The sequence below is a fragment of the Liolophura sinensis genome, chromosome 13 (genome assembly GCF_032854445.1).
Source record: "Liolophura sinensis isolate JHLJ2023 chromosome 13, CUHK_Ljap_v2, whole genome shotgun sequence".
Lineage (NCBI taxonomy): Eukaryota > Metazoa > Mollusca > Polyplacophora > Chitonida > Chitonidae > Liolophura > Liolophura sinensis.
Window position 1 is genome coordinate 15,612,483 of NC_088307.1, and position 72,089 is coordinate 15,684,571.

The following is a 72,089-nucleotide window of genomic DNA, read 5'->3' on the forward strand; positions in this document are numbered from 1 at the left end:
TTGAGACTTCCAGATGTCTTTACTGACAAGTATCTGACTTTGAGTGAACAACTGAATATTCAGTTTTGTTCAAAGTTTCCCTCTGGCCATCAACCCTCAAGTCGATATAATTAGAAGCATGCCTGAAAACTAATTTTTTTCTTTTACTGGGTTACCTCCCCCTTATTGTCAAAACGACAGATGTTCAGTAAACTTCAACTGTCAAACATGATTTACAATGTTCTTTTGACAATGCTGACCTCATGGGGTTTAAGTGGGCGTCCTCTGGATGCTATTGACTGCCTGCTTACACTGGTGGACGGCCTTGACCTTCTACTCGAAGCAGAGTTAGTAATACCGGAGACTGGTCTGTGCCGGAGTGCGGTGAGCGAGTCACCTCCTTTGAGCAGATGGGACACAACATTGTCTGAATCACAGTCATCCAATCCACCGCTACTGAGTACAGAACCTGAAGAAGATCCCTCCCCTGGGGTCTTCACCACATGACCCTCTGATCTAGGCAGACTGGCTAATAAAGCCTCCATCACACTTGTAAACCCTCACTCATCTTGTGCAGTATCTTCAGTGTGAATCCTTGGTAATATAAATACAGTACAGAGTACATTTAATTTACATTTTAGAAAGCCCATTAATCTGTTTTGCTAAAACAAGAGATAAAATGAATGATCTCGGTATTTGCAGAAACTGAACATAAAATACTGCACACTCAGTGTATAACATACATGATGTTAAGAACAAATGAAGAAACAATTAAGGTTAAATAATGCCACATACTTTGTGAGTATTTCAGCCATAGATCACAACATGAACATGTTAGAATCAGGATCTTTCAGCATGGGTATGCCAACTGTTTATGTAAACTTAAATAAAAAAAAGAGACTGTTTTACTGTAAAAATACAGACCTTACAAAATAAGTTTATAAATTTCTTTTAAATATACAGCAATACTGGCATACATGTAGCTATGAAAGAATAGGGCCAAACCAAATTACCTCCCTCGCTCTTCAATTTAAAAAGTACATTTTTAAGAGTAAGCTGGGGTTTTCCCAAGCTGTGCTCGATATTCTCCCGGTATAATGCTGGTTTCCATCGTATAAGTGAAATATTTTTCAGTTCACCGTAAAACACCAATCAAATAAATAAATAAATAGGAGTAGGCTATGGTTAAGTGGGACCTCTGAAAATTGCTAATGACACATTTTGGAGATAAAATGGCATAAAGCTAGTTGAGGACCTGTATACAAGCAGATTTTAAGTTTGTAAACTTATTTCAAAAGCTAAGGATAAACTTTTGAATTTGACATGAATTTTAAAAATCCATCTGGAAGTAATTTAAAAATCCCAGCCCTAATTAAATACCAGTACAACAGACACCTTCAGCAAACTGTGTCAAATATTATATATTCTACATTTAAACAGAGAAACATTGACTTCATTTAAGATCTCTTGCCTTTTCTGCAATTCTGATGTTTTTTCCAGTGTTGCCTAGAAAATATTTGTCACTGTCATGACATAGTCAACATTTTGCACAATTTAATAGGCCAGGTCCCACATCTCGTAGTTTCACACCTTAAAAACTAACCTCACATTTCATCATAGTTGCTGTCATGTAATAAGGGAGATAATTCTGAGCAGGCCTATTGAAATACAGAGTCGAATGCCACATGGAACACATTGAGAACAAAATGGCTATGATATGTTTAAAAAATTTAGACCTATTCTGTTCACAGGGCCCATGTAGATGGGAAATCTCTAGGTTAGTGACCTATTGCAGAAACGTTGCTTAGGCTATGTTAAAGGGCTAAGGTCATGGCTATTCTTTTCACTCCACACAACATGGGTGGATACTACGAGTTATGTGTCACATGAGTATATGGTCTATGACAGATATGAGTTCTCTGGAGTTCTGCGTGGGGGCGCTCGCCTACTTACCGGAAGTTGGGGGTTAGAACCCTGGCGGGACAAGGCCTTCACACATGAGCGTTGGGCAAATGGAGTGTTTACTAACCCCCAACTTCCGGTATATTCGTGAGCGCTCCCACACAGAACTCACAAGAACTCATCTCTCATAGGTCCTATACATGTATACGGACTGATATTTTGTTCAGATGATCAATATTTTATTTGGAAATATTGATCTTCATGTATGTATTATTTTGCTAAACAAGACAACTTTTCTCAAATTGATAGTGGTACTATAGCCAATGCTGTTTTTTCGTGCACGCTTTAACTGCTGCTGTGCAAAGCATGAGTAGTACCAAGTCCTTTCTAAAAGATGTCCCGCAGTGGAAAACAGGTGTCAACTGTGGCCTCTAATTGCGCCCAGCTCGTCCAACACCCCACCAATAGATCAGTAATTGCACACCAGGTAAGCATTCATAGTAAACTGTTATACGACTGTGTTAAAGGCAAATACCTTCTGGTTCAGCTACTGCCATGTCGCAAGTTCAAGTCTGGAGTAGCATTAGTGCATCACTAAATGGGCTCTGGAATAAACATGTGTGAATTTTTGCGTTCTGCGGCCAGCAACTATTAAAGTCGTTACACAAAATGCACAGTAATGACTAGGTCCAGAACGTAGCATTGCCTCACAGATTTTCGTGGCATTAATGATTAACACTTTGAGCGCAAGAGCAGAAGAAGCGATGCCTTTCATAGCAAAAATCACTCCTTAACATACAGTTTACAGCATAAGAAGACTCCTTACCGAAGTCAAATTCATTTTGATTCACACGATTCAATCGATCTCGTGTTGAAAATTTTGCGTTTTTTTTTTTTTTTTTTTTTTTTTTGTTTTACAGTGACACGAAATTGTACATGAGTAGCACGAAAACGCGTATCGGGACGATGCCCTTAGCATCTACACTCTCAACGACGAAATTTTTTTCATCACAAATCAAGGAAGCTAAATATGTGGCAGCAGAGCAGACCCCACACTCAATACCATTAACTGTCGGAACCACTACTTACGCAATTAACAAGCGCACAACGTTTGTTGTGTGCCGTGTTTCAACCCACCGTCGTTAACAATCCGCAGACTTCCATGATGTTTACTGCCTAAGCACATGACACCGGAAGCTACGGCACTAAAATATAGACCGCACTATTTATGATTTTACAATTTACTTTGTTGGACATATCATCCAATAATTTCTGATGAATAAAAAGAGAATAACATATATTTGTAAAAGCTGTGTAGGGCATTATAAATGTACAGGATATGAAATTTTGTTATCTTCCTAATTTGGAACTATATTTCGACCAGAGGTTTAAGTAGCTGGCTAGTATGCCGTACTGCATGGCTGTCTCGACAATCGGCACAGCGGGAAAACTGGGTCTCTGGTTTTCTCGCGAGTACGTTTCGGATGGTTTCCAGCTATCATCACTGCCTGTGGATTTTAAGTTGTGTGGTTAATTCAAAACGACAAACAAAGAACCAAAAAAAAAAAAAAATACTGATTTCCTCGGAACGTCCTCTCCACACCCATTCGTGTTTACAAGAGGGTAGCAAGAGTGGAGCTCTTACGCTCACGGAGGTAAATATTGTAGACAGGTGCCACATTACAGCAGAAGACGTTTTAACAGATGGGAGAAAATGTGCGAGAAAATTATTAAATTCGATAATTTTTTTAGACCAAGTCTCAGATGATAATAGGCAATTAGGATGGAGAAATTCACGTGGTTATCCATCTGTCTTCTCTTTACGCTGTTTTTTGAAGCTGTGGTGATTAAATCGGAGACCGGCGAAAGTTTGTATGACAAGTCGGACAGTGGGATTGTCATATTGGAGAAGGCGTCTTTTGACAGATCTGTGTACAACTCGGAAACTGTGTGGCTTATAGAGTTTTATAATGAATGGTGTGGACATTGTATCAGATACGTCCCGACTTTTAAAGATTTTGCCAGAGATGTTCAGGGTAAGTTGTTGATGCGTTTTTATAGGTGTGCACTGTTGTAACTTTTTTTTTCTCTTGTTAAACATCTTATTTTGATCAGCATGTACTGAATAGATTTAGACTTAGAGTTTAGGGATATTATTTATTTTCTGAAAAAATCTGTATCCACAGTAGTGAATTTGCTGTAACAAAGCTGACATATTTTGCTAAACAGCTTATGGAATATTTTTAACTTTAAAAGATAAAACAGCACTTCGTCTTGACTAAAACTTATTTCGAAAGCAGGATGCTCAAGCTTTCTAAAAAGTATTAGGCCTATACTTTATTTTTCTGATGTGATTTCGCTGAATAACAGTTGAAACAAAATGACAATACTGAGCATGCAAATGCCTGGTATGAATTTTATCCAAACAAATGCACTTCAGTTTGATTGCGCAGTCTAGGCCGTGACGTTGTCTTTACCTCTTCACTATATGAAGGGATAACTGATAACACAGCACTACATTGGACATCATTTTGAGATCCTTTACAATGATTTTGCTGTGTGTATATTCTCCTGTATGCCAGTTGAAAACCAAATGATTTACAAGGCATGTAATATTCAACGATGGTTCAAAAAAATGATGTTGAACCGTAGCATACTGTCTTGGATCAAACTGCATACACCCCATTAGGCCCCATGTGTTTATAGCCACGCTTTTCAAAATATACAAACCTATGTATATTGTTCATTTTGTGTTTAAAAAGCAGTCTGTAAATAACAAATATCAGAATTAGCCGAAAATAAGCTTTCATGATTGCGATGGTTTATTGGAATTAGAAGACGACTCATCGGACAATGTCTAAAATTAAATCTTGCGCAGTAATAATTTTTTTTCTCTTAACTGATTACAAATGATATCACTGAAGAATTTTGATTTGGCTTATAATTGTATTTGAATCAGATGAATACCATGCAGGCAACTATATTTTACCTGAGAATCATCCCCCAAAATATTTACTTGATGCGTAAAATAGTGACACTGTGGACAACAAAAGACAACGAGCCATGCAACCACAGCCCATGTTGGGCGTAGGAGTTATTTTCATGTTTCAGAAATTTTACATGAATGTGTTTCACAAGCTCACAACAACGCTGGTGTAATTTCGAAACATCCACTAGTGGATGTTTACAAAGTTGCCAGCATAACCACTCTGGAGATGGTCACAGGCCAACCTTTCAGCAGTGGCTGTAAGTTCTGCCATACAATCATACATTGGCCTTTCAACCAAAGGATACTGATTCTTGATTAATGACTGTAAGCTTATTGTATCAGCAGTTATTTTACTTACTTATTTGATTGTGAGTTTTACACAGGAGAGGCCTACTCAAAAATATTGCACTCCTGCAAAAAGTTTAAAAATTTCGTGAGCAACAACATCCACAACTTTTTCCAGCTAGAAACTATTTTTCATATAATACGGAAAATACCTTGGGCGTAAAAAAGCTGAATAAACAAGATATCGCATAGCCCTTGATAATGGCGACATGTTCAAGCACTGTCAAAGTTTCACTGAGTTTTTATTGGGTCACAAAAAATTCCAAAAATATTTAATGTCAGTTTAAGACACTTTGAATACTAAGTCTTTCATTGAAAAGAGACAATAAGCAAGTTCTATCTTGTACTTTAATTGCTGTTCTGTTGAAATGATATTGTGTTTTTTGTTTCTAAATAGGTTGGGAGCCAGTTGTTAAGATTGGTACTGTTAATTGTGCCAGTTCTGTGAACACTGATTTGTGCCGTGAAAAGGAAATCATGGCGTATCCAACCTTACGGGTATGAGAAAAACCTTAATCTATGCTTGATTCTAACTGTGAGCATTATTATTGCCAGATTTTATCATGTACAAATTACAAAAAAAATATTAATTTTTTTTTAATTTGATTCATTCATGTTTGTATGTTGTCATTGTCCATGATTTTTCACTTATACCTGCTCATGTTAGTCAGTTTTCTGGGTGGAGGAAACCAGAATAAACCACCAACCTTTGGTCACTTATTGATAACTTGCCCACAGTGATGTACAGATACGTATATTATATTGGTGGAAGACAAACAATTGTTAGATTGCCACCTGAATGACTGCAAATTGCCTCTACAGGGCCCTATGAACTGTGAAACTCTCAGCAGGCCTGAATTGAAGTCATGCTTGCGCCTTTCACCTCAGGTGTTCTAGTGACTGAAAGTAACTTTAACTGCACTGACACAATCCGTTGCATAATTATCAAAAAGGTTAGGTAAAGTTCTTCCATTTATTTTTGTATCTAATTAAACTACACTGATTGCTTTCTGTTTTGTTTTATGAAATATCACTTTGTGAATCAAATGTTAACTTATATATATTTCATTACAGATGTTTAAACCACTAAGTACATCAGAGGAAGGAGGAGAAACAACCCCAGCTGAAATGGACAAAAATGTCTTGAGAGCCAATCTTATCCAGTATTTGTTAAGAGAAAGTAATGGAGTAAACTGGCCACAGAGTTTTCCCAAACTCCAACCCTTAGAGTAAGTACAAATTGACTTAATTCAGGGGGAGCAGAAAGCCTGTTTTTTTGGGGTGGAGGGGGGGCCAATTGTGTCATTGTTACATGTAGCTCATGTACTGTAAACATCACCGACATTGTGCTCACAGTCCATGCTGGTCCTACATCGATTACAAATCTTTGTAGTCTTGCAATTTCTGCTGGAAAAGATTTCAGTGTATAAGTTACAATTAGTATGGCATTTGGACTAAATCCTATAATGTTGTGGATGCAGGTTTTCCTGTCAGACCTACATGTACTGGAGTACATAACAGCATGTCACATACTTATTTATTTATGATACAAACTTTTGTATGTTACTTGACTGAATCTAAGAGGAATAATCAACGTCATAACTGTGGTCTGGCACACATTTAGTTATCAGTTTACATTGTGGTGATGGTCATCATTAGTGTAACTCACTTCTCTTGGAATTTACTGGAATTTATCATCAAAAAGTTCAAAATTGTGACAAATCCTACGTTCTGTCAAAATACTTGCCCTATATATACATGTAGTTCTGTCTCATATGATATATGAATGACCTGTGCGGAGTGACACATAAAGTCTCTGCTACATGGAAGTGTATTTTTAAGAAAGTATTGAATAGAATGTACAGGAAGCTCGAGATAGCTGTGTGCTTGAGTTGCTTGTCTTTCTTTCATATGAGGTTTTCAGTCTGATTCTCAGACAAAAATTTTCTAGATTCTCTTTATTTTCATTAATCTGTGGTTTTGGTGCCACGTTGTCTTGTGTTGTCTTACATGAAGTTTATTGCAGAACACTTGTCTTCCACAAATATGATTGGTCACACATGTCACATGATGATGACACCCCAGTTTCCTCTGCCCATAAAAATGGTGCCAACAAATAATGAAAAATTCTTGTGTGTGGCATTGAATCAAAATCATATTAAGACACAATACATATAATACATTTACATGTACACGTTTTGTGTCTGTGGGTTGACTGTTTTGACGTTCAATCCGTTGGGCTTCCATGGACTGATGAAAAAGTTAGAGTGACTATACCATCTGTGCATTCTGAAATTCCTGTGGTTGGGCTATTTCTTGATATTGACTATTATATATGTGTCTCTTTTGATATATACTTAGATATATAGAAAGATAGAAGATATATACTTGCTGATATATACTTCAAAACAGAGTCATGTTGTTATTAAAAGAAATCATTCAAATTGCGGTGACATGTTTCATAAATCTGTGGCCTGTGGATGCAGATAAAAAAAAAACTGTGTCATTTACTTAGTTTTGTTTACTTCAAAAGACAGTATCAAATATTTTCACAGCATTCACTTAATTGAAAACATAAAGTTGAAAGATTTTAATTTCGGTTGAGAAAAACTCAACAAAATTTAGCTCTCCCTTACTTAACCCTGCTAAAGTAAATAATGATGGCTGTCATGTAGGATTTTTATGTGTACTGAGAGAACAGACTATGCAAACATGAGCTGATGAACCAGCAGCTAAGTTGATCAGGTACATGTTATATGGTCCTCACATTTGCTCACATTGATTTCTTCCCAGTAGTAGTGATTCACTGCAGTCAGCAGATGTTTCTCAAGTATGCCTTTGTAGCACTTGGCCAAGATGACTGCATTAGTAGGCCTATTTATCCAGACATCTTGTGACTGAACACTCACGGACAGCGGGTTATGTGAGCCCTTCATTTACACATCACTCTTTTTTTTGTCATTTAGATCATTTGTGTAGTTGTTGAAGTTAAAAATACCCATATGATGCGTGTGTGTAAGTTTATGCATACCTTGAATATTTAAACATTTCAGATAACATTTATTTTATTTATTTGCTTGGTATTTTACTCAAGAATGTTTCACTTAAACGACGGCAACCAGTATTATGGTGTGAGAAAGTCAGTCAGAGTGTGTGGGGTTCCCGAAACCCATGGGTCGGGAGGGTTTCCCCCTGGCTCTTCTCGGTTTCATCCCGCCTCTTTCCTATAAGTGAAATATTCTTGAGTACAGTATAAAACACCAATGAAATAAATAAACGAATGACAGAATGTTCCCAGTCATTTGTTGAGAACTGTGTGACCTGATTAAAATATATGCTTGTCTCTCCATCTCTATGACACTTATTACAGGTGGATTATTGCCAGCCTCTTTTGAGCTGCTTTAATGGCCTAATGCTTAGGTTGGGAGACCCGGGTTCAATCCCGGTTCAGGTTATACCAAAGACTTTAAAAATGGTACTTGTTGCTGCCTCTCTTGTTGCTCAGCACTGAGGTGTACTTGCTACAGCCAGGAAACTAGTCTGTTTTCATACACACATACATATATACACACCTACATATACATGTATGTAATGCAAACCTCTGACAAGGAAGCTGTGAGTTCAAGTCCAGCTCATGCTGGCTTCCTCTCCGGGCCGTACGTGGGAAGATCTGCCAGCAGCCTGCGTATGGTCGTGAGTGTTCCCCGGGATCGGCCTGGTTTCCACCCACCATAATGCTGGCCGCCGTCATATAAGTGAAATATTCTTGAGTACGATGTTAAACACCAATCAAATAAATAAATAAATCCGACAAGGAAGGTTACTTCGTCCTGCCATTGCCATTCTGCAGACCTTTGTGGAAATATCTAGCTGACATTGCTTATAATAATATCGTTACTATGAAGAGATTATACCTGAGATTTTTGTCAAAAAATCCATATTTGATAATCAAATCAAACTTTGTGTATTATTATCAAGACTAGTTGAAAATAATAGCCTTTCAGTAATATAAGACATTCCTGTACTACTTACAGTCGCTGTTTAAATGATTCTGAAGTTTGGAAAGTTTATTTGACATGCTTTATAACTTTTAAGAACTTTGAGACTAATTTTAAATGGTAACGTGCACAGATGAGGTTGATATTTTCTCAAAGGTAATTATCTGACGTATATTTTATACTAACCACAGATATTCATTTGCATTTAAGCTGATCACTTTTATGCCAAAATTCTCTGGAATTATGATCTCTTAAGCAAAAAGATGCTGGATAAATTTGTAACGAAAATGTTTTGCGGTCCACAAGGCCTGGGAGATGTACAATAATAATTCACCATAACACACACAGATAACATTAACAGTTACAAAGGAATTTCACCTCCAGTTTGGTAAAATGCACTTTCGGAAGCTTGTAAAGGCTTAAAGATAATACTTTTCTTTAAAAGAAATTAATCAAATTTAACCAAAAATAAAATCACAAAAGTGTTCCTATAAGGTGGATGAATGAGTCAGAATTAGGGAATTACATGTTCATGAAAATGTTTAAGTTTATGTGAAGTACACTGATGTATGGAAAGTAGACTCAGTCATGCGAGTACATGTACAAAAAAAATCAAGTTTAGCAATGAAATAATATTTACAAGACATAGTATTGTGTGAAATGAAATATAGACGTAGGGACATCGGGCAGAAGCTAATGTTTCTACATAGCGTTTGAGAAATTGTGATTCCGAAAAGCATCAAGATTCTTGAAAAGGTGTAACATTTTTTGAAATAATTAAAATAAGTTCTTGGGTTTGGATGTTCCATAGGCTATTTGTATGGTCCATATGCCATTTGTATGGTTCATGTGCCATTTAGATGGGATACAAACAGTCCTTAGTAATGTTTCGGCAATAAAGTTGAAAATATCAATGATTGCATTAACATGTACACATGTGAGAAATAAATCAATGATTAGAATTAAAAATACTTTAATGAGTATTTCTCTTGTACTAATTTACCTCCCCATTTACTCATTGAACATCAAAGATTAGACAGAACGGATAACATGTACTTGGATGCAGCCGTGTTCTACATTAATAGCCATTTTTACCAGCTACATGTAGCTAGCTATTGTTGTGATATTGCATCCGCCTGGTGACGTTTAGTGTATATATTACATGAACGTGTATCTTACAGGCTTCTTACAGGATCTAATTTTTTTTGTCATGTCAATCAGGACCTAGGATTGTTTCCTCTGAATACACAATGAGTAGTTGTGGATGTGAAGTGCATTTATTGTTACAGGGTCTGAGTTTTTTTCATCTCAATCAGAACCTAGGATAGACAGTCACAATACATATATGTACGTGTGAATGTGATTGCAGAAGTACATTTATAGTTGTTGTTCAGCAATGTTAACCTGTACATCAGCATTTAGGTCACTGTAAAGCTGTGCAAGTCTAATACAGTGAAGGACAGCTATAAAGCAGAAGATGAAAATTGAGCCAGGTCAGAGTAAAACCAGTATTGCTAGATAATCATCAGTTGGCACAATTAATGGGTTTTTTTTTGTTCAACCATGTAGCCCAGGCTTTTGTGACTGTAGGCTATTCATGTGTCCTGTGGTTGTTTGGAAATTTCTTGCGTGATTTAAAACAGACAATGGTACTTGCACGTGATCGTTTGTGTATCAGTTGTACATGATTGTAAACCTCTCTGGGACAATCCTGCATTTTACTCAGCAGGCATATGAAGGTATTAAATTTGTGTGAGCCTACATGTGGTCTTTTAACTGTGACTACCTTTCTGTGAGCATGTATATTGATGTGGTTTTATTATTGTGAGTAAAATGTCAAAGTATAGCATGACTCAGATTATTGCTATTTATCATGCTTTTTTTTAGAAGAAGAGAATGCATTTGACAGCAGCCTTATATTATGGTCATTAGGTTTGTACCCATACAAGCATGTATCCACCCATTGTAGTGATTAGGTTTGTACCCATACAAGCATGTATCCATCCATTGTAGTCATTAGGTTTGTACCTAAACAAGCATGTATCCACCCATTGTAGTGATTAGGTTTGTACCTAAACAAGCATGTATCCACCCATTGTAGTGATTAGGTTTGTACCCATACAAGCATATATCCACCCATTGTAGTCATTAGGTTTGTACCTAAACAAGCATGTATCCACCATTATAGTCATTAGGTTTGTACCCATACAAGCATGTATCCACCATTATAGTCATCAGGTTTGTACCTAAACAAGCATGTATCCACCCATTGTAGTCATTAGGTTTGTACCCATACAAGCATGTGTCTACCCATTGTAGTCATTAGGTTTGTACCTAAACAAGCATGTATCCACCATTATAGTCATCAGGTTTGTACCCATACAAGCATGTATCCATCCATGATTTGCTGAAACATATATATGTACATAAGACATATATATATATACTGATATATATATGATAACTCAAATCTCAGCTTAGGGTAATAGACCTCAAATTTTGCCCCAGAAAACTGATGGTAGGGGAGCTTGTTGAGAGGTTTTGATGCCTAATTGGTACATGTAATACAATAGCTAGTTAATTTTGATCAGGGCAGTTACCAATAAATCTGGTGTTATTCTGTTTGTACATGCACTTCATAAATGTCGTGGTCATTTTTAGATGATAAGGCTTCCAACTTGCTGTGTGCTTTGTAAATGTCATAGTCATTTATAGATGATAAGGCTTCCAACTTCGCTGTGTACTTCATAAATGTCATGGAAATCCGTCTTGCAACAAGGAGGCACATTACATACACCCTAAGGATTCCTTAGTTGTCATATGCCTGAAAAATTGTTGAGTACGACGTTAAACCCCAAGCACTCACTCACTCACTCACTCTGTAGATGTGGCACAATTCATGATTGATTGGCATATGAGTGATTCATAAACAGAAACGTTCATACCTGTATTCCACAAGGGGTTCATGTGCTTGTAAATCCATGCCCAACCGTGTACTTGTAACTGTTTATTCACTCTATGGCTGTGATGTGTGCATACATACAGTACATTGTACATTTGTACAAGTGTGTGTTTGTGTGTGAGTGCATGTGCATGTGTACCTGGTGTGTGTTACTTCATCATTTCTAACATACATGTACCTGGTGTGTGTTACTTCATCATTTCTAACATACATGTACCTGGTGTGTGTTACTTCATCATTTCTAACATACATGTACCTGGTGTGTGTTACTTCATCATTTCTAACATACATGTACCTGGTGTGTGTTACTTCATCATTTCTAACATACATGTACCTGGTGTGTGTTACTTCATCACTGCTAACATACATGTACCTGGTCTGTGTTACTTCATCATTTCTAACATACATGTACCTGGTGTGTGTTACTTCATCACTTCACTCACTGCTAACATACATGTACCTGGTGTGTGTTACTTCATCACTTCTCTCACTGCTAGCATGCATGTTTTTTTCAAAATTAAGCTACGCGTGCATTATGGGCATGTACTAGCTCTCTCTGAAGCATTGTTGACATAGTTTTAGCTAAATTGTCTCAAATGACATCATATCTACCAGTCAATCATGTCAGTGGTTGAATGTCACATTAGGAATTTTTTCGCTTTAAGCAAAGTTTATGGAAACTGCCAAATGTTTTATTTTTCATGTGACTTCCTTTACACTGGTTAAATATTAAGTTGACTTTTGGGGGGTGTTTGCGGCTGAGGGAGTTAGAATGCCAGCACAGAGCAGTGACCTTAAGGAGACTTGCGCCAATGCTGTCACTATGAGTTCAAGTCCAGCTCATGCTGGCTTCTTCTCCTGTCGTAAGTGGGAAGGTTTGCCAGCAACCTGCAGATGGTCGTGGGATTATCCCTGGTATGCTCTCACCATAATGCCAGCCGTCGTCGTATAAATGAAAATATTCTTGAGTACAGCGTAAAACTCCAATCCAGTAAATAAATAATTAAATAAACATTTGTGTGAAGAAAAATCAGAAAAGCCAACTGCTGAAAATAAAAAAATCACTAGTTTTCTTTAGTTTAATGTTAAATAGTGGTGAGTGATGTATATGGCACCATGTGTTATGTACATATGGCACCAGCCTGTGCATGAGTAAATACCTGCTGTAGGTAATATCAGATTAAGTACACTCTATGTCTCCATGCACACATGTATGTGTCATTTTATTGTTGAGAAATGTGGCATATGGACAACTCGATCAAGATAAATAAGGCAGTTGGGAAATATTGATTACATGAACTCAGTGGCATAATAGATGTAACACTATTGATGTAATGGCCAGGTCATATGTGATCAATATCTGACATAAACTTCATGATCAGCATCTACAGTTCAGAGTGTAACTCTTGAGTTTTATTGTGTTTCAGAATAACAAAGAAATAAATGTGTGTAAGTAACTACATGTATAGAGAGTGTAATCTTGATTAGATAGATTATCCCATTTAAAAGTCTTAATCAGTAGGGATATGTAATATTTAGCACCTTTTTTGTGATGTTAGAACCTTTTCATATTCCTGTGTCTACCATTAAACCATGCATACTATTAATAAATCTGGATTTATATTAAAACCTACTTTGTCAGCTGACATGCATGTGCTCTTTAAAGAGAAGAAAGGTAAACTATGAAGTAAGCGTCATCATACAGACAACTAGAAACATGTGCATATGACTTGTCAGTAGAGCCACATACATGTACAGAGACCTGTGGTATTCTGTATGACTGTTTTGTCTTCCAACATGTTATTGGCATGTTAATTAACCTGCCCAAAAAGCAGATCCAGATGCAAAAAAAAAAATTATATGTCATGGCAGAATGGAGTTGATTCACCAGCATTGTGCTAGCTGGATAGCTAATTGCCATATGCTATAACAGTAAGATTAAAGTCTAAATTGACTTTTTTTTTTAATGCTGTTTGTTTTGTTTTGTTTTGTTTTTTTAACTTTGCTCAGTTTGGATTGAGTTTATTTCAGAACAGAGCAGAGTGGAATGATGTCTAAACTGGACATGACACATTGATTGTTATAATTCTTAATGTATAGGCACTAGCATTGCATGCTGGTGCTCTACATATATGTGTGCAATTTTTTGGTCTATATCAGCTGGAATAAAATTGGATTCAGGATGGTATCATTAAGATATACATGTATGTGGTAATTACATATCTACCCCATTTATATGGTGGTAGACATGATTTTTCTGGCCATTATCTAATAATTTACCTGTATATACTCTAAATAAGTACACGTATGTGGTCCATGTGTGTAAGGAAATTTGTGGCATATTTTGCAATTACAACTCTTAGCGTATTCACTTACTGTTTGATACAACTTGTTTAATATTAATAAAGGAAAGGTATATTTATAGTAAACTGTGTGATTATGGTAGTATTATAATTAATACTGTAGTTTGAATGTTATTACACACATACATGTTTGTAATAACATTCATTTGTGTTATGAACAGTTTACAGTACAGCTTGTCATTGTCAAAATAAAGCTGTATTAATGTTGGTCTACATTAAAAGCAAGTTTTATATATGTATGTACACGTAAGTGCGGGAATTTACACACCTCATTCCATAGTCATAATATTTATGACGGCATTGCTTGTTATGAAGCTGCCTGTAAGCATAGAACAAATTCATAGATTATTTGATTTATCGGTACATATACATTTAACACAAAAGGACACATTCTAAATTATCTTATGACTTTTGTTATATAATCATAATAATGTGAGATTTGAATTGGCTGTGGACTCGTCTGTTTATAGTTTGATCCCTGAGCGTTGTACACAGATTACTTTCCTACAGTGATTGGTGTATGATCTTTTGATATGAATTTGTGACCTTTTGGTAGGCTTATTAAGACGTACAGTCATACATAAAGCTTGCTCTGTGGATGAAAATGTTTTCTCCCTGCAGTCAGTCAGGCATAACATAATGGTTTCTTTCACGCATGAGTCATGAGGACATATTCTCATGCCTACCATTAAACCATGCATTCAATCAATATATCTGGCTTTATGTTGAAACCTGCTTTTATCAGATGACATGCATGTACTCCTTAAAGGAAAGAAAACTAAAATATAAAGTAAGGGTCAGCATACAGACAACTGAAAACTATGCGTAAAAATACATTTATCCTTCAGATTTTTTTAAACAGTGTTAAAAAGCATTCAAATATTTGAATACTATGGTGGGCTTTATGAGCCATATTGATGGTATTCACATACCTTGTTTTCCTGGTGTTCACCAGAAGAAAGGAATTTTTGGGAACATTATTTCAGTAATCTTTTACTAATTCCTAAAAAGAGCTATTCCAACACCTTGATTAGAGTTGGATAAACTTCCTGTGACATCACAGTTCCTAACCTCTGATAATACAGTCCATAAAGTCCACCTTAGAATTCAGATCTTTGAACACCTTTAACTCTTTTCACAAAAATCTAAAAAAATAAACGAAAGTGAATATTTATGGATAGTTTTAATTGGTTTATTTAGTGATGCCTACATGGATTTTTAGAGGTCTTTACTTTTACTGGACATGTGCTCACACATGTATCATGTATGTTTCCATGCACATGCATGTATAACTTTGGTCAGCTAGGTGGTTTCACCCATATAATTGACTGTTATCGTAAGTGATAAATTCTTGAATATGGTGTTAAGAATCATGTAACTAAATAAATATACATAATGTTATTCATCTCATTCAGTTGCTCATTTCAGTCAGTTGTTCATGTCAGTCATTTGTTCAGCTCAGTCAGTTGTTCATCTCAGTCAGTTGTTCGTCTCAGTCAGTTGTTTGTCTCAGTCAGTTGTTCATCTCATTCAGCCGTTCATCTCAGTCAGTTGCTTATCTCATTCAGCCATTCATCTCAGTCAGTGGTTCATCTCATTCAGCCGTTCATCTCAGTCAGTTGTTCATCTCACTCAGCCCTTCATCTCAGTCAGTTGTTCATCTCAGTCAGTTGTTCATCTCATTTAGCCTTTCATCTCAGTCAATTGCTCATCTTATTCAACTGTTCATCTCAGTCAGTTGCTCATCTCAGTCAGTTGTTCATCTCACTCAGCCCTTCATCTCAGTCAGTTGTTCATCTCAGTCAGTTGTTCATCTCATTTAGCCGTTCATCTCACTCAATTGCTCATCTTATTCAACTGTTCATCTCAGTCAGTTGCTCATCTCAGTCAGTTGTTCATCTCAGTCAGTTGTTCAACAACATTTGTGAAGGATGTTAAACAAGATTTCCTGCGCACTCTTCCGAAGCTCCATGTAGATGTAACATACTGGAAAATCACAAAATCAATCAATAGAGGAATTCATGTGATCATTTATGATCATTTATTAATACTTATAAAGAGGTGAAGTTGGAGGTGAGGTTGGGGCCTCCGTGGCTCAGTCGGTTAGCGCACTATAGCATATGACCCAGGAGCATCTCATGAATGTGGTCGCTGTGAGTTCAAGTCCAGCTCATGCCGGATTCCTCTCCGGCTATATGTGGGAAGGCCTGCCAGCATGTATATATATATATATATATATATGTATCAATGTGTCAGTTAAAGACTTTATCAGTGTTAGTGTTTTCGTACTTCATACATGTGTTTAGTTTGTGACATGTTCTGGCAAGAGATGGAACTGAGTTCTTGAGATGGAACTGTTGGCTTGTTAATTTTTATCCCAAGTCCCCCCAAGTTAACTTTCTAACAATTTAGTGCTGACAGATACATGTAGTGTGAACAAATGAGTGTTGTAAATGTATCTTATGCAATATAGCAAATGTGCCCCTAAAAAATGAAAAATTACAAATATTTTTATCTTTCTTTCTGTACATTATTAGCTTTGATAAACATATTTTGTAAATTACACTCACCATTTAACAGTTAAGAGTTAAATAGGCTTCATGAATGCTTTCCAACGCTGGTCTGTATGTGTAGAAATGAAGCTTGGATGATGTGGATCAAATGTAGTTCACAATTTCGTAGTTACGTCATTACAACAACAGGGTGATGTCTCAGTGCAAAATGACTTTGGCCCTTTGCATTAGTGCAATAATTATTGAAGGACTACATGTACTAACCATGATTTTACTACCTGGTGACAGTATTTGAGATCAGATAACAGGCAGAACATTGTTACTTTTCAACAATGTTTTTCATCTGATGCCCAAAGCTACCTAAGACCATGTTAACTTCATAGGATTAATTTAATCCTGTTTAATTACTGTTCTATTTCCCACAAACAAAACTATGTTAAAATTGGCAGATTGACCTGACTGTGTCTTAAAGCATCATCTAGCAAAGGGACATCACTCTGTTGCTTTAATGTTGTTGTTTTATCTCAAAACCTGCATATTAAATCTGACTTATCATAGTTAAGGTGTCCCATAAGTACCTGTATTTTCTTCTGGCTTCAGAACCATGGATGAGATTTGGGCAGATTTACCTGATCATCACAAGTACGCCATACTGGTGTTTGAAGACAGCCCCTCAGATATTGGGGTGGAGGTAAGGTTGTTATTCATGTACATGTTCATGTATGTTAAGTATTTTAAGTTGTATTAAAAACTGTTAAAAACAAAACTTAGTGCATGTGTAATGTTACGCCATAAAGCCATGGTTTGAATTCATAGGTTGAATCTGTACATGTACATATATATATGTATATATACACGTGTCAGTTAAAAACTATATCAGTGTTAGTGTTTTCGTACTCCATACATGTGTTTAGTTTGTGACATGTTCTGGCAAGAGTGGAGATGGAACTGTTCGCTTGTTGGTGGTCATTAAAAATATGTTCACTGAGAGGAACACCGTAGGCCCACCCAAAAAAGGGCCCTATATTTTTTAGGCTTTTGATGGAATTTTTTTGTAAGGAGACTAAAATGAAATCCCTTCCGACGTACCCTATTTTTTCTGAAAGGATTATGTCTATATGCCCAGTGAAGAATTTTTTGAAAATGGCCGAATTACATTCTGTTTAAGATTCGCATTTACTTCATATGTGCTTGATATAAAACATTGTTTATGTACAAGTACCTGATTCTTCTAATTTTGTAGCACATCAGCTTCCTGTTTTTAGCCAATACACATGGAATGGAAACAGACTACACAGTTTCCCTTTTCTGACATTGTTAGACCATCTAATGAACAACTTGTTCGTACATTTGTCTTAAAACTTGAAAAACTAGGATAGAAATGTAATTTTCAGTTTAAGCACTACTAAATATGTCCTTAAAATAAGAAGAGTTACAATCACACACAATTTACCACTTTTCTGTGCGTTTTACATGCTAAGTATTTGTGACAGCTGCGAGATAGACTAGAGCATAGTTCCAAGTTGAAAACTTTTATGAAACACACCTGGAAAAACTAGACTTGAGCTGAATCTTAACCTGGTCTGCCTGTAATATTGCAGCATTGTGGCCATAATTAAAAGACCATGTGCTTTTGTTTATCCCAGCTACACTGATACATGTACCACTCTATCACCACAGCTATCTGCACGGCAGATATTGTCATCTTTAAGGGGAGCCTTGGCTGGTATACTGAGTGTAAAATGTACGTGTAGTGTAAAATGTTTGCTATATTTCTGTACAGATTATCTTGGACATGTCTTCAAATCCAGAGTTTGTTGTGAGGCGAATGTTAAAGGAATCTGTGACCAAATATGGCGTGACAACTTTCCCATCTGTGTACCAGATCCACCGAGATGGAATTTTTCAACAAATTGCCCCGTGAGTTTAGCTATCTTTATTTTAAATGACCTAATATTTTGCCCATGACTTAGCTGCACATTTTACTTGATTTTCCGAGTTTTATTTATTTTAGATGTTTTTTGAGGTTTATTTGGAAGGTCAAATGATATCTTTCTGAACAGATGTGATTTTATGCAGCAAAAATAGTATTTCATTACCATTATTTGCCTCTTGAAATCTCTTTTTCTTGAGGGGCAAAATTTCAGGTCATTTAACGTACATCTGAAATTGTTCTGAAACTTTCCAAGGCAGATTTTCCACACACAATCAACTCAAGTGAACGTCCCATTTTGTAAACATAGATCCTGCTGTGTGCAATCACAGGCCTACATCAATGTTTGTTTAGTCATCAGGTGAGATGAAGTGGTTTCCCATACTACCATGGCAGCTCATTTTAATGTTTAATCATTAAGGGCAAATTTCTACGCGTGACACAGAGTTAAAATTGTCGCTATATATGAAATGATTTGTAAAGGTGGTAAAATATGGTATGTTGTAATGAACTCATACCTTTAAACTCATATCCCAGTATGTGAGCTCTTGTGATGTAGTACCCCTGGACAAGTTGTCTTGTTGTCATTATGCAGTCAGTCTATTGGGATATAGGTGTGATGAGAAATTTTAATCTGCATTATGAAAGTGCCGTTGACTTCGAAATTTTTCATATACTTTTGAACAAACAACACATCCTTTTTTTTTTTTACACATTTATTGACATGAACAGTTTGAATGTTATGTTGTTATGGGTTTCAGAAAAGCAACAAAACGTGAAGAGTTTGTCCACGCGCTTAAAGATCTGGCGGGAGCCTCCAGAGATGAACAAGTGCTGGAGAAGGCAAGGGGAGAAGACTCTGACAAACTTTACTTTGAGAGTCCAGTAAAACCAGTGGCTAAGAATGCGTATGTACTTTGACTGCTGGTCTTTTGTCATTTTTTAGCTACACGCACATGTGCCTGCCACTAGTGTGGACACATGAGTACAGGGCCCAGTTGATCAAAAGTGTATTAGCAGTTAAGTCTGGAATTAAGTTGAGTTTGGACCCTGCAGTTTACCCTACCACACCCTCCTCTATCCTGCCACCTCCACCTCTACCCTGCCTCTCCTACCTGTGCCTTATTTCACCCTCCTCTACCCTGTCTCACCCACTTTTACTGTGCCTCACGCTCCTCTAGCCTACATTGCCCTCTTTTACACTGCCACACCCTTCTCTACCCTGCCACACCCTCCTCTACCTTGCCTAACGCACCTCTACCCTGCCCCACCCACCCCTACCTCACCTCACCATTTTCCTACCCTGTCGCACTCTCTTCTACCCTGTCTCACCCTCTTCTATCCTGCCTTACTCTCCTGTACCCTGCCTCGCCCTCTGCCACACCTCTAGCCCGCCTTATCTTCTGCCTCACCTCTACCCTGCCTCACCTTCTACCACACCTCTACCCTGCCTCACCCTCTGCCACACCTCTACCCTGCCTCACCCTCTGCCATACCTTAACCCTACCTCACCCTCTGTCATACCTCAACCCTATCTCACCCTCTGCCACACACTTCTCCAGCCTGCCTCAACCACACCTACCTTGCCTTACCCTCGGCGCCACCTCTACCCTATACATTATGGGCATATTTTCATGATTATACGACAAAGAAAATATGCATTCTGCACCCATGTGAATGCATTGTGCACCCATGTGAATGCATCGTGCACCCGTGTGAATGCATCGTGCACCCGTGTGAATGCATCATGCACATATGTGAATGCATCGTGCACCCATGTGAATGCATTGTGCACCCGTGTGAATGCATCGTGTACCGATGTGAATGCACTGTGCACCAGTGTGAATGCATTGTGCACCTGTGTGAATGCATTGTGCACCCATGTGAAAACATTGCTTATAAAGTCATTTGCCCAGTGGAGTGAGTAAGATGATAATTACACCACTCTCTGCTTTTTAGGAGGGGCCTGAACATGAAGGACTTGGAGTCCAGCTTACATTATTCCCTACGGCAGGAAGTGGCCCTCCGACATTCCATCAGTGGCAAGGAACTGACAGCTCTTAAGCTCTACATCAAGGCTTTGGCCATGGTAAACCTGAGTATATGATGATAAAGAGATCCCCAAAGATTCTGTTAATTTATTTAATATGTTCAGATTTTCTATTAATTGACATCAGATGGTAATTTACAAACTCAGGTATCATACATATTAACTTCGTTTAAGAATAAGGAGGTAAAGGTGTTTAATTTCAATGTATAGTAAAAAAGAAACAGTTGTGAAATTTAGAAGAATATTTCCTGTTTATATATACCACATGTATGGGGGCTAAACTTGATTTATTTGTTTATGAAATCATTTTTTGACCTATTTTCAGTATTTCCCTGGAAGAGAACCAGTTATGAAGTTTTTGCACAAACTCCACAGCTGGTTGGAAGAGTCCACATCAGATATCTCAGGGGAAGAATGGGTGGCAAAGCTGGAGAGTTTACAGGTGAGGGGTAAAGGTCTATCCTTAGTAGATCAGTTATGAGCTATTGTACTTATGTTGTGGTTTGACAGTAATGAAGTTTGAACTCTTTGGTTGCTAAAGGTAAAGAAAAACGTCCTGCTGTATAGTGTGACATCTAAAAATGTTAGGCAAATTTTACTGACATTACTTCACTGATCATTTGTTGTCCGAAATCTGTCAAAAAGTTCAAAAACGCTCACGTCTTCAGTTTCCCCCATTATTATTCCTGTCTATATAACTTTTTGTGAAACGTTTTCTGTAACTATTTTATGGTAAATATAATCAAAAATAGTTGCTAAACATTATTGACAGGTCACAGGGTATACTACACCATTTTTACCTCTGTCATAAAAGCTTTCAAGATCAAACTTTCAACAAATAAAAATGATTTGTGTGTTTAGGACCAGTTCACTGCCTGGTAAGCTACATACTTTTGTTTATCTATGCCTATGGAAACACTCTTCTCAAACTGGAACTTAGTTTGATAGAGCCGTTAAGACGTCCTTTTATTATATAAGTAGTTTTATTGAATATTTTACTAAACACATTACAAACACAAATACTATATTTATTATATATAATATGCATTTTATAAAATTAATGTATATGGGTGCTGCCATGTTAGGCTGAAAGACAGAAACTAGTCATTTGTAGTTGGACTGAGAGCTCTTTAGGGTGTGGAGGTGATTTTGCATACACTTCAAAAACATATCTGTATTTACCGTCTTTTCCGTGTCTACTGGAACATGTTCACTAGCATATAATAATAATAATAATAATATGTTTATTACAGACAGAAAAGAATGTCCATATACGTGATAATGTCATAAAAAATGAGAGCAGTGACAACACAGCTAGTTTTCATTACATTACGTTCAAAATGGTTTGCCAGTATTGATTAAGTACAGAGGTAACAGGAGCACCAGAGACACGCAGCACTTGCAGAACACTGTTACAACTGCTATTTAGCCTTTGCACAAGAGAGTATACAGTGCCCCTTATCACCTCTCCAAAGGAACGTACATCATGCATGACAAACAAGCCACTAGCACTACAGCTGTGTTTAAGATTTAATAGCCATCTGTTGTTGTTGGCGTTGTTGTAAGTAACTTTGATTTTGTTGATATACCCCTGAGTAAAAAACTCCATAATGAGCAGCAATAAATATTGGAGCAGTATGGTTTAAATAATGTTTTCTTTACAGGAATTGAACAGTGCCTAAATTTTTGCAAAATAAAGTTCGCTCAAACACAAAGTTTTCTCCCCTGTTCCTCTATGTCCTTGACATCTGTACAAAGTGTGTTAATTACATGACCTAGGTAAACATATTTTTTCTCATACTGTTGTTTAGTTCCGCAGAGTTTTACTGATGGTGGTAAAAAATGTTTGTACCTCTTTGGAGTAACCACCATACATACGTTTTTCTTACAATTATATACTTATATCATGTGAGACTGAATAATCAGAACAAATACCAAGTAATTGTTGAAGAGATTTAGCAGATGGACACAGTAGACACATGTCATCAGCATAAAGCAGGTGGTTAATAAATAGACTGGCTACATTACATCCCACACCGGCCTCACTCAGAGATACATCAAGATCATGTAAGTAAACAGGAAACAACATAGGTGATAGAATGCCTCCTTGCCGCACACCATTAGTAACAGTAAAGGGACTGGATATAGATGATCCCCATTTGACCGCAAAGGACTGAATATGAAACCAAACGCACAGCAGGTACACGATACATAGAGGGATACCTGTATCAATCAGTTTCTTAAGTAGAGTCCCAAAATTGACCCTGTCTAAAGCCATGCTGGCTGCCATAAAACAAACAAAAACTGGACTACCGCCATTTCTGTACAGAATAATTACTTCCTTTACAACATAGATACACTGATCTGTTGAATGTCTCTTTTTAAATCCAAATTGTAAATCGGAACTATATAACGACAATTCACATTGTTTCAAAATAACACTTTCAACAATTTTAGAGAAGACTGTGGCAACAGCAATAGGTCGACAATTGTCAGAACTATTTATGTTGCCAGACTTATTCTTAATTACAGGGGCTAGGAGTACTTGGGTCACTCCTTCAGGCACATGGCCGTGTAACAACATAGCATTTATAGAGAGAGAAAGATGTACAAACAAAACGGGTGGAGCATGCTGTGGGTGTTCTGCCGTCAGACTATCCACACCTGCTGATTTACAAGTTTTCATGCCGCGAACAGTGCTACAAGTCTCTGGCAGAGAAACAAAAGATAAACAAGAAGTACGGTTTTCATTTCAGAAAGAAGAAAGTGTGTTAAGAAGGCTAGTTTTGTGGTTTTGCGATGAAACCCTGTTCAGGACTGTTTGAAATTTATTTTTCCAAAAGTTGACAATGTCAGATTCTTCCTCAGCGTCATCAGTGTGATTAGGGAGAGCAGTGCGCTTGCAGGTGTTGATTTTCACTTCTCTCCAAAACTCCTCTGGAGACTTGTGGGAGAGTGCCTCAGCCATTTTATCAGAGCGAATAGTTTGTTCTGATTGACAACAGAAACGCAAAGCATATTTAAATCGTCCCTTAGTATGTCTAATGTTATCTGCAGTGCGACCATTGCGGGGTCTGCCATGCTCTTTCCATAGTACAAAAGTAGATTTAGTATTTATTTATTTATTATTTATTTGATTGGTGTTTTACGCCGTACCCAAGAATATTTCACTTATACGACGGCGGCCAGCAATACGGTGGGTGGAAACCGGGCAGAGCCTGGGGGAGACCCACGACCACCCGCAGGTTGCTGATAGACCTTCTCACGTACGACCAGAGAGGAAGCCAGCATGAGCTGGACTTGAACTCACAGCAACCGCATTGATGAGAGACTCCTGGATCATTACGCTGCGCTAGCGCGCTAACCAACTGAGCCACGGAGGCCCCAAGTAGATTTAGATAGAGGATATAGGTGAGCTACATAATCCGACCACCCCGTTACAACATATTCGTTTCATGTACGTTCTATTGCTATGGTATCTGAAGCAGCAGGTACCAGAGCATTCACAATACTGTCATAAAATCTATCTATAATACATTTGTGATTGGAGCGACAGTCACTAGCATTGCATAAAAGAATATCTACTGGTGGTGATAATTGACATAGTTTCTTGCTAGCTGACTCATAATAAAGACACCGTTCATAATCATTAAATAAACTCCAGTCAGTATAAACATGACTGTGTGAGGCGTGACACTTAGAAGGATCTTTCAAACTAGGTAATGCGTCCCATTGTAGAGAGACGCACATAGGCCCATGATCAGATGATATTACACTGTAAAAGACTTTGATACACTGAATGGATATATTATAAGTGAATGATATAATGCAGTGATCTCGCCAAGACGTTGACAGGTGAGCGTCACTGACGTAAGTAAAGGTTTCCTGTGACAGGTTGACTGTATCAAAATTATCAAATTTGTTTCACTACAGAAGGAAGTAAGCTCTGTACCAAATTTTTTCCCTGGATCAGAATTAAAGTCACCAATAATCATACAATTAGGAGTAACAGATGGCATGTATCTTGCCCAGATAGTCACAAAACAGTTCACGGACAAGCAGAGTAGATGTATCAGTTACAATGTTAATTCCTATTGGCCTGCTGTCACCATAGTAAAAAAAATCTATGTTCTTAGCTAACGATTTACGCCAGAGTATAGCAAGGCCGCCAAATGGCCAGCCTTTGGCAAGTGAGGTTTCATCTACTGCTGATACGCCGCGACCGAGAAAATCTTTATGTATAGAATTCAGGATATGTAGTTCAGAGTTCAGTAACCATGCCTCTTGTAAAAGGTATAGATCACTTATATCACAAAGATGCTTAATTTCAGAGAAACATCTCTTTAATGATCGGCAATTGTATGAAATGCATAAGTTATTGAATTGTGATAATGTGTCAGGGTTATCTATCTGTCTGATTACGATCATAGGTGTCATCGAGGTACCATTCCGATACATAGTGTCTATTCCCTAGATCAGTGTCATTACCTTGTGAATCACGAGACTCATGAGCCATGTAAGAATCTCTGGAACGTCATTTAAAATACTTTCTCACAAGTACATCCTCCGGCCAGTATTTTGAACTGAGCAGTGATTTTGCCGCTTTGGCCACTCACATGTATCCAGAAAGAGGCATATGAATCAAACTTTGTTTGTAGTTGTTCACAGTCTATGTCAGTATTAAACTGTTGGTGCACATACATCTTAATATCACTGGCAGTTGTATTGGGATCCAGTCGGGTGGCAAATAGTTCCAGGGGCGGGTCACTCCTCGCCCCACACAGTACAGATTGTTGTCTGGTGACAACAGTAAATCCAGCATCATCTCGAGGCTTCGAGGTTTTCCATGTCACAACTGTCAAATAAAGAACTGTTTGTGTTTCGTTCTTTGCCGTGGAAGATGAATGATCAGTCCCTCGAGGAGCTGCTTCTGCGTCATGTATATATGCATTTGAACTATTATTAATTAGACATCTTTAATCTTTTATATGTGAAAGAGCACTAGCATCGGTAAGATAATAACAGCGATGATTGAGGCAAGGTCTAATTCTCTGCTGGAAACAACGTGTGTGTAAGCTTTCAGTTTGTGTAAATCCACATTCGCACAATGAAATTCGATGTATCAACTCGGTGAATTCAACAAGGGGAGTGAAAATAGAATGTCTGTTTTATAAGCCAGATTCAGAGTGTGCGATTTATCAAATGCTACGCATGTAATAACAATTTGTCCCATTTTCAGTTTACTTTGCTGAATTTGACCTTAGCATCGTGTAAATATTCATATCGATGGCAGCCAGCCAGTCACTCCTTCACTCAGTATGTCACTTATATCTGTTTCAGACAGCTGATGCCTACCTACCAGATAAAGTGGAGTGGGTGTGTTGTAAGGGTAGCCAGCCTAAGTTCCGAGGCTACCCCTGTGGTATGTGGTCACTGTTCCACACCCTCACTGTCAATGCTCACTCCCACAAGCAAGGTAATGCCTCCTTATTTATCTCTCACTAACACTTGTGAAGCCTTTAATTCCTACATGTTGCTGACATGAGATTTTTTTCCTACTTTATTGATACCGATCAAGATAAATGATATTGACTCATCATGTTAAGAACTTTTTAGTAGGCAGGCCATTGATGGTGTAGTCTATTAGCTTGAACCAAAAAGGGCAGTGAGGAAATGCTTAAACCTCTGAGGGCAAAAAAAAAATGCAAAAATTACACGGTTTTTCAGAAGTACATGAAATATGAACAAATGAGAATTTGTGGGACACGGTTGTGTGTCTGCTGTGTTGGGAATTATTTATTTGTTTGTGTGTATGTGTATTTGATTTCATTGTTGTTTAATGTCATACTCAAGAATATTTAATATACAACTGTAGTGAGTTAGTATTGTGTGTGTGTGTGTGGGGGGGGGGGGGGAGGGTGGATGTGAAGCATTAAACTTCCCTGTGCACATGGAAGTTCAACTTTACTGATAAAACAGTGCATGATTATTGTGTCAACAAAAATTTTATTCTAACTTCTTGAATTTCAGAAGAGGGCAATGAACCGAGACTAGTGCTGATGGCTATGAGAGGCTATATCAAGAATTTCTTTGGTTGCAAGGAGTGTAGTCAGAATTTTTATAAGATGGCTGCCAATTTGGAGTCAGAAATAGAAAGCAGCCAGGACTCCATTTTGTGGCTTTGGCAGGCTCATAATAGGGCCAATGCTCGTCTCCACGGTGACCCATCTGAAGATCCTGAACATGTTAAAATACAGTTCCCATCAGAGAAAGATTGTCCAGAGTGCCTGGAGGGACGAGACCGTAAGGGGAAGCCACTCTGGCATGAAGATAAGGTGCTGGAGTATTTACTGAAGTATTACGATAGAAAAAATATTGTCTTTGGTAGTGTATCTTCTCTGGCAGGGGTCACAACTAGTAGACAACCACCTTCACATGATTCCACCTCACCCCTGGATTGGTGGGAGCTTCAACAGCGACGGGCAGACCTTCAGAAATTAGCAGAAATTCGTCAAAAGAAACGTGAAAAGTCAAGACTTCAAATCCAAGGTTCTGAGGGGACCTCAGCTTCCTACAACTCGAAAGATGGCAATAGGCTGCTTTTTGTTCGAACCGCAAGGTCAAAGGTTGTGACCCCATGGGGTTTTAACCAGCTTGACATCAGTTTATGTATGTTACTCTGGATCGTGTCATCGGGAATTGTTATCCTCCTGTATTTTCACATCATGGTCAGAAAGAAGAAAAAGCCATGTAGTATCCTTCCATTTTGATGTAACTTTCCCATTACTCAAACAATTTTATGTACATGTATATGTATATATAGATATATATTTTTAATGTCAAATTCGTGTTTATTTGTGAGATATAATGCTATATTTTTGTGCTGGGATGGAGAATATTAAAATAGTAGTATACTGTTTTATACAATCAGAAGTACTTTGGAATCAGAAATTCTATGGCTTGGCGTCAAAATTGAAAGGTTCAAATAATTCTGAATGGCACTGCAGGTCACTAAAGTTGGCAATAACCACAGGCTGTAAATGCCTGACATCGTTATATAACGATAATACAAGAAGCAATGACAGCTGCTTGAAACTGGGTGAAATTTTTAATCAGTGTGAACTATTGTCCTGCATATTTTGCCCACCAAAAAACTGAATGACTTGGTTTCTAGAATGGATCCCACCATTTATGCATTATGAAAGTGGTCATTCTGTGATACCATCTGGTGAGGCTATAACTTATCTCGGGTGGTAAGGCTATAACTTATCTCGGGTGGTAAGGCTATAACTTATCTCAGGTGGTAAGACTATCACTTATCTCTGGTGGTAAGGCTATAACTTATCTCGGGTGGTAAGGCTATAACTTATCTCGGGTGGTAAGGCTATAATTTATCTCAGGTGGTAAGACTATAACTTATCTCTGGTGGTAAGGCTATAACTTACACTACTTGTGGTATAATGTTCAACTACTGGAAACCAACATCATGAATAGTACATAAAAAAATTCACTGTCAGTACACAGTTCATAGTTTAGTACATATCAAACAAGATATTAAGTAGAAGGTTTGAAAGAAAAACTTCATAGTTGCTCAAGAAAAAATATGTTATTTTGTTCATCATATGCACATAAAATATGAGATTGGACTCCGGTTACATGTACAGTACTTAATATGCATAATGGTTCAAAAGCTGGGATATCAAGACACCCAGTTATTTTGGACTAGAGAGATTAATATGCTGTCTAACTGTTGTGATTTTGCTGCAAGAATTAGTTTACCAGTGATCATTGTTTCAGTTAGCTTCAGGCAAAACCTTGAGGCTTAATGGAAATGTAGTTTTTGCTTGTGAACAGTGTAATTTTGGGGAAAGGTCAAGTGCCTGTTGTACATGCGTGTCAAATATATGTACAGTGTACAGATATGGTGTATTCCACTTGTTTGATACTGATGCAAGTATGAAATGGAAAAATGTATTGAAGTGGATGTGTTAAAAGTCAGTGTGTTGACTGTGAATCTCCCCTACAGTTTTACACAAATTGTATTGAACTCTGTATTGAATTATATGACTAGTAGGTGTTTTTTTTTTTAATTTAACATTATCATATCAGTTTTTCAGCGTGATTTGCTTTTAGCTCATGTGGTAACAATATTGGTGGTATATTTTGGAATCCAAATTATGCAGGACACGTGTTTCATATTCCACACATAGTGTGTTGTGCTTTGCAAATGTTAGTTTGTAACAAGCTATTGTGACAACGGGCTAAACCATTTTGTATGTGTGCCAGTCATTGCTGTACTAGTCCATGACCCACACTTGTTTATAATATGATGGTACATGCATGTGAACAGTTCGAGTCCGACAATAATACCTTGTAAGTGGTGAAACTTCGGTCTAAATCATATTATTTGCTTGCAACCATGTCAACGGATTTTCCTTGTGTCATTGGTAGGATCAGTTGTCATCTGGCACTACTTGAGTGACATTGGGATTTGTGGTATCAGACTGAAATGGCATAAATTTTGGAATGACATGATTAAATTGAATTCAAAACACTGTAAGATGTGCTTTATGCTTAAAGGATATGTGAAATGCTTGACTTCCCAATGCCAGAAACTGCATACAGGCATTTCTTAATATGCAGTTTGGGCTGTATCCTAACATATAAACTGTCTGGCTGTATGTGGAAAGGTCTGTCAGCAACCTGCGGATGGTCGTGGGTTTCCATCAGGCTCTGCTCGGTTTCCTCCACTTTGATGCTGGCCGCCTTCCTGTAAGTGAAATATTCTTGAGTATGGCGTAAAACACCAATCAAAATAAATAAATACATATAAAAGTATCAGAAAAGGCTCTGAGCTTTCGTTTTGAGCGTAAAAAAAATATGGCTTTAAAGTACAGCTTTTTAAAGGCCCCAGCTCTTAATCCATTGAGCGAGTAGCCATTAGTTGTGATGCCAACTGTGATAATTGTCGAAAAATCTTTGTGGGGGAAGAGCCTGAATTGGGGTGCAATATTAAACAGATCTGGTCTGAAGCTTAAGCTTCTTGGAAAGATGGATGGATTATTAAGAGGTTTGAAATGTGCATCAAAAACAGTTGTATTTGTTTATTTACTTTTTTACCTTTTTTTTGGAATACTTTTCTTAAAACTATAATGGTCATTCTCAGAACATAGAAGTTTCTTTTCCTGTATTCTGTAAGTCTTAGAAAGATTAAGAAATCATACTCAGCAGCTGGATCCTTTAATGATTTCAGGTTTTGAAATCTTATTTGATATAAATAATGTGTGAAATATGGTAACCAACTCATCACAGTTCTTTCGATGTCTGTTGTCAGAGTGTTTACAGAATCTGGTGTCAAATATTCTCGTTTATATCTCCATGATGTCACAATATACAGTTACCAGATTCAGTGGTTCATGCGCTTTATTGCCTTTTAATCTCCAGGGGAGACTCTTTCGCCCAGAGGTTATAGAGTACTAGCGGAACGAAAATGATTCCGAAGCCTCTCACCAATTCGATCGGTGTGAGTTCAAGGCTTCCTCTCTGTCATGCGTAGGAAGACATAGCGCAACCTGCGGATGGTCGTGGGTTTACCCCGGGCTCTGCTGGGTCTCCTCCCACCATAATGATGACCACAGTTGTACACTGATTGTTGAGCATTATGTTAAACAATTATGAATTATGAGAAGGTTTTGAGAAATTGTTTAATACCATTCTCGATCGGCGAATTTGAAAGATTCTCCTCCTTCCATTTTCCTCCAAGCCTTATGTAATAAGCGGTGATGTAATATTACTTTAAATTCATTGGACACCGCTAACCTTCCGCCAGTGTATTAACATGTGACACATGTATAGTTCACCAGTATATGCCGAAGGTGGGCAGTTTACTTCAAGCACTCATGACCATGACATTATTAGCAGCAGTCAAATAAACCGATTATGAATTTTAGTCTCCACCATGTAACCAAATGAGTAAATTTCTCTGTTGACGTGATGTTATGTGACCGGGCTGAAACTTGGTCTACATTTCTCTTTGTAGATGTAAAATGGTCGGTACTGTTGGAATATATATTTGCACTCTTGGTTACCGCATTTTGTAACATCATCGCTGGTTGCTAGTTAAAAAATGGGTGTTTTTTTTATCTAAGAGGTCAACTTGTATGGCTTTATGTCGACCGTGTATGAATGGATTACTACAGTCCGTTGGTATGTATGGATGTATGCTTGCTTCACGTTTAACGTCATACTTAACCATTTTTTCCGTCATATGACGATGACGAGTCATATGGTGTGTGTACATTTATTGTCTTCTTGTAGCAGAGGAAGTCCATGGCGCCAAAGTGCTGCCGTCACCGAAGTATGCCGAAGACACCAGATATGACACCCCACCCAGTCATGACACCCCACCTTTTCATGACACCCCACCCAATCACATTATACTGACACCAAGCCAACCAGTCATGTTTCTTTACTCTGGCCTCAGTGCTGAGTGCTAAGCGAAGCAGCAGCAAGTACTATTTTTCTAAAGCCTTTGGTACGACCTGACCTGGGTTTGATCAGGCGTTTTCCGACTTCGAGCTTCATTGAGTTGATCGTAAAAAAACGATAACCTATTCAGTTTGGAGGTAAATTATATGGTTGTAAAAGCTCGAAGACAAACTCGAATAACGGGCTTAATGTCTTTTTAGAGGCGTACACATGAACAGCCAGTTCTCGAGTAGTGAATAAGGGAACAAAACAAAAATGAAATTTTTACTTTTATAGATTTTATTCACCAATTGTAAGGTTGTCGGATGTTTTGATTGTAAGGTGGCCCTTAAGGACCATATTAAGTATGTTTTTAATAACATCACCCGTACATGGGAAGGCCTCCAGCAACCTGCGGATGGTCTTGGGTTTCCCCTGGGGTCTGCCCGGTTTTCTCTCACCATAATGCTGGCCGCCGTCGTATAAGTGAAATATTCTTGAGTTCAGCTTCGCTTTTTCGTGCACCGTTAAATGTTAGGTTAAACTGTACAATGCATGATCAGGATCACCCATGAAACCCATCGAACAATCCACACATTTGTGTCCATTTAAATCACTGAGAAAAAAAAAGCAATTAAAAACTTCCTGGTACAGTTTTAGTGGCCTTTTACTAATGCTTATTTCAAATTTAAGTTTTCCTTTACGTATATACCTGTGTATTCTCCTGGTATTGATTTGATAATGGTGTGTTGCATTCAGCTGGATAAACAGATTCAGTCGATACGTTTTACCCCTCTTTGCCCACTACTGTCCTTTATAAACAGTTGTTTCATTGGTAAAAGTTAATCATGTAATTGAGGCAAATATATTTTATTTTAACCCTGATGTACCCCGTACATATGCGCCTCATTGTACATCTTTACTCACTCTAAGAAAATGTTTGAACAAAACCGAAATATTGGATCATGTATTGCCTTGCATGGAGTTTGCCACAGTATTGTACCTTGTGAAGCTGATCAGTGGAAGAGGAGGTGGTTTCATATGTGTAACCTTTATTTTCTTGGAATAGGTTATTGTGTGTAGCAACCTTCGGATGGTCGTGGGTTTCCCCCGGGCTCTTCCCGGTTTCCTCCCACCATAATGCTGTCCGCCGTCGTTTAAGTGAAATATAGTTGAGTACGGCATAAAACACCAATCAAATAAATAAATAAATATTGTTGTGTGTATAATGAAAGCCTGGTTCCAAGTTTCGATTACTTTAATGCTGATGCCAGTTAACTTAGCATGAAACATGTGTTGTATGTTGTCCCTTTTGGCACTGTATAGAGTGTATGGGATAACTAACGTATGCCAATGAACCTGCTGTTGTGTGTTATTGTTGTGAATTATTGTGTGTACATATATTTTGTAACGTAACTTGAAATGTTACAAAAATTGTAAAAACATGATTGTGTGAGCTAGCTTAATTACCTGTTAAAATGTGTGAAAATATCTCTCATCGAGCTTTTTTTTTATCAGTTTGGTGTATTTCACCTTCATAATGCCAATTTGAAGATAGGACTGTTTCCGATTTTAATTAGTAAAATCTTACTTTTAGAGACCTTGCTCTTCCTCACAACAGTCAACATGTTTACGTACCGTCGTGTAGCAGACTGGCATTTGTTGACATACATTTTGTTGACACGCTCCTAAACATTTCTTTATCAATACAGAAATCTTTCACGTTCTTTCATAATGTGTGTGACATGCATTTGATTTTTTTAACACATCACACGCACACACGCACGCACACACACACACGTACACGCGCACACGCATGCACACACACATATCGTCATTTGCTTATATGATTGACTTGCCTCGCACTTGTATAACACTCCACAAAAATGAATTAACAGCAAATCATGAATATTGAGAACCATGAACTGCATATTGCTGTATCGGGTACTGATTTGTGCTGATCGAGGTTTGATCTTATGAGATAAATGAGTGTATCGTGACCGAGTGGTGGAGATGATTGCTTTTCAGTCTCTGGACCACACGAGGTTCTGGTTCAAACCCGACCTTCGACAGTGAATTCTGTGTACCCTTGTCCTTGTTTGGTGTTTGAGTGCAATAAGCCACTGACGAAGTTCGTGGCCGTTTGAACAATCTACGTTTATTGAAGACAATTTGACCAAGACGTATAGTTCGATAGCTTAGTGGTGAGAGAAACCCATCTCGGGTCAAAGCAGTATACACTGTCAAATGATCTGTCCTCGTATACTTTGACGCTTAACGGTTGGTTGAAATCTAACACATTGTGTGATTGGATGGTGCCTCTAATCTGGTGTATTTAGTATGGCTTTTTTAGTGCGACTGCTGATTGTCCTGTGTCACGATATAGTACTTCAAAATCAAATTTGGATTTCATTTCATTGCCTTGTGTCATTGGAAATACAATCTTCAAAAATGCAATATGAACGAGTGAGTTTTTTTTCTGACAAATGCAGCAGTTGAGGCTATTATGTACAAAGCTGTCAAAATAGTACGGTGTGGTTCGGTTTTAGTTAATCCTCTCGGTACTAGAATATGAACGAGAGTTTATCACATAATAAGTCAAGAGTGTTTAATAGTAAGTGGCAGTCATGCACATGTATTTTATATCATTTGTGATCGCGGCCTCTTCAAATCTATGCTGAAAACGACGTCAAACCTTCCAAATACACATCGGCCTTGATAGCACGGATGGTAGAGCGCCCGCTTTGGCAACGGTAGATCCAGGGTCAATCCTGACTTTAAAAGAGGAAGTTGTAGCTTCCTCGCTTGGCGTTCAGAATTTGGGTAATGTGCAGCAACTGGTTGACCCGTATCAGTATAATGGCTCGGACGGGTCGGCTTACTTGCCTTCGGTAAGGCTTCTCAGCGGCACTGGATTGAAGAGCGGTGGAAATCCGTCCTGCAACAAGGAGGCACATTACACGTACATGCACCCTAATGATTCCTTCGTCGTCATATAACTGAAAAATTGTTGAGTACGACGTAAAACCCCAAGCACTCACTCACTCGTCGTCAAATGACTGAAAACCTTTTAAGTACGACGTTAAACCCAAAGCACCCAGGCAATACTCACATCTGCTGTGTATGCCATGGAAAGCACTGAGCTAGCTGGAAACTATGTACGATAAAGTAGCGGCCAGCGCGGGTTATTTTCAATTTCACGAGGACAATTTCAGTAAACATAACCGCTTGAACTTTACCTTACATTTGTTGTGAGCTGAATCCTAGAGTCGTCTAAAGTCACACCCAGTATCAGTAAACCATCTTTTAATAATATTCCAGACGTTTAAAGCATTGAATCGAACAAGCCGAACCAACGTCCACCATGTCTGAGCCATGATTGCCTTTAGAATTTTCTAATATATATGAAAATCGACTGTTAAACGGACCCAAAGCTTATATCCACTGAAAGAAAATTATTCAAGTGTACTGCGTGAATATAATTCTTGGTATTAATTGCCTATAGCTATAGGAGTGTTACCAGTGCTGGGGTGGAAACAGCAGTGCAGAACCCCAACCCCCCCCCCCCCTTAAACCATACACTCAGTTAGTTAGCGCGCTAGCGTAGCGTAATGACTCGGAAGCCTCTCACCAATGCGTTCGCTGTGTGTTCAAGTCCAGCTCATGCTGGCTTCCTCTCCGGCCGTAAGTGGGAAGGTCTGACAGCAACCTGCGGATGGTCGTGGGTTTCCCCCGGGCACTGCCCGGTTTCCTCCCACCATAATGCTTGCCGCCGTCATATAAGTGAAATATTCTTAAGTACGGCGTAAAACATCAATCAAATAAAATAAATAAATAAATAAATAAACCATACATGGGTACACTCTATTGCCTATCTTAACATGAGATCGTCACAAATTGCCCTCTGAAATAATGACAGGATAAAATCCTGTTTCATGTAAAGTACAGAAAAGAAGAAACGACAAGAAATAATTTTTGGAGTTTCAAATCAAGTTATTAATTGTTACAGGCGTTTTTCGTAATAAAGTCAGGTTGGTAATGTGTTCAACAACATACATAAAATTTGATTGTACAATAATTTACTTATGGAGTAACCCGTGACTGAATAGCCACTTGGTAGAGCACTGTTGAGTCGTGAATCTTTATTCTTGAAAAAGAGGATGACTTGGTCATTTGATCGCCGCTACATGTCTGTGATGTCAACACATTGTGGATAATTCAAGATCAGTGAAGTGTGAGTAATTGTAACATCAGAACATTTTATTCATCCGATTCTACTTAAGCAATGGTGGTAGATGGTGTATAATTGGCGACAATTTAAAGCCTTCAGATAAGCAGATAGAATAAAACCCTTACGTAAACTGACAAGCGGTTGTATTTTACACGTCGGAGGTGACCATTTGACAGCTACTAGACTGTGGTCACCGCTCTGGTTTTACTTTCCAGGCTGTAGTCTTTCACATTGCACCCCCCGCTGTGTCAGCATGATCAAGTTATTCTCAAACGAACGGACAGCGATCATATATAATACCGGTACGCTGTTCATCACGTGTTTCACTGCGTCAACTATGGCCGCAACTGAAATACATTATATACACAGCTCCTATAATGAATCACTGGTCCATCGATCATGTTTACACTGTAATACCGTAGTGTTTATCAAGGGTAATCAAATAGATGAATCCCACGAGTGTGGACAGGGCGAAGAAACATGTTTATCACTCAGGGAAGTTTTCTCCATCGCACTCTTTTTCTCCGCCAAAACCAATCGGCTGTAAAACGGTTAGAAACCAGACTCTCAGTACTTCTCTAAAATGGCATTCTTGTCATCAGAATTGTGGTACTCGCCAGGAGTTCCGACGATTTTCCCGTCGATTCGCACGCTGGCCAGTCTTGCTCTCTTGTACACTTCCTTGAAAACTTGACCCAAAACCCTAGAAAACGTATTTTAAAAAAATGACGAATTCTAGTTGAACCTTCGATCTAATTAAGTAAAGTTCAAGGTCGTATACCAGTCGTGATATATAATGGACACTCAGTGCAGGTCAATAATCACGTGAAGTCCAACAGCGTTCAGCACAAGCCAGCAAAATAACTAAGAAAGTATGGGAAGTAAGAATTTACTGTGATAAATGACGAAACGACGCAAGGAATGTTGTAAATGTAGTCGCGAAGAAGTCCCATTACTACCGTTTATAAATGGGAAATCATCCCACCATGTTGCTATAGTCAGGTCCAATTTTTTTCAAGCAGGAAAGCAAGAAAGCTTTACTTGAACCGAAAGTAAAAGTTGATATATAACATCTCTTACTTCCCAATATAATACTTAAATATAATTACGTGTACCAAAAGTATTGGTGCATAAATGATTTTAGATCAGAGTGTTGTAAACTCTGTAATAGTCACAGTTTTACAAATCGAAAAAAAAATTTTTCAGTTAGCCCTTTCAATTCACCACATAATAATTCATTACTTTTAAATCGTTAATTGTTGCCCATACGTCAGAGGTAGGTCTCTAATGTGCTTGGCGTATCTAATACCTTAGATGTCACTTGGCATCAACAGTTCGGTTCCTAACACTGCTTGAGCATTTCTTTTCGTACTTTATATACGGAGAAGTTGATAAAACCACATAAGAAAGTATGGTCTTGTTTGTTTATATTTCACAATGATAAGTTTCCACAAAATTATTCTGCCAAAATGGAACTTCGTGTCAAAGTTGTGAGGTTTCCAGAAACTCCAGCGATTGGACGAGTGTATTTAAAACTTATTTAAATCTTACCGTGAAGTGTGACATTCGTATAACTACTTCGTGTAACCATGAAGATTCAATCCAAATCGATAATCACAAAACACACGTCGAAGCAAGGCATATGTTTGAAATAATACATACATATCATGAAAATATTTATTTATTTATTTGATTGGTGTTTTACGCCGTTCTCAAGAATATTTCACTTATACGACGGCGGACAGCATTATGGTGGGAGGAAACCGGGCAGAGCCCGGGGGAAACCCACGACCATACGCATGTTGCTGTCAGGCCTTCCCACGTACGGCCGGAGAGGAAGCCAGCATGAGCTGGACTTGAACTCACAGCGACCGCAATCTTGAAAATAAAGCACTTGCGAAGAATAACATCACTGACAATATTACTACAGGGCGCAAGATGTGGTTTTTAAAAGACAATTTGATTATTGCTAGATAATTTGTAATCTCGCAGTGTGGTCTACTCTTTATATACCAGTGACGAATGTTTGTTTTAAAAACTGTCTACTCATGACCCGGAGTATCTATCAAGATGGTATAATCTATATCGACATCAATAACATTGTTACTGCACTACAAGAGCAGGTCTTGCTTCCTGACGCGCATCAAGCTGTGTAGCACTTAACTACCATGACAACGTGTGTTGTACAGATATGAAGGGCACTTAACTACCTAACACTAATGTTGGCTTCGTGACACCAGTGTCAGGTCGCATTGTTACTGTATGCGTTGAGTTTTAAATAAGCGAATAATTATGGCTAAATGGCGCATTGGCAATATTTCAGCCATATGGTGGCAACGTTTGAGTTTGAACAGGCTGCGTGTAAACACGTAATATATAATGGAAAAGACATCTATAAATCATGGGCAAACACGATAACAAACGTCCGGTGGGGATCTTTCCCACTGCATGGCATTGTTTTACATCTATGAATGTTATTGGTTTTGAAGACAGCAATTTTCAGGTGTTTACATATATAAACAAATGCGGTATATGCGGATTAAACACGAATCTAAGTGGTAACTGTTTGGAACTGGGATAATAATACAGCCTTCAATAGCCGAGACAGAGTCAGGTTCAGAAAAAGTCGACTGAAACAAAACTGACTGAAAATGCGCCTGTGACAAACTGGATTTCAAATGCCAAAATCTTGGAAAATTCCACCAACTGGCAAAACACATGCGTTTGTATTTGTCCCGAAGTTATTCTCCACCAACTCGTTGTTTCCGTTTATTTTCAACATTTATGCTATTTGCTATTACCACCTTTCACGTGTTGTACAAAATATACATTGATCAATATTTTCACAAGGTTTTGCTTCTAACCGACAATGCGCCATCGAAAACTTTCTTTGAGCCAAACATAGCGATTATTATGTTAGCCCAAAAATCATGAAACTGATCTTTTATTATTATGTAACAGCTCAAGTGGTTCTTGTGTGGCCGTGGCCATTGTCCCAGGAACCGAACTGTGGAAGGAACGGCTGGTGCAAATCCAAGTTTGTCACTTGGAAAACTCTAGTCCTATCAATACTGTCCATCAAACGATGTCTCACATGACATGATCGTGATTACAAGCAATACAAACTGGCGTCTTATACGAATCGAAAACAAACCAGAAATTTATCTGTCATAACTATTGCTAATATTATATTGTTTGACTGTTAGAAATTACACCATCATCTCTCCTGTGGCCAAAAATGTCTTCACCCCCTACTTGGAAAGTGAAAAAAATCCTTCGACCCTCTAATCCTCACCAATCCATCTTTTGTATCGGACATAGCTTGCCCGGCCCCTTGATAAATATTGTTAAAGGAGAAGAAAAATGGCATTATAGGCTGAAAAGAGTACATTTTTTTCTATCTGTGGTGCCTGCTACATGATTTTGCGATTTTTCCTCGCCATAAACGTATAGCCTGAATACGGCAAAGCTGGCATAAATCGCTTAGTTCATGACGTCCTCCATCTTAACACCCTGTAATTTATGCTGGGGGTGTGTTTCCTCTCAGTCAGTGAGAGTTGTTAAAACTGCCCGCTTGTTTGTGTAAACTCGGAACCTACGTCCAACTTTCCGGTTTCCCGATGTTAAGCAGAAAACAAACTGTACTGTTGGGTACCTTCTGGGAAGAATTTATTTATTTATTTGATTGGTGTTTTACGCCGTACTCAAGAATATTTCACTTATACGACTGCGGTCAGCATTATGGTGGCTTGGGGGAAAGCCACGACCATCCGCAGGTTGCTGTCAGACATTCCCACGTACGCCCGGAGAGGAAGCCAGCATGAGCTGGACTTGAACTCACAGCGACCGCATTGGTAAGAGACTGCTGGGTCATCATGCTGCGCTAACGCGCTTACCAACTGAGCCACGGAGGCCCTCTGGGAAGAAGAGTTCTACCGAAAATGTACGAACTGCTCTTCGGCGGTTTCCGACGGCAATTCTAACACGGAAGTCTTCAGGACTAGTTCTTAGGCAAAATTGAGTCGTCCACAGCGGATTTTGGCGCTGGATGTATTTATAATTTATCCACTTGAGGTACATATTAGATTGTTTTATGGCATGCACCTGCGAGGAAATGCATACTCTATTCAATACTATTGGTTTGATATTTAAGTTTTCTTCTCCTTTAAAGGAAGCAGCTACGAATTGAAGGGTATAGGCTTTCTAGATTGATATACCATGACAGGCTATCACTGAGCCGAAATCATATTGGGTAAAAATAAATATTCATGAAATATTTCTCACTTGACACTCCCAAGCTGGACCAAAACCGTTGTTCCAATGACCAAGGCTTGATATGCGGTGTTTACCAATGAACGATAGGCAATGTACGCGATAAATGGGCAGACCAAGAACAAGCCGGTGCCAAGGAGAGTTTGCAGCCAATGGCGACGGGTGATACCGCGAGACAGCGACGTCCCGCCGTCTCTCACCGAGTACTGGAAAACGAAAGTGAAAATAGCTGAAACTTGAGCAATGTATATGAGAAAGATACCTACAAGAAACAAGAGCATATAACTTCCAAAGTGACAGCAATTTTTGTAGATGACATTACAGACTGAACATACTGACGAATGTATACGTATAACTTACCTTTCCCTTGCACACTTTACAGGCGAGAGGACCTGCGTTGTCTGATGACTGTAGAGTAAAACATAGTTCCTATTAAAAACTGTTGAGCTTCACCGAAGAAAATATACATAAAGTTTAAAAACATGCCTTTTTATTTTGTGTGAATAAGCGGGATGTGGCAGTCTAAAGTATGCAAAAAAATCACGCACATTGAGAAAATCGAATGTGCCGCCATGCTATTAACTTCAACCAATCAGGCGAGTAATTTCTGTCACCACAGGCAGCTTTTTCCGCTGATGTCACGCGAACACTGTTTTGCCTTTTTGCCATATGTTCGAGTCCGTTCACATCCGGTCAGTTCACTAACATGAGGCAGCGGCCAGCAGCCGACGAGGTGAAAGATAACACGGGATGGCCTAGGGAAATAACAACGCTGGACAATATTCTGAGAACTGTATAATATGAACTTCAACAAAACTTAACTCAGTCAATGTTTTCACGGCCGTGTCTGTGTCTGTCCGACACGTTGTTGTTTTGAACTCCTGTCAGTGTCCATAACTGGAACCTGATTGGGCCGTGAATAATGCGTATTTATGAAGGAAAGTTCAGTTCGTTGAAGAGCTTTGGTTCGGTAGATGTCGGGCATTGCAAGCTTGATTAAATGAAGATGGATAAAGTCACAATATATTTACATCGGGAAGTCAGAGAAAAATCGTAAAGATATACCTCGACGAGCCATTTTCTTAGACACTCGTGATGCACAGCGCTGACGTCACCACGACAGTCGCACGGCTGAATCAGGGGTCCCAAATCCGCTTTTTCAGACTCGTAACAGATCCAACAATCTACCCCTGCATTAAACATTTAATTTATCATTTAAGTATGCACCCCATGAGCAGGCCAACGTTTTACTTACTAGAAATATGAATACATATATGTATGTATGTATGTATGTATGTATGTATGTATGTATGTATGTATGTATGTATGTATGTATGTATGCATGTATGTATACTTGGGGTTTAAAGTCGTACTTAACAATTTTTCATTCTTTGACGACAAGTGGTCATGTAGGTGTGTGTCCATATACTGTGTCTTCTTGTGGCAGAGCGTGTCCATGGCAGGGCGCTACTTAAGTATCATGCCAAAGACACCAGGTATGACATCCCAAGCGAGGCAACAACAAGTAGCGTTGTTTAAAGGTCCTTGTTAGGATCCGACTCGGTTTTGATTCCGCGTCTCCAGGCTTCAAAGCGGACGCCAAAGAGAGTTTGTAGTGTCGTTTAAAAGTGTTCCTAGTTTTATTCAGAAGTGTTTGAAGTCTTATTAAAAATTTGTTGTTTTATTCCAAAATGATTGCAGTGTTATTTAGAAGTGTGTAGTGTAATTCAGAATTTGTAGAGCTATTCAGAAGATAAGCCAAAAATTATTCGCTGTAATGACACTTAAAGGTATAGTGTATTCTTCTAACTATGAACTATATTGTTTGTATTGAGAATTAACCGTTATGTATTGAGAAAGAACCGTTATGAATTATTATATTATAAAGCAAAGACACTGAAATAACACGACTGGAACTCGGTATTATGTTGGCAATACGTCAGCTTAATATAAGCTTCTTTGCTTCTCTGCTGTAATAATCTTTACAAAGGTACGCCCGTCAGATTTTGAGGAAAACGAAGACCAGTAGGGCTGACAGTTCGCTTGTGAGAAACAGCCAGACATTGGGATCTTCCATCTCTTGCAACTTTTCATATCTTTTAAAAAATAACCCTAACACTCTCGTTAGTCACTGTCGTCTTTAGCATCCTCATTTCCATAAAAATGCGGTGACGATATTTCTACATGGTGTGTAACCGCTTTAAAGTGCTCGAAGACGCCGTATTAATTCTAGCTAATGTACGAAGACAAAAATCCACTCCTCTCACTTAGTTCTTCAATACGGGAATAACTCGGGTCGTCTGCAATCTTGATCATTTTTTACATGATACTACTCTTTCAGAACTCGTGGGCCTCTGTAGCTCAGTTGGTTAGCGCGTTAGCGCAGCGCAATGACCCAGGAGTCTCTCACCAATGCGGTCGCTGTGAGTTCAAGTCCAACTCATGCTGGCTTCCTCTCCGGCCGTACGTGGGAAGGTCTGACAGCAGCCTGCGGATGGTCGTGGGTTTCCCCCGGGCTCTGCCCGGTTTTCACCCACCATAATGTTGGTCGCCGTCGTATAAGCGAAATATTCTTGAGTACGGCGTAAAACACCAATCAAATAAATAAATAAATAAATCTTTCAGAACTCAGTTGAGAAGGTATAACTGACCTGCAGAAAGACCACTGTTTTGTCGGCTAGGTTGATTATACTTGTTATGGCATTCCAAATCCTTGAAAATCTTCTTTGGGTTGAGAACCCAAAGTTGATCTGGGCTGCAACGGAAAAGAGAATATTCTCTATTTTAATTCTGAACTGTAAATTGTTCCGATGAAACAATGTATACACTCTGGTTGGGATCATGTATTTTATATTGCAAATCGCTTGGCACATATACAGTGTGTTCATCGTACAATACAATAAAATGATTCTAATTTTCTGAATGATAAAGGCCTTTGGGTATCTCTCTTTGAGCATTATTTCACATTTCGGCGTAAGGTGACTTGAAGTGTTACCTATGTTCATATCATTGTTACCTGTACCAAACTTGATGAGTTACATGAGATCCGACATCATGGAATTGACCCTTTCGTGTGTTTTTCAAATACAAGAATTCTAACTTTCAGTAGATATCTTCTCCTTCCCTCATTGCCTTCAAAAGATATAATCGCTTCCTATTAACATTATATCGCTTTCCAATTTTAGTTCTGAAACAGCCCACTAGGTCATAAATCCTTTCCTCCTGTCCTTTTATTATTTCGTTGTTATTTCCCTTACAACATCGCCCTATAAACTTGTCACGTACGACGTTTTTCAGATAATAAATGTCACCTTTTGCAATTCCACAAGACGCATGGAAACCAAAGCACAACGCCGAACTCAGCGACATGGAACCCAGTGACGTAAAAATTGAAACTGAACACCGGTAATCTGTCAAAAAAGCAGAGGATAATGTCAAACTTTCATTTCCATATGACTTTGGTAAGGAAATATGAAAGCATGCTAAGAAGTACACAGTTTGAGTTAGTTCACAAATCCTAGCTAGAACACAGAGAGTATAAGTATATATTTCAATTTTGTACATACACAAATATTACCGCCTGAAATGACTACAAAGAAACATTCATATGCGTTTACGTGCCCTTCCTCATCCTAAACCATCCTACATAACAACATAGGTGATAGCTATTCCTCATCCTAAACCATCCTACATAACAACATAGGTGATAGTAATTCCTCATCTTAAACCATCCTACATAACAACATAGGTGATACTAATTCCTCATCTTAAACCATCCTACCTAACAACATAGGTGATAGCAATTCCTTATCTTAAACCATCCCACATAACAACATAGGTGATAGCTATTCCTCATCTTAAACCATCCTACATAACAACATAGGTGATAGTAATTCCTCATCTTAAACCATCCTACATAACAACATAGGTGATACTAATTCCTCATCTTAAACCATCCTACATAACAACTTAGATGATACCAATTCCTTATCCTAAACCATCCTACATAACAACTTAGGTGACAGCAAATTCCTTATCTTAAACCATCCTACATAACAACATAGGTGATAGTATTTCCTTATCTTAAACCATCCTACATAACAACATAGGTGATAGTAATTCCTCATCTTAAACCATCCTACATAACAACATAGGTGACAGCAAATTCCTCATCTTAAACCATCCTACATAACAACTTAGGTGATAGCAAATTCCTTATCTTAAACCATCCTACATAACAACTTAGGTGACCGCAAATTCCTCATCTTAAACCATCCTACATAACAACATAGGTGATACTAATTCCTCATCTTAAACCATCCTACCTAACAACATAGGTGATAGCAATTCCTCATCTTAAACCATCCTACATAACAACTTAGGTGACCGCAAATTCCTCATCTTAAACCATCCTACATAGCAACACAGGTGATAGCAATTCCTTATCTTAAACCATCCTACATAACAACATAGGTGATAGTAATTCCTCATCTTAAACCATCCTACATAACAACATAGGTGATAGTAAATTCCTCATCTTAAACCATCCTACATAGCAACGTAAGTGATGGTAAACGTTTAGTTTCGATTTCTATGGCAATATATTCTTACGCATGTTACTATAGAGATTTATAAAGGCCAAGTGGAGGTTACGAAGTTAGTTGTAACCATTACCCACGTTGTTACATGTCCTGGCATCTCCAAACAAAACATGCTTCAGAGTCGTGGTCGATTAATACACGCGGCAGAAATAAACAATTCAACTGACTTGGTGAGGATTTCAACAAAGTCTTGGTCTCGTGTATAAATCGACTGTGTTTATCTTATACAACAGCTTCTAATCACCATGTTTCAGAAAACGGCACCGACATTCAAATGGCCTTGAGCATACGCCTTACAGCGCATGTGCCGCAAACTCCGCTTGCTTTACATCAGTGCCACCAACATAGACAAGCTTGACATCTGAAGCCTGTACAACGCGTGCAAGCTTGTTTACACTTAGCCTCATCACTGACGTCCTTGCACGGAACTATTTAATCAGCATTTATTAATAAAATGGTTTCAACTGTTGGACCCGGATTCAGGGCATTAGCCAGGATCTGACAATAGGGCGTCCAGCGGGGTTGGGGGCCGCCGTAAATAAGCAGGCGGTCTGCCACCGGAGACATTTTATCGCCACTGTATCATTGAAAATCAAGGCCTTTTAATAGCTTTAATTGCTATTATATCACTGGAAATAATGTATTACTATTAGACCCCAAGAAATTGACTGTTTTGGGGGGCACCCAATATATCACACTTTTCCCACCAATGACTGACACTGAGTGCGAATCACTAAAAAGAGTACATAAATTTTATATTAAACTATGTAAGGTTACAATCTGTTATACTTTGGACAACCAAGTGTGAAACAGGAGGTAGAAAAACAAATTGATCTGTAAAATACAAAATTCAATACAGATGCAAGGAAGACAATAACAATTTGGCGCAGCAGTTCAAGTGTGAATGCTGTGAATCAGGAGGTAGAAATAAATAAACTGTGAACAATAAAATACACAAAAATACATATAAAAGGAAAACAATCAAAATGCATGGTAATTTGGCACTTCAGGTGCATGTCACTCAGAGTTACACTACTTCACATTAAAATGCAACGGAACCAAATCAGAATACAGTATACATAGCTCTGAGACTGAGAACAGGCAAAATTATCACCACTGAATCTGTGACTGCCACTCACTAAAAGAGTAGTGTCACCAATCATCATACGATTTGAGCAGCTAAGTCACAGTAGGTAGAAATAAACTTTGTAAAATACAAAAAACAAAACAAGAAACAATTTAAATACATGTGCTATCAGTCACATATCTATGTCGAGAAATTAACTTTTGGCGCAGTGACACAGTAGTGCATGTCAAACATCATTTCTGTCATCTGAATACATATTTGAATACACTTTGAAAACTTACATGTTAGAAAAATATTCACAGTCTAGTATACATATAATGTTACTACACTTTGAAACAGTGTACTGGTCTGTGGGCTGGGACTCGCCGTAAAAAAATGTTGATTCAAATTTTTGCCCGTCAAAAATACCCCCTTTGGCTGGATTTCCCGTCCAGCTGGACGGGTGGACGGGTGTCTGGCTAGCCTGGTGCCCGGATTCCACCTGCCATAATACTGGCCGCCGTCGTATAAGTGAATTCTTGAGTACGACGTAAAACAACAATCAAATAAATAAATAAATAAATAAATTGTTGGATAGCATCATGTTATACACATTTTAGATAAAGAGAATGCCTGTGTATAAAGTATAACTAGAAAAAACAGGTTGAGTTTATTTTGTGGCACGAGTTCTTGACTCATGGCCGTGACCCCACTGCCCTCGGCGCTGTTCGAGATTCTGCTAGTAGTGGCAGTGATATAAAGAGAATGTAGTGTGCTACGCATGCGCTGTAAGCAGGATGAACCTTAAGATTGACATTGATCTTACCTGTCAGACCAGATCTCTTTAAGGATGTAGGACACGAGGAAGAGCGTGGTGATCAGCTGGAGTGTACTCTGAGAGATCAGACCGAGGCGTGACATGCGCAACTGTAACCAGTCCATCGTCTCAAATGGCTGGCGAAAGGCTCCACGTACCTTGATATATGAGTGTGGATTTAGTGGAGTTGAATTCGAATCTTGTGCTTACCCCAAGAATAGTAATAGTATTATAATTTGTACGAGGATTACATTTCTTGGATATGGGACTTTCTGGATATAGCACTGATTCTGGAAATTTGGAGGAAACGACCCCATATCTCCAACTAGTGCCCTCATATGCAGAGTCAGTCACCAATTCGCCCGTACAGTATTTGTGCTATGTCCTGAAAAGTATTGTCCATATAAACGACAGTACTGTTATTTGGTATCCACTTTCTATGAATAACATCTACCAATCTTGTTATAGTAGAAAAAGATTAGACAATATTGCGCTCTGTAGTTTCTCAACATGATCCTCTCATGAAATAATAAATCTTTTTATATACTGAAGACTCATACTTACTAAAGAACTATTGAATTGAGTGCTTAAAGTATATTCATATTGATTGCTTGATTATTTTGGTTCTCGGTTGAAATGGTGACCAGGCTGACTATATAAATACAATTCAATCCATCCCAATTTGCAATTATATATATATATATATATATATATATATATATATATATATATATATATATATATATAGGTGATGACTCAGCTGTTTGGATATCACCATTCTTCATACTGTGTCAGTGTAAATTCTTCACGTGATTAATTTCTCATTAATTTCAGCTTGTAAAAAAGGAATTATCTACTACAAAGGTTAGGATAAATATTTGCTTTGTAGAACACTAATGGATAGTCTGACGGAGTGTGGCTGGACGGACTGTACAGTTGTATTAACGGTTTGTTTCCAAGCTTGTTTTTATGGCATAAATTCCCTTTGCAGAATAAAATTTCAGGTAGACCTTGACAGTTGAAGTTATCTCTAGATTCTACACTATAAAATACAGGCACTACATTCCTCACAAGTCATTCGCTGGTCCTAATTCCGTTGTATGGGCTGTGGCCTTGGATGAAGAGTTAGTTTTACTATCAAGATAAAAGGATTTTACCTTAAAGTACACTTCCGTTCCATACGCCAGAAAGAGGATGGCTGTAATGAGCATAACCCCAGCGAAGATGCCATTAAATACTTGCATGGTAAAGGTCTGCAATATAGACAGAAAATTGATTTCTGTATCTTGCCTTTTAACAATTCTATTTATACGCTTAATAACCTTCATCCAGAGAGCAAACAACGATTCGGAAAACTTAGTGATTGTCATAATATCTTTCTGTTTTAAATATATAAATGTGTTCATGAGTGGCCAACTGATGCTTTTAGAGAGTAGTAAAGTTCAATAATTAAGTCAAAATTAGGACACTAATCCTATTTTATAAGAGAATGTTTTTCACACACTCATTCAAACACTTGTTTTAAAGGATGTTTTTAAAGTTTGGCTTCTGTTTAACATAAATCAGGCTATTCTTGTACATGTATATTGGGCCTCCCTGGCCGAGGGACTAGCGAGCTAGCGCAGCACTATGACTCAAGAGCTTCTCACTCTTCGCTCTGGGTTCATTTTCTGCTGGCTTCATCTCCTCTCAGGGAAAGGTTTGCCAGTAACCTGCGGATGGTCGTGGGTTCCACCGGGCTCTGTCCAGTCTCTTTCCACCATAATGCTGACCAACGCCGTATAAATGAAATACTCTTGAGTACGGCTTCAAACGCCAATCAAATCTATTTAATTATTTATTTATTTATTTATTTACTTGATTGGTGTTTTACGCCGTACTCAAGAATATTTGACTTATACGACGTCGGCCAGCATTATGGGAAGGAAACAGGGAAACCCACGACCATCCGCAGGTTGCTGCCATACCTTCCCATGTACGGCGCCAATCAAATAAATAAATAAATACATAAATAAATAAATACATTGTATATATATATAGGAGTGTATGAATGTTATAAAGGGATCAGTGCAACCACTAGGGCTTTCAGTAGCCACACCGACGAAATGTTCATATACTGCAAAAACTCTAATGGAATAAACATTAAATAAATACGTATTTAAACAGTTTTGTTCTGGCTGATTCGGCTGTGATGAGAATATAAATATACACTTGTCTTCACATCACAGGTAAGTGCACATGTATCACCACGTGTAAGCTTTTATGTTTACGTGTTTTAATTTCCTGTGGAAACTTTAAAGATTTCCTGAGGTAATGATTTCTGTAAAACCTATTCAAACTCAGCTTCCTGTCTTGGAGCTGAAACATCTCGCATACCGACCGATGGCGTACTGATAGACTTCCCACTCAGATGGGGCCCGTCAAAGTCTCTTTGTACACCACATCTTATCTTGATCGGAAGCCATCCCAGCTGCTAAGAGCACCGAAAGCTCGTTAATGCAAATGATTCCTATTACATTCAGTACAATACAAAGCCAGGTGCTGCAATCGTTCAGCACACATGTGGATTGGAAATAAAGTCGCTGTGAACTTTTACAATGCTTATAGCCAATTTTACAAGTCTCTAAGCGGTATGGGCAATGGCCATCGATAAGACGTTCTTCGATTTTGTCTAACAGTAATCTAGCCTTTTAATGTTTTTATTCGTCTTTTTATTAGTCTTTTGTTGTTAAGATATTGCCTGCTATAAATGGCCTACTAGAGTTCACACTTCGTGTACACGCATAACAGCACGTTCACTCCGGCAAATGACGTTTGTATACAAATCTTCATATGGCACTGTAATTAGACTATTGTCTGGCAATCATCCTCTTTATAAAAAAAAGTGTTACTTTTAGTATCTGAATGATAACTATAAAGCCCATAAAAGCTGTAAACCACAGAGATGACAGTGTGATAATGTATATCTGAAATCTTGGTTAAGTTTCATGCTATGCTTACTTCAACCAGGGTTTTATACATGTATAGCGGGGCCATTCAACTTGAGTTAGGTGTTACGTGCCGAGCTTAAAAGAGAAGAAAACTTAAAAACATGACACTATAGGCTAAAAAGAGCACATTTTTTTCTATCTGATGGTGCCTGCTGCATAAGTTTGCGATTTTTCCTCGCCATACACGTAAAGCCTGAAAACGGCAAAGCTGGAATAAATCGCTGAGTCCATGGCGGCCTCCACCTTTAACATCCTGTAATTTATGCCGGGGGTGTGTTGCCTCTTAGCCAACGAGAGTCCTAAAAATTGCCGAATTTTCGTGTAAACTCGGGACCTACGTCGAACATTCCGGTTTCCCGATCGTCAAGCAGAAAGCGAACTGTACTGTTCGCTACCTTCTGGGAAGGAGAGTTCTACTGGAAATGTACGAACTGCACTTCGGCGCTTTCCGACAGCAATTCTCCTCCTAACACAGAAGACTTCAGGACTAGTTCTTAGGCAAAATGGAGTCGCCCACTGCGGATTTGGGCGCTGACTTTATTTATAATTTATCAACTTGAGGTACATATTAGAATTTTTATAGCATGCACCTGCAAGAAAATGCATACTCTTTTCAGTGATATTTGATTGACATTTAAATTTTCTTCTCCTTTGAGCCTATTCCATGGCACAAACTCTTGCGCGTAATTAATCCAAAGTAGAACTAAAAAAGATTAAGATAAAATATGCCAATTTATGCCATATAATTATGCCAAAATTACAATCTGAGATCATTTCACACAGACATTCTGCAGAAACACGACTGACTCGTCTTTTTACCAAAAAGATGGATCCTCCACGGTGGCCTTCGTACAGATAATGTTGCTGGACATCGCGCACTCCATGAAGTGAATGAATGATTATAGCTTAACGGCAGGTCGACAATATTTCAGCCATATATCGTGGCGATGACTGAATGATTTATTTATTTATTTGATTGGTGTTTTACGCCGTACACAAGAATACTTCATTTATGATGGGTGGAAACCCACGACCATCCGCAGGTTATGACTGCATGAAGATGCATGATTGATTGTGTTGTGCATGTAAGTGGAGAATTGTATCGACTGCGTTGGAAGATATGTCTATTCAAAGACAAGGGTTGACAAAAATGATTTAGGGCTATATCCTTAAAAAAACATTTGATTTATTTATTTATTTATTTATTTGATTGGTGTTTTACGCCGTACTCAAGAATATTTCACTTATACGACGGCGGTCAGCATTATTGTGGGTGGAAACCGGGCAGAGCCCGGGGGAAACCCATGACCATCCGTAGGTTGCTGACAAACCTTAACACGTGCGGCCGGAGAGGAAGCCAGCATGTGCTGGACTTGAACTCACAACGACCGCACTGGAGACTCCTGGGTCATTACGCTGTGCTAGCGCGCTAACCAACTGAGCCACGGAGGTCCCCAAAACCATTTGACGAAATAACTTTATATAGTGACATGAGTCACGTCACATGGGACTTCTAGTTTCCAATTAAAATCCGATCCAACATTCTTCTTTTATTTTCTTTGTCTGGTGTCTTCGGCATGACTTTGGTGGCACGGACTCGCCCTATTACAAGAAGACACAGTTTATGTACACACACTTAATGACTCCTCGTCGTCATATGACTGAAAAATTGTTTAGTACGACGTTAAACCCCAAGAATTCATTCATTCATTCTTTTGTGTTCTTGCCCTCAATTCGTGACCACAGACCAGTAAAGTCTATTAAAATACATGTAAGCGAAAAGACTGTAATTCGTAGCCCACTGGTAAACCATGAAAGGGCACCCTAAATCCATCATTAGAGTGAGTGAGTTCTTAGGGTTTAATTTTAAAAACCAAATGTTTCCCTGTTTTCCCTCAGCGTAATGACCACTTACCAGATGTTTCCCTGTCTTCCTCAGCGTAGGGACCACTTACCAGATGACTCCCTTTCTCCCTCACCGTAATGGTCACTTACCAAATGTTTCTCTGTCTCCTTCATCATAATGGCCACTTACCAGATGCTTCCCTTCTCCTTCAGCGTAATGGCCACTTACCAGATGTTTTCCTTCTCCTTCAGCGTAATGGACACTTACCAGATGTTTCTCTGTTTCCCTCAGAGTAAAGACTACTTACCACATGTTTCTCTGTCTCCCTCATCATAATGACCACTCACCAGATGCTCCCCAGTGTCACTCAGCGTAATGACCACTCACCACACGTTCTCCTGAGTCACTCAGTGTAATGACCACTCACCAGATGTTCCCCTGAGTCACTCAGTGTAATGACCACTCACCATATGCTCCCCTGAGCCACTCAGTGTAATGACCACTCACCAGATGCTCCCCTGAGTCACTCAGTGTAATGACCACTCACCAGACGTTCTCCTGAGTCACTCAGTGTAATGACCACTCACCCGATGCTCGCCTGAGTCACTCAGTGTAATGACCATTCACCAGACGTTCCCCTGAGTCACTCAGTGTAATGACCACTCACCAGACGTTCTCCTGAGTTACTCAGTGTAATGACCACTCACCCGATGCTCGCCTGAGTCACTCAGTGTAATGACCACTCACCAGACGTTCCCCTGAGTCACTCAGTGTAATGACCACTCACCAGACGTTCCCCTGAGTCACCCAGCGTAATGGCCACTCACCAGATGCTCCCCTGTGTCACTCAGCGTAATGACCACTTGGGAAATGAGGATTAGATGTAACATTGTGTTGAATGTGATGAAAACAAGAGTAGACTTCGACAAGAACCGGGGTTTTTCATTAAACGACTTGACCACGTGGAATGCCTGAAATGGAAAATATAGTATAGTGTGTGCTTTAAGCTATATACTATACATAAAGTAAATAAACTACATAAAGATCAATAGGTGATCAATGATCAATCCAATAACACTTCTATACATACGCGTTGATGAGTTACGTGTAACACACCAATAATACCTATATACATACTACTGCTCGTGAGGCCTTAGTGACAACAAGCTGTCGACGACGTTTTTGGGGCCACAGTCTATTGTTCATTAAAGTCCACCATTATGGTGTGCATATCTGTACGTGAGGATGTATGTCAGTAACTTGTCAATGGTCACTGGTTTATGCCCGGCACTATCCAGCAGCCATACACTGACCGCTGTCATAAAAGTGAAAAATTATTTTGTGGGCAGTGTTAAACAACAATCAGTTGTTCATACCTTATACGGATGACATAGCAGTGTCTTTCGCTTCAGTAAACGTAGCCTGACGACAATCATATGTTACTAAATTTCTCTCTCTCAGCGATTTTTGACTGGACTGACTGCTCATTGCAACATTACCTCTGCCCAGAAACAGATGATCAGAGAAAATCCGGTAATGAGAACTGGATAATAAGCCGTCATCAAGTTTGAGGCCACCACTGCCGAGGGATTCCACTGTCAACAAAGAAAGTCGCTGGTTGTAACACAAAGCTTAATTGATTTAAGCAATGTTTGTAGGTGTGAAGATTACAGAGCAGTGGAAGAAGAAGGTTTTTCACTCTTACTTTCTGGCTACTGAAAAAAAAAATTCCTGCGAATACGAGACACATTATTTTCCTTCCGCGACCTAGCCAACAAATCAGAATGCTGATATTTAAATTAATAATTTCTCACTGGCTTCGGAGGAAATTAGTGAGTGAGTGCTTGGGGTTTAACGTAGTGCTTGCATTTTTCAGTCATATGATGACGAAGGAATCATTGGCGGAGGAATTCAATTTAGTTTTCTAACGTTTTCTTTTTTTGCCTCCTAAAAAGAATTTATTTTTTCAAATAATAATTACCAATTATTAATTATCAATAAAAAAAACTCTCTTCATCCAGTCAGGGAAACGCTGTTTGTTTGGGGGTTTTTTTACGCAGTGTGTCCATCCGTTCACTAAATCACGGGGCTAACACGGGTGAAATAATATTTTTTCTGCGTACATGGTTCCATAGAAAATGGCTCCGGTTATATATATATATATATATATATATATATATATATATATATATATATATATATATATATATATATATATATATATATATACAGTCACGGAAAAAATTATTAGACCACTCATATTTTCTTTGGTTTCTTGTTCATTTTAATGCCTGGCAACCCTAAAGGTGTATTAACCGAAGATTACAATGAATAAGACAAAAATCCAGCTGATTCCATAATACTTTGTCGTATTTGATATGCTTTAAGGTCAGTTGTATTCCTAGGGTGTATGCGAGGCAATTTCATGCTTTCCATTTACATGCAGACTTACATAAAGAGTGGTTTCCTGTTTACATGTAGGCTTACATAAATAGGGGTCTCTTGTTTATATATTAAGACGCAGCACAACTCGGTAGTTGTCAGCTCTCATAATGCCTAAAACGAAAGAAATTTGTGGAGCCAGAAAGGCAGCCATCTTGGCACAGCTGGATACTGGATTGAGCGAGCGACAAGTGGCCAAAAAACTGAAGATCTCTAAGACAGCAGTTCATTACACCAAGAAAAAGCAAGCCGAACATGGTACTACAAAACTGCTAGCTGGTTGAGGCAGGAAACGTCTTTCTACCCCACGAGATGACCGAGCACTCATCCGGTCCTGTATCAAAAATCGTCGTCAGACCCTCCAGAGACCTTAGAAATGAGTGGGCATTGTCAACAAATGTGACTTGTTCAGCAAGAACAGTTCGAAACCGACTTCTTAAAGCTGGTCTAAAGTCGCACAGGGCACGGAAGAAGCCCTTCATCAACGAGAGGCAGCGGAAGGCCCGCTTGCGTTTTGCGAGGGATCACAAGAATTGGACTGTTGATGATTGGGCTAAAGTTCTCTTCAGTGATGAATCCAATTTTGAGTTGATGCCTACTCCAGCCAACTTACTGGTTAGGAGGAAGCCTGGGGAAGCCTACAAACCAGACTGCCTTGCTCCTACTGTAAAGCATGGGGGTGGATCAGTGGTGATCTGGGGTTGTTTCAGTATGGGTGGAACAGGACAGATGCAGTTGTGTGAAGGGAGAATGAACCAAGTCACATACAGAGCTACTCTTGAAAACAGTCTTCTTCCACCAGCTGCTAAACTCTTTCCTGGCTCGAATGACTGGATTTTCCAACAAGACAATGCCCCTTGCCACACGGCAAGGTCAGTTAAAACCTGGATAGAGAACCGGAACATTCGAACCATGAATTGGCCTGCTCAGTCACCTGATCTGAATCCAACTGAAAACCTGTGGAATATTATCAAGTTCAAAATGGAGAACCACAAGCCCAAAAACAAAGCAAATTTGTTCGAATTTTTTGCAACAGGAATGGGCTGCTGTGACCGCAGGGCAATGTAACAAACTGGTGGAGAGCATGCCAAGGCGCATGGCTGCAGTCATCAAAAACAATGGGCATGCAATCAAGTACTAACTCCCGTGTGAGACTGAGAGTCATGTGACTAGGAGACAGGAGAAAAAATGAAATGTCAAAATGTTTTTGAGAATACAGTTGCCACATCTACAGATGTATGAACTTAAGGGATTTTGGTCATTGTCAAGAAAGTCATAGAGAACTGATAGATATCACCTCTTAAATAAAACCCTTATGAACTATTTCTGTTTTCATCACTTTCTTTGCCCAAACAAATGTTCCTTCAGTTGTGCAAGGTTTTAAAATGAACAAGAAATGGGAGAAAGCAAGGGTGGTCTAATATTTTTTTCCGTGACTGTATATATATATATATATATATATATATATATATATATATATATATATATATATATATATATATATATATATATATATATATATATATATATGTGTGTGTGTGTGTGTGTGTGTGTGTGTTACTCACGTGAATCTATATCATATAACAGTATGACTTGACATAACACAAAATTTGAAAGAAAATTTCAATGAGTAGTGAAATAGATTGTGCTTCTGATCTTTATGAAGAGGAAACCATGTAACCGACTGATGCCAGAGCCTGCTATGCTACTTCTTTTAAAGACGCAGATATTCGAATTTTTCCACTTACATGTTCACCCAGCTTTTCGGACATGTTGGAGATGTGTGTAAATGTGTGACAGTATTGCCACTTCCTTGGAACATGCACCCCCTCACGAGGTTGTAACGCATTTCATCTAGAGTATAAATGAATTAATAGGTTAACTGGTAGATCTTGCTAAATTACAGGAACTTGATTTCACCCAGTTAACATTGGTAGTAATTACCTTTGTGAAGAAAAAGGCGGTCCGAATGGCTGAGGCACAGACGGTCAGGAAGAACAGTAACTTCTGAGCAGTCACTTGACATGCGCTGCGCAGAGAGTTGGCCGGGTCTCGCTCAAAGTCAGACTTTATGCACATTAGCTGGAAGGCAAGGGATAGATAACGAGGCGATGTTCATAGCAGAGCAAAATCTATACCTTAGGCCTACATATCCCCAACAACTCGTCTATGGACTTCTTTTTCTCCAATGGCAACATATGCTCGTGTATTAATCTATAGTCCAAATATCCCAATCGTCCTAGCTTGGACTTACAGTAACATATTTACAATATCAAGGCATGGTGTGCATGGCCGTTCAGTACCTGAACTTACGCGCATGGCGGAGGACAGACGAAAGAGCAAGGAGACATTCAAAGAATAGACAAAACGAGGACAAATGCACATATGCATAAGAAAAGTATCCCAGTTTAAAAGGGATATATCTTATGCCAAGTAAAGGATCTTCAGCTTATGACCCTGGAGTATAAAATTTAATAAACGAGAGTTTAAACTTTTGTTTGATTCGAGCCTCCGGCGAAGAAGAAACGACATTTTTGACTCTCGTTTAATAAATTTTCTATTACAGGGTCACGAGTTGGAGATCCTGAAGATTCTGATTCTGTTTTCCCCTTACATGGAACATCGAAAAAGCAAAAAAATAATGCCTCAAATCAGCGAGATTATCATGTCTTGTGTGTAGTTACAGAAGCGCGTGCAGAAGTACGGAGTAATTTAAGGATGTGACGTCAGTCTTCAGAGCCAAAGTGCAACATTTCTGCGCAGGATGGAAAATATACGCACATGCACGTAAGAGTTCAACATCTTTAATGGCCAAAATTTGGGTGACGTTTTTACATTATCACCTACGCGTTTACAGATAATTCTTTTCACTCTAGAAAGATGACTATCAAAATAAGGCCTCGAGGAGTCACGAGAAAATAGTAACGACGACATGAGTGAGTAGCATGCATGTCTGTGCGTGTGATAGCGCCGGCTGAAATGCGCCTGAACATACCAGACAAGAACATACGAAAACTTTGGCGGCAACATGATTCTTACGTAACAATTAGAGATGAAAAAGACACAGAAATTTTCAAAGTATCTATGGCAGTACAGTTAACATGTCTTGGAAGTTTGCACTCCATGCAGACGACAGTCAGGCAGTGAAACAAAGTAGATCGGCGAGTGTGTAGCTTTTGATTGGCTGACTTTTAACAATGAGATGTTGTGAGCCAATGAAGTAGTTCTCAACATTTGTTGACGAAAGTTGGGATACGGTATTTATCCCACCGCCTTCATCCCATGTTCTGGATCACATTTATGGGATAAATGTTTTTCATCAAACGGAGGGCCCCAATTCTTCTCACGGCCTACTGCTTTATGTCACAATAAAATGCCGAGAATCAATGCGATCAACATTATCTTTATACCCCCACGTATTCCAAATTTCACATCAGACAGACTCACACTTACGTTTGACATGTAACAGTAAACAGGCCTACATGTATATCAAACAACTTACCATCTGTATTAGAGCTATTAATCCCAGCAACGCAAAAAGAGATCCAAATGTTGCTATATATACAGTGTTTGGTTCTTGGCACGTCGGTCCGGTATAGTAAATCTGTAATTGTTAATTATACTGATTAATATATTTATTTATTTGATTGATGTTTTACGCCGTACTCAAGAATATTTCACTTATACGACGGCGGCCAGCATTATGGTGAGAGAAAACCGGGCAGAGCCCGATGAAAACCAACGACCACCCGCAGGTTGCTGTCAAACCTTCCCACGTACGGCCGGAGTGGAAGCCAGCATGAGCTGGACTTGAACTCACAGCGAAAGCATTGGTGAAAGGCTCCTGGGCCATTACGCTGCGCTAGCGCGCTAACCAACTGAGCCACGGAGGGCCCTGAATGTTGGTGAGATTAAGACGAGGAAACTTTATGCATAGATACATGTAATATGTAGATATAATAGATATTATACATATAACAGTGCAGATTATTGGTGACATCTGGATAGGGTTAACTTGTCTTAATATGCGTAAGATACATCGTCGTTCTTAAGTATGTTAACGACTGGTTGCACTATCAAAACAGAATATTCACCCGCTCTTACTTGCCCTTAACCTTAGTGACAATAAACAGTCGACAACGTCCGTGTCGCTGTTTACAAGGTCGAAAATTGGTTGAAATCCACAACGTGGTATGCATGTATACACGTAAATGGTTATTACAGATGTTGGTGCTTTACCCTAGGCACTCTGGTTTCTACCATAATAACAGTGAAAACGAGTTTCTTGATGATGGCCTTAAATAATAATAATACATACATAAATAAATAAATAAATAAATAAAAATAATCCTCAAATTGTCACAAATTTACAAGTATAGACCTAACTGTCACAAGTATAGACCTAACTGCTAGGGAGAAAGCAGTAGTCCTCGAGATAACTTCAATTTTGCCAGACAAAGTTATCACGTGCCATGCTAGAAGACAGTTATATTGCTGCAATAACTTAGATTTGTTAGCAAAGAGCAAGCTCGCTGACAGGAGATCTAGCAGTACTGTAATGAATATGTTGTTGTCTTAGCAATGACCCCCCCCCCCCCCCCCACTCCCCGCCTTTGTGCCACTGTGCTTTATATGGTTGTTAAACGTCAGATCAACACACGCAGCACTTTTTGAGGTACCATCTCCAACACTGATTCTACGCTAAATCGTTAACTGAGTTATTCACGGTAGTTAATATGCACACAGAGAATCAGCACTGGAACATCTCCCTCTATTGTGCTCTACATGTGTGCAAAAGCTGACTTCAATACACGCAAGATACCACGCGTAACGTTTTGTTTAACGCTGATTTTAATACACAATACGCAAATTTATTTATTCATTTATTTGATTGGCAGGCCTACTCAAGAACATTTCACTCATAATGGCGGCTAGCATTATGTGGGAGGAAACGGGACAGAGCCCGGGGACACAAGTCATGAGTTTTGTAACCTACGGTAATCAATATATACACAGCAAATCTACGATAGAGCGCCCCCCCCCCCCCCCCCTTGTGTTATTATGCTCTACATGTGTGCAAGACCTGAACTTAATAAATGCAGTGCCTTTTATGACACCATACCTAACATTTTGTTTAACGTTGCTTTCCCTGTTACTGTACAGCTACACCTTCAGGAAGTCCTACTTTGTACAGATGAGCTAAAAGCCAACCAGGGAAATATAAGGCGGAAAACTTTGTGTCTCAAAATATACCAATGTTGTGACGAGTAAATTACAAATCAATCTGCAAATAAATGAACATCGAACAAGAAACAGCAAACACATCGCCATCACTGTAATGTATGTGACATGTGTGATACCTCTCCCGGAAGCCTCATCTCACGGGATGTGGGTTTTGACGTGACATAATAAAAAAGAATGATCTAACATGGCTGTCATCTGTAGCCCTCGTCAGTATCTTACAATCACGTCTGCAGTTAACCCTCTCTACGCCATGTAGGCCTACGTACAGATCGACGAGGGCCGGTTATATATAGTAGACTTATAAGCTACAATATGATTGCGTTCATAAATATCATCGCTATAATTTAAAACTATAACGGCAATGACAGTTTTCACTGACACTCATACAACTCACCCGACAAACACACAAGCCCTGGTGACATTCTCCCAGGCCCGAACAGTTCAGTGGACAGCTTGACGTTGTTGTAGTCGGGTAGAGTAACCGTTGGCCGGGTATCCCAGCCCAACTCAGACTCTGGACGAAACGCGCCATTTTACATTACTGCTTGACAATTACATAACTCCTGTAAACAACAACAACGTATAGGCTAAACCGTCCAGAGTTAACATGCATCAGATGATTTCATCGCCTACCCGACGTGTAACATCAACACTATTCAAAATTTTGTTCAGTAAAGCTGTTATGTAGAGGGAAAAAGTTTGCTGTTTACAATTTCATATTTAGCCGTCACGGCCAAAAATCCGCTATCACCCATGTCCCGTATATGACTAGCAACGGAAGATTGCCTGTCACTGAGTCATATCTATAAGAAGTTAAGTTTATGTACGGTGGATCAAATGGAGCAAGCGGGCATGTATATAATTCTAAAATAGTGCTCACAGTTGAAGTGATAATACTACACTTTGTAGTCTCTTGCGTGTATGTGGTCGAAAAACGTCTTGGGATGTACATGTACGTTTAAATAAATCGTTCTGCACTGCATGTAGCCAAAATGAAATCGCTCAAAACATATGATTTATTTATTTGTTTATTTGAATTTATTTATTTGTTTATTTGACTGGTGTTTTACGAAGTACTCAAGAATATTTCACTTGTACGACGGCGGACATCATTATGGTGGGAGAAACCCGGGCACAGCCCTGGGGAAACCCACTACCATCCACAAGTTCCTGCAAGACCTTCCCACTTACGCCCCGAAGGGAAGCCAGCATGAGCTGGACTTGAACTCACAGCGACAGCATTGGTGAGGGGCTCCTGGGTCATTACGCTGCGTCAAAACATGTAAGGGTAGGGAAATGTATGGAGCATTATAACAGTGAGACTGGCACTGCTTCCGGTTGACCTATAAGTAGGGAAAATCCATATGGAGTGTGAAAGAACATACCGTTGCCTTTACTTAACTTTTCAACGTTTTTGCAGATTATACTTCGTACGGAAACTACACATTTTAACTGACACAACTTAAAAGATTTTGCATATACCTCGAAAACAATAGTAGAAGGCTATGGTTTAATCACTATTTAACTCCTTAGATTCAACCTTTTCCGCCATGACTGTCAGTGTCATGGGTGAGAGGAGTTGGAGAGGGTTGGCCCAGGGGAAACTAGGACGAATACAGGTTGGTATATGACAAATCTCGTGACCTAAAGCCACGACGAGAGGTTGATTCGCGAACGTTACCATGCACTGTTGGTCAGGAGCTAATGAGAGCCTTGTCAGTTACAATGCCACAAACACATGAGGATTATTTACTTACTTATTTATTTATTTATTTCATTGGTGTTTTACCCCGTGCGCAAGAATATTTCACTTATACGAAGCCAACATGAGCTGTCCTTGAACTCAAATCGATCGCATTGACGAGAGGCTTCGGGGTCATTGTGCGCGCTAGATTACAACCGTCCATCTAACCTTAATGTCGTACCAGCGTTAATCACATCACTATACATAACACTCATTAATTTTGTTGTAAAGGAATTGTGATTAGTATACACACAAAAACACTCACCGTTCTTGGCCACCATATTTGAGATAAGAGACGCTAAACGTATTTGTATGTAAGCTTCATGAAAGAGGCCACGAGACAGTGTTATCAGCGCTATCAGTAAACTGAACCGTGCGGTCAAATTTTGTGCGGTCCACTTATATGTGTTGTGTTGAAGAGGGTTAGCTAAAATGTGCCTTCGTGCAGACACGTGATAACTCTGTCTGGCAAAATTGAAGTTATCTCGAGGATTGCTGCTTCCTCCCTAGCAGACAGGTCTATACTTATTAAAAATTTGTGACAATCTAAGGTTAATTTTTGTTTATTATATTATTATTTAACGCCATACTCAAGAAATGTTCACTCGTTTTCACTGTTATTATGGTAGAAACCAGAGTGCCTAGGGTAAAGCACCAATATCTGTAATAACCATTTACGTGTATACATGCATACCACGTTGTGGATTTCAACCAATTTTCGACCTTGTAAACAGCGACACGGACGTTGTCGACTGTTTATTGTCACTAAGGTTAAGGGCAAGTAAGAGCGGGTGAATTTTCTGTTTTGATAGTGCAACCAGCCGTTGTTCTATCTCCTTAATGCTGAGTGCTAAGCTCAATCTTCTTCTTTTAAGGCCTCCCTTGGCCTTCAGCATGAAGGGGATAGTGCAACGACTGGTTGACCCGTATCAGTATAATGGCTCTGTCCGGACGGCGTACTTGACTTCGGTAAGGCGTTTCAGTGAAGCAGCACTAGATAAAAGAACGACTGACATCCGTCCTGCACATTACATAACAATCACTCTAAGGTTTCCTTCGTCCTCATATGACGTTAAACCCCAAGCACGCACTCTCTTACTCACTGTTAAGGTCTCCGGTGTGACCCGACCCAGGATTGACCATGGATCTACCGCTCCCGAAGTGCATGCTCTACCAACTGGGCCGTCGGGACCGGTTTCTGGTTTTGAACTCCATCTCCTGTGTCCTATTGCGTTGAAAGGGTTAGGTAAGTAGATTAACTACTCCGCCTTCTCCCAGTTTAATCTCCTTATTTTTACACTTTTCTATAGTTGTTTTATAACAGATAGGTTACTCCTCAGTGTATACATCTACCAGTTAAATACGACTGATGTATTAGCACTACCGGTACACTTTACAGATATCACTTTTAGCGCAGACAGATTATGTTGTATGTACAACTGCATCAATTCATTATCTCAGTTATGGTATAAATTTATTCACTGACCTGTGATCATTTACTGAAAGCTGATGATTTTATAAAGTAAGTCAAAAGGTAATGTTTTGTCTCAATTATGATATCAGTCGCACAACATATTTACATATATGGCTATTATTGATCGTAATCATGACACAGTGCGGTTTCTGCACTCACAAAGTGTAAACATTAATAGCCACACCTATGTCTAAAAGATTGCATGCAATGTTACCAAGTCTACAAACGCTACCATCATGCGGTTCTGACCGCAGTCACATCAACGATCAGCCTTATTTTTATAAATCGTTAAAATGAGTCGTTTGATTAAAGTCTCTTATTCACCTTCATTCAAGTTAGGTGAAAGCTGTGAAACTCGATCTTATGACCCATACCATAGATATTTCTCTCGGCAGTTTTGGACCCTTTGCCGTCAACAGGCTATTGAGGGATAGCCTATCAGCATAACTGGACATAACGCACGTTGTCTGCACGACTGGTCTGAATGGACGCTATTGTACAACTGGGATTAAAGCGCGCTGTCGGCATGACTGGACAGGACGCACGCCGTCAGCATAGATGAGATCAACGGGCGCAGTCAGCAATACTGAACTGAATTGAGCCTGTCAGGACGACTGAGCTTAACGCACGATGTCAGAAATACTGGACTGAGCGCATGCTGTTAGCACCACCGAACAGAACACACGTTGACAACAGTTTGGTATGAACGCACGACGTCAGCTGTATTGAACTGAACGCACACTGTCAGCAATACTGGATTTCAAGCATGCTGTCTTCACGATTGGGCTTAACACAGGCTGTTGGCACAACCGGACAGAACGCACGCTGTCAGCTATACTGGAACGAGCGTACGCTGTATCCACGAATGGACTGAATAAACGGTGTCTGTATTTTGCCGACGAGAAGAACTGTAAGAGATATTTTAGTTATTTTTCAAATAAGGAATCCTATGATAATCTTTATCACAGAAAAATAGTCAAAGCTCACGTTGGCCATAGTTTCTACTTCATAATACTGATACTGAAGTCTTCGCCTATAACAGCGAGTACTACGCTAGCACGACTCGGCCACGGCCTCATATTTGTTAATTAGATAATGGCATAAAGGAGGAACATTTTATAAAAGCCTAAATATTGATTCAGTCCACAGGAGTACACGTTGGCATACAGTCATTTCCTCGTGTATCTGATGTTTGTGAAATAAATGTGAATACAAATCCCATAAATTAATCATAAAGAAACAAACAGAAAGAAGAATATCAGAGACTTATAAGTTTTATGAAACAAACTTTGGGAACATATAAGTCACACTGTAAAGTTAGTCTGATCTTCCACTTGGCGAGAAATGTATGGCTGATAATCGAACCCTGACAGTTGTAGTCTACCTCACTGAATGACCCTTTTCTTTACACAGTCGATTTTTCGTTTGGCAAATATGTATAATGTTGAGGGGAAACAGAGTGAACAGTGAACATAACAAAATAAAATGGCTCCTATATATGACCGGCTGTCTATGTTTTGTTTCTTCTCTTTCACTTTCATTCAAAATATCCTCACTTGGCCAATGGAAGATCAATATTACAACGGTGACGTGCGACTCTCTGTCAAATATGATTTTCTGGTTTCAAATAAGAATGAAATCAAAGTGAGTATAATGTTCTGATATGGATCAATACGTAGGACAAGAAATCTTCAATCGCTTAGATCACTATTTTGGCTGTGTAATTCCCATTTAAAACACATATACTATAATCTATTTCTTTTAGCGAGTCGCCTATATTCAGCTCTCTGGAAAATCGGTCATACTCGCTACCAAAATTGCTTCACTCAGTGACACGTAACAACACAAGGTCTACACATGGATATGTTGACAGTCTATATTATTGCAAGGAACATGAAGTTAGAACACTTTTTCTAATTCATAATGTTAAAATCCATAAGCTCAGTTTCGACGGCAAGAACCCATTGCCTCGGATGACGTCATAAGTACTCAAAAATCAGTGGCGCGCTGGAGTTCAACGTGTTTTAACGGAGGGCAACACCGGTTACCTAAAATGCTATCGACTTACCTGTAAACCCTGCTACTGCCACTGCCATATTTAAATTTTTCACACCTTTTAGCATGATCTAACCTTAATAAATGAAGTTTATTTTATCTCTTGTAGTACAGGATCACTCGGTAGTATGGATTTAGGGATGGATTTAGGAATTTAAAGGCGTAGCCATTGCAAAACAAATTACTCATGCCCATAGTCCAGCATGCAAATTGCCTTTGAATAATTATGACGTCACCCTAGGCAATGAGTTCTTAGTGTCGAAACTAAGCTTATGGAGATTAACACTGTGAATTAGAAAAAGTATTCTAACTGCATTTTTCTTCAAATAATATGGACTTTCGACATGTCAATGTGTAGAGCTTCGGTTGATACGTGTCACTGGCTATTGGCAATTTTGATAGCGAATATGACTGATTTTACAGACAGCTGAATATAGACGACTCTCTAAAAGAAATAGAGTCGGTTAGCGCGCTAGCGCAGCGTAGTGACCCAGAAGCCTCTCACCAATGCGGTCGCTTTGAGTTCAAGACCAGCCTATGCTGGCTTCCTCTCCGGCCGTAAGTGGGAAAGTCTGCCAGCAACCTGCGGATGGTCGTGGATTGCCTCCGGGTTCTGCCCGGTTTCCACCCACCATAATGCTGGCCGCCGTCGTATAAGTGAAATATTCTTAAGTACGGCGTAAAACAACCATAAAAAAAATAGACTATAGTTTAGCTGACGATTCAGTCCATGTATGATACCGCAAGCATCTTAAATGAATTCTATTCAGTTTTAGGCTTCAACTCCAAAATTCAAAGAAAACTTCATAGTGCCGAAATATTGTATTATAGTGCTGAATCATTAATAAATTGAAGAATTGTAAAATCGAAATACATGTATTTAGATAACAGCTAAGACAACCCATAGCTTTAAAGGAATCGATCGCTTCACATACAGGCTTGCTTAAGATTTCTGTCTTGATATGAAAAACTTCTTGTATCGACTTTTCATATGTTTGTTTTTAATTGCCCCAGTTTCTCTGCAGCCCTCGAGTTGTGACATGCGCCAGGTGTGCGAATATGCAAGAGTCGATCTTTCCAAAACAAATCGCGGGGAGTTTCTAGATGTTCGTCATGAATCCATGCACTTTTTATCAGTGTTCATGACTGATGATGTACAGAGCACTCTAAGAGCGTCAATATTTATTTATTTATTTATTTGATTGGTGTTTTACGCCGTACTCAAGAATATTTCACTTATACGACGGCGGCCAGCATTATGGTGGGTGGAAACCGGGCAGAGCCCGGGGGAAACCCACGGCCATCCGCAGGTTGCTGTCAGGAATTCCCACGTACCACTGGAGAGGCAGTCAGCATGCACTGGACTTGAACTCACAGCCACTGCAATGGTGAGAGAGTCCTGGGCCATTACGCTGCGCTAGCGCGCTAACCAACTGAGGCACGGAGGCCTCAAGAGCGCCAATACAACACATGCACATATCTCTGCGTCGAAATACACATTCATATACCAGCCGTTAGCCAAAATGGATGTTCTGGGCCAGTAATTGCAAGGTCAATTCTCACAACAAAATTTAACACACACAAGCAAAGAACTAAGAAAGTACAGAAAGTTCGAAAATAGGACGGGATCATGCAAAGAGAAGCCAACAGTTTTCAACGATGCTGGAAAGACGCGATGGATGTTCTAGTTAGTAGTGTATAAATGGATTGTTTACAGATAGCAGATCATCAAGGTAACATTTAATGAATGAGAAAGATCTGGTCTGGTGAGGATTACTCTTTAACAGGTTTTACATATAGCCTTTTCATATGAGAACAGTTATGGGTCAAGCAGGAGAGAGGGTGGGGCACGGGCGTGGGGGGGGGGGGGGAGGGGGGTATTTCACATAGATGTTAATAATGAGAAATTCAAGCAACTCAATGAACAAAGAAACATTCCATGAATGGTAACCATTGCGAGTAATGGAACTTAATATAAGTGTTTGTATATACACATATTAACCTTTGACGTGAATGCAGCGGTGACAAGTTTTACTAAACACCGATATAATGAAATGCTATCCCATTTTGTGAAGAACACCAATACAGAGAATATAGAAAGTTTAAGTTCAAAAGTCCTAATACGGTACGTGTATATGAGCCTCTATAGTTCTTCAGCATGATCAGTCAGAAGACTCCACATACAGTTCACGCATGAAATTTTTGGCAATTGCACAACAGTACTTTTCCAAAATGACTTTACCTCTGGTAGTGCCTTTCTTAAGAGAGTAGATACAAGTTTGGTGGTACAGCGTCTATTAACCCTTTAAATTTGTGTTACATGTATATCGGTGTGACGAGAAGGTACAAATAAACTCCTTTGAGAATGGACTGATGTTTATAAAATAGAGTACAGGTAGTTACAGAATACGTTCATGTTGCGGCAGTTGTTGTGGTGATATTTAGCTCCGCCGCAAGAATATAAAATTGTTGGTAGCTTTGTCCACAGGGACAATAACGTATTTTCTCAGCAGGTCATCAAGTACCTTTGCACTTTAGGATCCTTCAGAAGTTGTCACATGAGCATTTGTATTGATATGGTGGACTGCATACACAACCTTCGTCTTTGGGAGCTCAAGCCAAGTGTCAAGGACTGAAGGTTCTACCTTCCCCCGTTTAGATCATTTTTCTGCGAAGTTTTCAAGCGTCGAAAGGACACTTTTCTTATTAACCGTCATAGTTATATTTCTCGGTTTTCTGTACTTACGACTCCTCACAATCAGATTGCAAAGATCATAATTATTTGCGGTGTTAAGTTTACCAGTTATAATATATTTACGTGGACGGTAAATAACGTCTTACGATTCACAATCACAGCTGGATCTGCCAGTGAGAAGTATAATCAGACATCTCACAATCTCTGCTTTCTCAAAATTAACTGTTTTTGGAAACGACTGGCTAGGTATATTGATACGAAACGTACGGGGGCTCTTGTATCTTGAAATAAAATTCGGCACAGCGTTGCTAACCTCTGGATCATGTAAAATTCGGGGTATGTTGATTAAATGAAGATCTCTTTAATTTTTAGGAAGTCTTTTATTAGCCGCCTGAACTGTTCTAGTGGGTTGAGTCAAAAATAATGTCTTGACAAACAAGATTGTTATTTTAAGAGGAGCATATAAAACTGTGCGAAAAGCGTGCATGCTATGTGCTGTCTTAGACAAACCTACCAGGTAGCTAACATTTATATTGCTGTGAACTGCAACGCAATATTGATCTGCTTATGCACCTACAAAAGGAATCCGTTGTTTGAATGATAACCTTTCTCAAACAAATCCCATTAACTAAGTATTGTATGGATTAGAAAAAATATCACAAAGCGCAAAATTCCTTGTGCTGGATGACTTTTAAATTGACACAATAGCTAAAGGTAAAATGTCACATCCCAAGGGTAATGTTAACGATTTCACCACTCACCGTGTCCTGGCCGGTGACACCGTGTCGAGGGAAGGGTGACGGTTCTGGTTTAGATCCTTTACGCATACTGCTTAGTTAATTACTGCTACGATCAAATGGAAGAAAACTTGGTGCTTTCGTTGGTTAACTCGAATATTGCATGTTCCCTGCTCAACAAATGCTAGAACTGTAATGCCGACAAATTTCCAGTACTAGCGGTTTGATAGCACATGCCGGTATAGAAACTTGGAGCTGTGTGGAATATCATGTGGAACTGCGGAAAGTAAACGCACTCGATATGGCATTTTAGCAGGCAGTTGTCTAGTTACAGAAGACTTTACCTGCGCATGTGCATCTCCTAATGTTCTAGGATTTTGTGCGAGTCCTCTGAACTGCAGAATATTACTCTAAAATCGGTAACGGTATGTATCCAGTAGACTGACACTCGACTCTCCATACAATAGTCAAATCACAGTTTCTAATGGCCGATGTAAATTATGTAAGATGCGATTTCGCGTTCGTAGTTTGTAATGGATGGTAGAGTTACTGCATGGCTGGTTTGCTGCCAAGCACCATCGGGCTTCAGTAAATCTGATAAGCTCAACGCACAATCTTAATTGTCCGTCCATATAAGCGTCAATGGGAGATCATTACTCTTCTTAAAGAGAATATACCAGAGATTATGGACAAAACAATCACAAATATATATCTCAAATTATTGCACTCAGTAAATATCAAACTAATATCAGAGAATGCGCGATTTCGTTTCTGTCATTCTCGAAGCACATCTCAATTACATTTGTATTTATTCATATACATGTATTCGCATTTATTATTCTTTGTTGCCCGTTATATATTTCACGTTAATTACACTACGTCAGCCTTACTAGGGAGTGTGTTTTATGGAGCACTGAGTTCAGCCTTAGACTCTGACCAGAGCCGCCAATGCCGCCCTGGGAAATGGCTGGACAGAGTGTAATTGTGTGTGTCATACCCCTGGAGGGATAACCGCTAACTTCTTGCAACGAAATCTGGCAATTGCTAGCATGGATCAATGGAAAATAGGCATAAAAGTGTCGAAAGGGTTGTTTTACTCTACAGCATTACACTGTTTAATACACACTTCTATAAGGTCGTTGATATCTGTGCTGACAGGTGCACTTTCATTGGCATGAAATTGGACAGTTCAAACGAGGTCTCTGGTTGGAGCTAATGCTCGAAATAATGATCCGTCCGGGTAGATCTGACCTTGACCAAAGGTTGACCAGGTGTAGGCCGAAATGGAAGGTACACGTGATTTATTGGTTGATTGTATTGCAAATCAGCGTCAGTTTTATGCTTTTGTCATTACCGTATTGCCCCATCGATTTAGTATGAATAGCACGTACTCGCACACTCGTATCCAGTCCAGCAGAAAATTCCCATTTATACCTTAACATCTCAAGCACGTCCTAATGTTTAATTGGTATACTATGAATTAAGTTATCCGCGTTTCAAAGATATTAAAACCTATACAGACAAACCCTCAGCTAACAATAATCCAGCCGCTGAAACTTTTCAAATTAGTACTTCAGGCAAGTCACTTAATGGCTGTTTCTTTACCGACGGAACTTTTCGTTGAGAATGTGTGTGTGTGAGTCTTTGTTGTTATTTTTTTTTTTTTTTGGCTTTAAATATTAGGACGCTCATTGGATTTTGTTGTGAACAGGTCATCTTTCAACACGTTTTGCCGTGACAGAAGTTGGAATTCAAGAAATGCTCGAATAAAAACATTAAACGCTAGATTACCGTTAAAAAGTGGTTTACCGATGCCGGCTTTGACAAGTCTACACACCGGATGATCTAGAGAACTGGTCTATACCAGATATAAAGGTCAGACTCAAGTAACAAAGGTACATATGTCGGAGAGCGCGGACACATGAGCCCCCAACTAAGGAGAGGAAGGGCTGCTTTATTCCACAAATGAACGATACAAAGGGAAACCCCTGCAAAAATATAAACAATTAGTCAACACTACAGAATACATGTTTTCTCCAAAAACACAATCCACGACATTATCGATTAGGCACGCACTACAAATGAACAAATGTGGAATATAATGATCAACCAGAATAGATAAAGATGCAAATCAAGCTATCGTTGCGGGATTACAACAATTATATCCCTTGTATCGACTATCCAATATTCCGAACAATCGAAACCGTGACACTCAGTTGTGATACATTAGAATATAACATACCCGAAGCCCATCCTCATTACAACTTGCGGTCGCTGTGAGTTCAAGTCCAGCTCATGCTGGCTTCCTCTCCGGCCGTACGTGGGAAGGTCTGCCAGCAACCTGCGGATGGTCGTGGGTTTCCCCTGGGCTCTGCCCGGTTTCCTCCCACCATAATGCTGGCCGCCGTCGTATAAGTGAAATATTCTTGCGTACGGCGTAAAACAACAATCAAATACATAAATAAATCATTACAACTTCAGCGCATGAACCTATGAAATAGTCCTGTAATTTAGCACACTAATATTGACAACATAGTTGAATCGCACTGAATATAATTGGCGTTTATCCAAGCAAATGTGTTGCTTAATTTAACGTAAACAAGAAATAATTATACAAATTATACAATATTCTTACATCGAGTACAGCACAATGTCAGTGCCCGACACGATTTCAACACGGTATAGAATCACATTCCAGAGATGAAGCATCTAGTACAATAATATCAATTCAGCTGGCAGGCCACACGTAACCAAGCACAGCCACACACAGCCACACTCTGCCACCCACAGACACAAACAATAAGCACGTTTACGGTCCTCGACATGTAGAATTTTCCTGCTGTGGATAGATAAGAATTTATTTATTTATTTTGGTTGATTGGTGTTTTACGCCGTACTCAAGAATATTTCACTTATACGACGGCGGCCAACATTATAGTGGGTGGAAACCTGGCAGAGCCCGGGGGAAACTCACGACCACCGCAGGTTGCTTCCCACGTACGGTCGGAGAGGAAGCCAGCATGAACTGGACTTGAACTCACAGCGACCACATTGATGAGAGGCTCCTGGGTCATTGCGCTAGCGCGCTAACCAACTGAGCCACGGAGGCCCCGATAGATACGACTAGGTGCCGGGATGTGGATACTAAGTATAGAGAGACTTGTTCGGTTACATTACCGCTCATGAGCAAATTGTTCTTCTAGTCTTTTGACGAACCGACGGTTAACCACCTCAAACATGTAACATGTCACCCTGGACGTATCTACCAGTCATTTATCACCTTTTTGTTTCCCCCACTCCACAGTGACACTCTTGATGATGGCAAAATGAAATATTGAAATATTGAGTCAAAATAAAGCTTTCTGTTCTGAGTAATGAGTGGATTTACTGGATTCTGAACTGATTCCCTACAATGTCTATTTGAAGTACGTGCATGCATATAAAAATATTTACACCATGTTGAGGCCCATGCAGTGGAATTATTTGGACAGGCTTAACCTGAGTGCATGGTAAATTTCTGTGGCCGGTGTATCCTAATATTGTATACATGTAAAGATTAGAAAAGTAAAGGCGAAGATAGATTCTTTTAAGTACCAATTGATAGCTGGATTGATGAAGTAGTTATTGTTTACCTGGAATTTCTTTTGTAGGGTTCGACAGTGACGTTCACCGGTCAATGACGGTTTGTATAGCCATTTTACAGGGTTTTCTTTAAAATGGCCATAGCTGACTTGGAATGCCTTGAGGGTGTGGTGCTACTGTTTAAGCATTTTGTGTCAGCGGTTAGAACACAACTCTATAACTAATGTAAATTGACCAAAGACTGGATTTCCTCCGGATTTTCCTCCATTGGCCAACTATAACATTGTCGTCACGCCGCTGCTTTGGTTAATTCTCTGTGCTGTTGTCTTTTATATCATAAAATGGCTCAAACGTGTTGAACCTAAGTTTATACACCTATATTAATGGTTGATTTCTAAATTCTTGATTGTTGACTTTGAATTCCATCAAAATCGTGCAAGACAACTTTTGGTTTTGGTGATGCATACAGTTTATATTTGATACATCTTCAGAATGTACCTCCAGAGGTATAAATGAAAAGCACAGCCGTATACAATTATATTTCATATATAAAAATCAACATTGCGTATTGGTAGAAAATAGAAAGGCGAATCTCGGTATCCGGGTTCATATTGTACAGAAGTGTTATTGGTTGATTTATAACTTGGTTGTAATCGATTTATAATACCCACTGCGTTATACATATATGACTGTACAGCGTCCGAGAAACAGACCGGTGTAGAGGACTACACCGTAAGAGACAGATCGACGATTATCGCGTCACTGATCAATGATAGGAAGCATTTTGTTGTG

The 72,089-nt window shown here is 39.0% G+C and overlaps 4 protein-coding genes across 4 annotated transcripts in view; 2 read left to right on the top strand and 2 right to left on the bottom strand.

Moving 5' to 3' along the window:
• The window catches only part of LOC135480309 (uncharacterized), a 27,411-nt gene extending 26,856 nt beyond the window's left edge, over positions 1–555 (bottom strand). The window contains exon 1 of the mRNA XM_064760119.1: positions 240–555. Within this exon, the coding sequence (XP_064616189.1) occupies positions 240–524 (285 nt within the window). The 5' untranslated portion in view covers positions 525–555. The remainder of the gene's footprint in view (positions 1–239) is intronic.
• Positions 556–3,565: 3,010 nt separating this feature from the next.
• Positions 3,566–28,372, top strand: LOC135480187 (sulfhydryl oxidase 2-like). Its single transcript, XM_064759951.1, has 10 exons — positions 3,566–3,917; positions 5,613–5,713; positions 6,290–6,444; positions 17,652–17,742; positions 18,835–18,971; positions 19,746–19,892; positions 20,944–21,073; positions 21,360–21,476; positions 26,375–26,510; positions 27,065–28,372. Exons 1-10 carry the CDS (start codon positions 3,665–3,667, stop codon positions 27,802–27,804), a joined length of 2,007 nt encoding a protein of 668 aa, XP_064616021.1. The 5' UTR covers positions 3,566–3,664; the 3' UTR covers positions 27,805–28,372.
• Positions 28,373–35,484: 7,112 nt separating this feature from the next.
• Positions 35,485–59,758, bottom strand: LOC135480514 (uncharacterized). The gene is made up of 13 exons (XM_064760361.1): positions 59,405–59,758; positions 57,269–57,370; positions 55,711–55,848; positions 52,824–52,919; positions 52,152–52,295; positions 47,646–47,741; positions 46,498–46,646; positions 43,316–43,414; positions 42,656–42,759; positions 41,070–41,194; positions 40,365–40,412; positions 40,017–40,210; positions 35,485–36,435 (listed from the first exon to the last, which is right to left on the bottom strand). The coding sequence occupies exons 1-13, from the start codon at positions 59,540–59,542 to the stop codon at positions 36,300–36,302; spliced, it is 1,569 nt and encodes a 522-aa protein (XP_064616431.1). The 5' UTR covers positions 59,543–59,758; the 3' UTR covers positions 35,485–36,299.
• A 12,300-nt stretch (positions 59,759–72,058) lies between these two features.
• The window catches only part of LOC135480760 (vasopressin V1a receptor-like), a 9,549-nt gene continuing 9,518 nt past the window's right edge, over positions 72,059–72,089 (top strand). Inside the window, exon 1 of the mRNA XM_064760682.1 lies at positions 72,059–72,089. This exon is cut by the window's right edge and continues 183 nt beyond it. The gene's annotated coding sequence lies outside the window, so the exon portion shown is untranslated.

Coding starts and splice junctions, on each gene's coding strand:
- LOC135480187 (XM_064759951.1), top strand. CDS start 3,665: ATGGAGAAATTCACGTGGTTATCCATCTGTCTTCTCTTTACGCTGTTT. Junction 19,893..20,943: donor AAACCAGTGGCTAAGAATGC/GTATGTACTTTG, acceptor TCTGCTTTTTAG/GAGGGGCCTGAACATGAAGG. Junction 26,511..27,064: donor TGCTCACTCCCACAAGCAAG/GTAATGCCTCCT, acceptor CTTGAATTTCAG/AAGAGGGCAATGAACCGAGA.
- LOC135480514 (XM_064760361.1), bottom strand. CDS start 59,542: ATGGCGCGTTTCGTCCAGAGTCTGAGTTGGGCTGGGATACCCGGCCAA. Junction 47,742..52,151: donor GTGACACAGGGGAGCATCTG/GTGAGTGGCCAT, acceptor TCTATATTGCAG/ACCTTTACCATGCAAGTATT. Junction 42,760..43,315: donor GTCTTGTGGAATTGCAAAAG/GTGACATTTATT, acceptor TTTCCGTTGCAG/CCCAGATCAACTTTGGGTTC.